Genomic DNA, 63437 nt, shown 5'->3' with positions numbered 1-63437 from the left:
AAAACATGGGGAGCGTGGAGACAAACCCTACGGGGGGGAGGACCCGTGGTGACCATGGTGAGACAGACCCTAGTGGGGAACTACCTATCTGGGAGAAGCCCCAGCAGGGGCAAATTTATTGAGGAGCCCAGCAGGGCGAGTGTATAGACAAGCCCAGAGGGGCGAGCTTAGCGAGGAACTTAAAGGAGCAAGCATAGTGAGCCAGCCTGAGTGGGCTAGAGAATACAAGGGAACCAGTAAGAGGGCGCGAGTTGTGTGACAAGCTCGGGAGTGCCAGTAAGGGTGCTGGTTGCGTGACAAGCTCAGGGACGTTAGCCAGGACGCCAGTTGAGTGACAAGGCCAGAGCGCCTGCGGGAGGCGCCAGTTGCGTGGCAAGCCCAAGAGCGCCAGTCAGGGCACAGAGAGTAAACTGACCAGTCAACGTCTAGTACATCTGCAAGGCTTGGGGCGTGCTAAAGGGGAGGTTGGAGGCACGCATAGCCCATAAGGCTGGGGCGCACCGGGTCACCCCTCATAGGATAGGGGCCAGGACGAACAGAGCACCGTGTCATAGGGAACAGTAAGGCAGCCTCCCTTAAAAGATATATAACACCAAGACGTGGTGGGCGAGACTGAGGGTGCTAAACAGTTAACTTGGCACGGAAGGGGGCGCTAGGGAGATCACGGCCGCTCCTAGGGCCCACTCCATGATAACTGGTGCATTGGCCGGGAACACCGGCCGTGCACGGGGAAAGACCCCAGGTCCCCGAAAAGGGAGACGAGCCCAGGAGCTAGAATAGAAACGGACGGTTGTACCACAGCTTGTTGGCGGAGCTGCAGGAGGATACCCATTGCGGGGAATTCAGAGAGTAAGACTGAGGCCTTGAACTAGGGCGATAAGGTCAGGGCAGTCATGGCGCAAAAAGCAGTGACGAAAGGCCAGGGACAGGGGGACTTTACCTGGCAACTGAAAATCGAAGAAATGACAGAGAAGTTGACTAGAGTAAAATGAGAATTAGAAATAGCCAAAGCCCAGAAGGAAAGAGCGGAGGCTAAATCAGTAGCCTTAGAGAGACAGTTATCACCAGGGAAGAAGGAGGGAGTTGCAAAAGAGATTAGGCGCCTAGTGGCTGCAGAAGCAGAGAAAACCAGAAGGCTGGAGCAATTAATTGCTCAGGAGGCTCAGAAGCGCCAGGAGAGGGAGATGAGGCTGCAGGAAATGCAGAAGGGGATGGAGGCATGAATGGCTCAACCTCCTGAGATCTGCACAGCTCCAATAGGGGAACAGCAGGAGATGCAGCAAAAGTTGGATATGGCGAGAAGCCTAATAGGGGTTTTAAGAGATGAAGCCCGCGACCAAGTGACACAAATAGAGGGTTTACATGAGGACCTGGAGCAATGGCAAGGGAGATGCTTACAGGCTGAATATTTGGTCAGACAATTACAGGAAGATCCGAAGGAGAGCTGTACACAAGCAGGCGAGAGTAGCACGATGAGTGCACAAGACCTAGAAATAGTAAAGAAGTGTATAAGGGACTATGAGACCTTACATGATCAATACCACTCCCTTGAAGGGGAATTAGAGACCAGAAAACAAGAGAACGAGGGGTTAAAAATTCAGATTCAGGACCTGGAGACAGGAAGAGACTCCCTCAGGGAACAGATCCAGGCACTTAAGACCAGCCTAAGGGATAGTCAATCCAGAGAAGCAAGTACCACTGTAGAAAAGGGTCAAGTACAGTCGGAAATGCTGGCTCTGAGGGAGGAGATACAAAGCCTGAAGGATGATAATGAGAGGCTACAAGGGAGAAATAACCAGATGGCACTAGAAATCGAAGGGCTTAAGGAAACCGAAGGGACAAGACGGGGTGATAGCCGAGCAAGAACAGCAGGCCCTGAAGAGCTTAAATATGGTAAGGGAAAAACTGGGAACTCTGAAGCCCAGTAATTGTTTTAATTGTTTATATATGTAAGTCTTTGAGATTAGTGTGGGAAGTAGTAGTAGCAGAGTATTTTGTGCATTTTGTTAAGTAGAAATAAAGTTTGGTATAACTGAAGCCGTGTCCTTGTCGGTGCCTACCCCACCGGCCCGGCCACACCTGGGCATCTCCAACCTAGTGTGACAAGAACCAAGTCAGGTTGGGCTGATCAAGCCACTCACATTCCATGTGCTGCCAACCAGGCACTTTCCCCAACACATCCCCTCTCCCTGCTGGAGTGCCCAGCTGGCTGAACGTGGAACACGAGCAACTTGATCAACCCAACTGGGCTAGGAACCTCCATGCCCTTAAGGGAAGCTGCACATGGAGGTGCCGAGCCCAGTCGGGCCGATCATGCATCTTGCATTCCATGTGCAGCTGGCCAGGAACTCCAGCAGGGAGTTGGGAGGTGTTGGGGGAAGCCCTAGAGTGGCTGCCTGACCAGTGGCGCATGAAACTGGAAAGGCCTGGAGTGGTTGCCACCACCACCACCCTACCTGCTGCTGCCACACTCTGCATCACTTGCCTGCAAAGCCATGTGGCCACAGAGCTGTGCAGCCAGCCACAGGAAGGCAGCGCAGGGTGCAGCAGCAAGGTGGTGGTGGCTCCACAGGCAAGCGGTGCAGCTGGCTGGGGGGGAGGGGGCCTCACACATGGCAGCTGCTACCACCACCACACCACCACTGCTGCGCCCTGTGCTGCCTTCCTGCAGCCAGCCACATGACTCCACAGGCCACACACAGGGTGGCTGGGAGGAGGGGGCTCGCACACAGCAGCTGCCACCACACCACTGCTGCTGCTGTCGCACCCCACACCACTTGCTTGTGGAGATGTGCAGCCAGGTGCAGGAAGGCAGGATGGGCACGGTGGTGCAGTGGCAGTGGTGGCTGCCATGTGCAAGGCCCCCTCCCTCCTGGCCAGCTGTGCCATTTGCCTGCAGAACCACTGCCACCTCACTACCATGCCCCATGGTAACTTCCTGCAGCTGGCCACACGGCTCCGCGGGCAAGTTCCACAGCTCCACAGCTAAGCAGCGTGCGGTGCGGCAGTGGCGGGCAAGGTGGTGGCAGTGGCAGCTGTCACGTGCGAACCCCCTTGGCCCTGGCAGCTTGTGTGTGGCCCACAGAGGGGCAACACTGCTGTGGTCCCCCCGGCCCTGCTCCTGTGAGTGGGCACTAATATAAACTCCCCTCCCCACCCCCCATTCTCAATCTGCCCCCCCTCCAAGCCCCTTCCCTTCTCCTGACACACACTTACCCTTTGGGTGTGTGACTGCCTATGTGTGTGTCTGTGGGGCTGTTGTGGGGGAGAGAGGGGCACCAGCAGGGCTGGGGAGATTGTGGCAGGGAGTGAGGGGCATCAGCAGGGCCAGAGGGGTTGGGGGGGGGCTTTAATTTTAATCGTGGATTTTGGGGGTTTTATCAGAGAATTTGCAATTTTTTTTATCAGGGAAAACCAGGATCCCTGATGATCAACAATAGTGCAAATGTATTTTTTTAGTACCAGTGATGGGACTATCAGCTTGCATAGCCCTGCTGCTTTGGCAGAGAACTGGATATCTTTGAAGGAGTGATATCTCCTCTCCTCTGTGTGAGGAGATGTCTTATCTATGTTTGAAGCAGGTCTCAACACTTCCTTTGGCATGAGTTACAAGTCAGGGTGCTGCTGCCACCTCTGATGATGACTTTTCTAATGCAAAGACATTGTCTTTCTTTCCTCATGCTGTAGCCCTTAACATGGAGTATTTCAGAAGGGAATTCACTTAGGATGACCCTTTGGCTTCACCAGGCCTGAGGTAATATGCAAAGTTTGCCCAAGCAGGTAGGACTTTAGTCACTTGTATTTCAACCTGTTAGTCCTCAAGAAAAAGAATTTGAACGCAAACCACCTATCAGGATGAGGCCCTCCCCAAAACAGAAAATAAATTAACTTTGTCCCTTAACTAGGGCATTGAGTCCATAAGAGGCTGCACAAGGCTTAAACCTCATCCTGCTGTAGGTGGCTTATATGGAGTGCAAAACTTTTTTTTCCCTCTATTTCTTTGGAGCGTACAAATGAAGAAATGAAAGATTGTTTTCACAAAGCTGGAGTAGACAAGCTCATAGAGAGAAGGAGACTAGATAATAGTCAGGTTCTGCCTCACTGCCACAGGCTCTAACAGGAAGGTGAAAGACAACAGCAGCCTTTCTCCTTTCAGTCTCTCATACAGAAACACATGAAGGGACAGGACACTTTGGCAGCCTCAATGGACACTTGCTATTCAATATATCTGACATTGTGCACATGAGGCACATGCATGCTTACAATGGGATCACACTGACACACATGAAAGAGAATCTCTTTTTGCTTGCTTGTTTTTTGTTCTCTGTCCATTCCTAAGGTTGGGAAATTAGCACAGTGTTCTAGAGGCAGACAGTAGGACCAATTTGTTATAGCACTGCTTTTCCTAAGTGGGCACTGGAGTATGATGCTAAATCCAGAGAGTAGTTCCTAGTGAAAAATGCATTATGCTGCTGCTTTGTATATCTTCAATAGGAGAACCTGCATAAGCCATGGCACTTCAATTTTAATGGAGTGAGTCATTTAACCAAGAGCAGCTGGTTTGCTAGCTAATAGGTGACAGTTGTCTAAACATCTAATTATTTTTAAGAGTCTGTTTTGGTAATGGATACATTATAGCATCTTTCCCATAGGTGCCAAATAGCTACAGTATTTAGCTTTGGTAAAAGGTCTGCTCTTTCTGAGGTAAAAAAAAAGAGATCAAAAAAAAAGAGATCACTTTTACACACTTAGTATTTGGAAATGTGTTTCCCTGTGTGGTAGTAAAGTTTTGGGAAGAATATAGGAAAGTAAATTAAAATGGGGAAGACCTCATGGTCACTTTGTTGTTGTAGACCAGGGGTCAGCAACCCCCGGCATGTGTGCTGAGCACAGCACGCAAGGCCATTTTGCTTGGCACACCACCAACAGCGTGGGCTCTAGGCAGCCGCTGCCAGCCACGAAGCCTGGGCTGCTCCCAGCTTGCAGCTGGGTGGCTGCAAGTCCTGCCATGGCTGGCAGTAGCTACCCAGAGCCAGGGCTGGCTGCAGTTGGGAGGCTGCAAACTTCTGTTCTGGGCTCCAGCATTAGCTCCTTACCAGCATGTGCACGTCTCGGAGTAGACTTTGTCCAGTGGCCCAGGAGCCCAGCTCCGTGTGCCCGCACATCTGGTTGTGCTTGTTTGTCTGCCTCTACCTTGTCCTGTGTGTCTGTGTGCGCACCCATGTGTCTAGTTCTGGATGTATGTGTGCATGTGTCCGCTCTGGGTGTGTTCTGGTTCTCTGTGTGCGTGTGTCTGGTTCTCTCTCTGCTCTCCTTTTTTTTTCTCTTATTTGTCCTTTTTTCTCTCTCATTGCAAAATGCTCAACAAAAAAGGAATACACAACAACAAAGGCAACATTTATGATTATTAAATATACCACTATGCAGTGCATCCTGCCATGTACACCCTCCCTTCCCCCTGCCCTCATTTTGCTTTTCTGGCACTCCAGCACCTTCCAAGGTAGACATTGTGGGGGTTTTCAGCACTCTGACCAAAAAACATTGCTTACCCTTGTTGTAGACCATAATATATGCTAAACTAGCTAGCATAAAGCTGAATATAAGGTAGAGTCACGTAATTTGCTAAGCTTACTCAACATCCTAAAAATATGATCTCTATCAAGGCCTTTTTTATGCATAAATGATCCTTAGAGACTTAAGAAAGAGGCTTATGAGGAAGATTCCTTAGCCAATTAACACAAGACTTAGATCCTATTATGGTATTGGTTTCCAGATTTGGTTGGGGGAGGGGGTGGAACAGACACATACACCATCCCCTTAAAAATCCAGAGGCTATATGGGGATCAGCAGAGGCCCTGAGCTGCAGGGAGGCAGTTCATGGATTGTGCAGGGCTACACAGATCACATTGGGCGGCAAATGCCGGGTGGGAGCTACACAGTGGGGGTCATGCTGCAGATGCCACACAGTAGGAGCAATCAGAAGCAGCAGCTCCACAAATACAGCCAGTTGCTGCTGAGCTTGTTTCCCAAGGCACCCAGAATGGGGTCCCACTGATCCCACGGGCAGCAGCAGCCACCTCCATGCAGGGGCTCTGGCTTGGAAGCCAGCAGCTGCCTCTGCTCTCTTGGCAGACATGTCTAGCACTGTCACAGATCCCAGCCCAGGCTACCCAGAACTGAGAGACCTGCTATGGGATGGACAAAATCCCTCCACAGCCTGGATCCAGCCCATGGGCTTTAGTTTGCCTGCCCCTATAATGTAAATATTTCCCATGCTTCTGAGCTTGGCTAGTTGCTCCACTGCCCTGATAATACCACTGACAAATGCTGCATTTGTCATGGGGGGCATGCGCACCCCCAGATTTGTACTGCCTGTCCCCTCCCTGCTCTGCTGCATGCCACACGTAAAGGCTGCCCATGCCACTTCTGAAGAACATGAAGCAGGCTGCCCACCCCAATCTAATCAAAGACTGGTATTTCTCACAGCTAGACAGAGTAAGTGAAAGGAGAAGAGTATGCAAAGAAAAAGGATGATGGTGCAAGCTGACAAGTTGCTCGCCAAAAATCTCTGATGGGTCAGAGCCTACAGATGCATTCCAAGAAAAAGGTACAGAACAAGATGTAGTTCTCAGAGGGGTTTTGTTTTGTTTAATGTCTCTATCTGTCTTCCATGTACAGTTGTCATTTTATGATTTCAGTGGCTTCAAAAGTATGCACAGAGCCAGAAATGCAGCTTGGCAAGCAGTGTCCAGCCAGTAAGTCGGGGGGGAAGGCGCATGGGGAAGGCAGATCAAGGCCCTGACAGTGAGAGATGGAGTGGGGCTGGCTGGGACTGGGGCAAGGACAGGGGCAGGAGCTGCCCAGCCAGGGTGGGGGCAGGACATGGGATGGAACCATGGGAGGCTTGTCTGGGTGTCACAAGGGGATGGATAGGGGGCATCTCCCACCACTGCATATGCCCCGGGAGAGTCATGGGGGGCATGCGCACCCCCAGATTTGTCCCAGGGTGAGGATGGGCTTCCTGCTGTGGGCTTGAGGCCAGGAGCTGTGGTGACCTCTTCCCAGTGATGGTTGGGCCAGGACTGTGCTCGGAGTGGGTCAGGCAGCAGCGGCACTGGGAGGGGGAGTTATGGGGGGGAGCTATAGCCACCCCAAAATTCACCATAGCCACCCCTGCCAGCACCGCTCCTGCCCAGCCTGCTCCCACCCACTGTAAGCACAGCCCCACACTAGCCCCCCCCATGCAGAAAGAGGCTGGTGTAGTCCCTGGCCCTGAGTCTGCAGCAGGCAGCCTACTTTCACCCCATGCACAAATCTTTGGGGCACATGCTCCCCATGCCTCCTCTAGGGGTGCACACAGGAGCAGCCCCCACCCCACCCCTGTACCCCCCAGGTGAGATGCCTGCAGCTCCTTCCCACACCCTGCCCTGCCTTGGCTGGGCAGCACCTGTCCCTGCTGCTGCCCCAGTCCCACTCCCTCCCGCACTGTGGGGTCCCCAATCTCCCCCCACCACTGACTTACTGGTGGGAAGCTGCTGTCCAAGTTGCCAGGCTGCTTATCGGCAATTAGATCGGTATCAGCTGATATGGCTGGTTAATAATCAGCCATCAGTATCAGCCTGAAAAATCTCTCGGTGCACCCCTAGTGTTTTTAAACCTTCATCAGAGGCATTGGGTGTTGGCTACAGCCAAGGCCAATGGGATGTGCCAGTGTTCCTGCTGAGACATTCCTGGCTAGAGGGTCTTGATCCTCTGCTCACGGTCGGGCCAATTGCCATATCTGGGGTCAGGGAGGAATATTACCCCATGGTCAGATTTATGGACTGTGGGGGTTTCGTGCCTTCCTTTGTAGTAGGGGCATCAGCCACTATCCAGGATCTCTTACACATATGACAACATTTCACAGAAACAAGACATTGGCTGTCATGGTTCCCTTACTTTATCTGTGGCAGATCAGGATTTTAGGTCTGTGTTGTGTCAGGGTTGATGACAGTCTTACACAGAATTTAGATTATGGTTTGTATAGGATGATTTGGGGAGTGGTAGCCAAGCCCAGTACCACACTAACCTCTCTCAGGCCGTATGTGGCCTGTGGGCTTCCAGTCTTGACATGAAGTAATCCAAAAGAAATTCTGTCTGCACCAGAGGTTTTGCTGATATAACTTTGTCAGCTTTGGGTGTGTGATTTTTTTTTTTTCACACTCACATATACACTTGCAACATACATACCCTGGCAAAATTGGCAGTGTAGGTCTCAGCTAAGAGGCAGGGATGAATGAGTTTCTACCTCTAGCTTATGAAACACAACTAGAGCCATGCCATTTATTTTTACTTTTCAGTGGTGAAAATTAAGGTAATTTTTTCATCAGATCTAAGGATCAGTACAAGCTGGCCATGAGGCTTACAATAGCCAGAACATTATTCTAATATGGGGTAATCCAATTATATATTTCTTTGTGACTGACCAAAACACCAAGGGAAGAATTTTATTCCACCTAATAATGGATGACCAAAATTCAGCTTATGACCCACTCTTGAGTTATCCAGTTGAAGTGTAGAAATGGTTCCATTAACCCCTCTGGGCACAAAAGTGCCCCTGTTATAGAAACAGGATTACCCTCCAGAGACATTCAGACATTCCTTTACTCTTATAAAGGCCTCCAATTACATGTTCAGAAAGGGTAATAGAATTCCAGCTACATTTAAGTTGGTTGATCAAAATTGGTTGCAAACTGCACATTTCATAGAATCACAGAGAAAATGTGTTGGAAGGGCCCACCAGAAGGCAGACCCCAGTTGAAGTCCCAAACTTTAGCTGTAGCCCATACCCAATGCCTCTGGGGAGGTTTAAAAACACCCTCACACATATAGCAGAAAAAAGGGGGAGTGGGGTGGGAGCAACTAGCAAAGCCAGAAGCATGGGAAATACCCATGCTTCTCAGAGGGTAGTAATCAATGGCTCAATGTCTAGTTGGCAGCCAGTATCAAGGGCAGTGCCCCAGGGGTCAGTCCCAGAGCCAGTTTTGTTCAATATCTTCATCAATGACCTGGAAGATGGCATAGCGCAATGATTCTCAACCCATGGGTCACAACCCAAAAGTGGGTCGCAAGAATATATAAAAGGGTCCTGAGCAAACTTCAAACATTGATTCTACTTTAAAGGAGAAAAATGTGGGAAACCATAGCTTTTCTTTGCAGGCTGGCAGAGTTCTAGCCTGCAAGGGGCAGCTTGGGGCCCCCCATTCACCCCACATACCCCTCCTAGCCCCCACTCCCACCCTCTGCCCCACATACTGGGGGGCTAGGGGCTGCAGGGAGTGGGTCGGGAGTGAGGGGCACTGGGTCAGGACTGGCCATCAATATTTACAAATGGGTCCTGGTACAAAAAAGGTTGAGAACCACTGGCAGAGAGTATACCCTCAGCAAGTATGCAGATGACACCAAGCTAGGGAGAATAGTAGATATGGTGGAGGGTAGGGCTAGGATTCAGAGGGATCTAGACAAATTGGAGGACTGGACCAAAAGAAATCTCATGAGGTTCAATAATAACAAGTGCAAGGTCCTGGAACAATCTAGATAGCAGTTCTCCAGAAAAGGACCTGGGGGTTACAGTGAACAATAAGCTGAATATGATCCAACAGCGTGCTCTTGTTGGCAAGAAGGCTAACAGCATACTGGGCTGCATTGGTAGAACTGTTGCTGGCAGATCAAGGGAAATGAGTATTCCCGTCTATTCAGCACTGGTGAGGCCACATCTGGAGTACGGTGTCTAGTGGAGGGCAATGAAAATGGTTAGAGGGCTGGGGCACAAGATTTCTGAGGACAAGCTGAGGAAACTGTACTTATTTAGTCTAGAGAAAAGGAGACTGAGAGGGGATTTAATAGCAGCCTTCAAGTACCTGAAATGGGGTTCCTAAAAAGATGGAACTAGACTATTCTCAGTGGTGGCAGATGACAGAACAAGGAGCAATGGTCTCAAGTTGCAGCAAGGGAAGTGTAGGCTAGTTATTAGGAAGAATTTCTCAGTAGAAGGGTGTTGCCAAGTGACAAAGTACACACGTAGCCCCTGTAGTGATCTGGAGCTGGGCAGCTCGGCTGAGTCACCAACCACCTTCTTGTTTTGTCCAGCAAGAGTAAGAAAGAGCTAGTTCTTACCAGCAGGTACAGACCTGGAGGGAGTAGAGTGGCACAGCACTGACACCATGGTTTATGAACACCTGAACACTGAGTATTAAGAAGCAGATGGGTTGTGACATCACAAGCCCGCGCCCACCACTGGAGCTTAAAAGATCAGGAATGCCAGTCAGCAGGGGGAGAGAGGACAATACACCTGTGTCATTCACTCCAACAGGGAGCAGGGTAACCAGTCATGCCATCTGACAGTACAGGACAGGGCAACAAAAAGCTCTGTGTGGAACCCCATTTCCAGATGCCCAAAGACAAAAATCTCAGAAGACACTCGGAAACCCTTGTGCTGAAGTCCAGAAGATGAACATTCCACAAGAAGGTTCCATTAACGTAACCCCCCCCCCAAAACAGGAAAAATTTAGAGTAGAGGTACCAGCTCACAGGATGAGCAGGACCTCTTATATTAAACAGAGGGGACAACTGATCGAAGATAAGGAGAGAGACAACTCTGAGCTGCGTGCATACTTGATGTGGAGTGAAGTTTCCTACTAATCGATTAATGAAGTTGATGTGACAGAAGCAAGGAAGCTGACGAATTGATTATTGAATTTTCCATTGGGATTGTTATTTATTATATCTGCTATGAATTGCCTGTATTTATATCTACATGCTCATGAATTCATTGAGCATGACAGGCAATTCAGAACCACTTTTGGGCATATGATGAAGTAAGCCATCAGGTGCCTAGGTATCCTAGATTAATTTATATGTACTCCTCACCCTGACACAAAGAGAACTGAGAGTAAATGAAGATACCGCTTACGCACAACTGTAACAGCTGGAGCCATCAAGTCCCAGTTGGTGAATGGATGGTGTGTATAGGAGGCAGAGCCTCAAGAAACACCATTGATAGGAACACACTCACGATAGTCTTTACCAGTATAGGAATCTTCCTTTTCTTTATTCTTTTGAGATCAAGACATGGTGGGCGGGTTAAGGGAGATTAACCATGAGCAGGTAACCCAAAGTACCTGGGCACAGATGGTGGAAGGCTGCCAAAACACAACTCTGTCCAAAGACATAAGACCTCAGCTGTTTTGGCTCAAATGGGTACAAGGGGTAGTAAAAAACTGTAACGGGTTACCCAGAGAGGTTGTGGACTCTCCATCTTTGGAGGTTTTTAAGATTCAGTTAGGCAAAGCCTTGGCTAGGATGATCTATGGTCCTGCTTTGAGCAGGGGTTGGACTAGATGACATCCTGAGATGCCTTACAACCCTAATTGTCTATGATTCTACCCATATTATAAAATAGGCATAGATACACCTAGATCTTCCCCAACCAGTGGCTGTCTTCTTGAACACCTCCAGTGATAGACAGACCAAACTGCCTAGGGAAGTTGTATTCCAGTGTCTCAGTATTTTAACAGTGCAGAATTTTTGTTTGGATATCCAGTCTAAATTTACTTTGTTGAAAGTACAAGCCATTGATCTGCATCTTCCTCTGCAGAAAGAAAAGGTGCTTTCCTTCTTCCTAATGGCAGCATGGCAGTCCTTCAAGTATTTGAAGACTGCTATCATGGCCCCTCTTAAGTGCTTCTTCTGCAAGCTGAACATGCCTAGCTCCTTCAGCTCTCCATCAGCTCACTCCAGTTTTTTGATCAGCTCACTCTAACAACCAGGGTTCTAGTTCCTAGGCAGCTCTTAAGGACTACTTCCTTATCTTTGGAAAAAAATTGAGAATAGGAATAATGTAATGCCAAAAGCGTAAAGGAGGATGATGGCCACATAACTGGCTACTCTAAGACCAAGAAAGCCAGCTGTACAGGTTCTTCTAAACCATGGGTGGGCAAAATACAGCCCATGGGCCAGATTCGGCCCACCAGGCCATTCTATCCAGGCTGTGGGGCCACCAAAAAAATAATAAATATTTATCTGCCTCTGGCTCCTGTCAAAGATGACAGGAACCAGGGGCAGTAGGACCCAGGGGAAGCCACGGCAAGCTCCTGCAACAGCAGGGCCAGCCCAGCAGCGCCCCCCCCCCCCAACACACACACACACCAGCAGAAAGCCCCTGCTTAGTAGGGGCTTCTGGCTTGGGACTATGAGACTGTTTGTGCCTGAGCTGGCATGGGAAATTCAGGTAAAAGCAGGGAGGCAGGGGAGAATTGCGGGGATCACCCATCTTCAGAGTTGGGCCAGCTCCTGCTGAGTCCCATGGTCCAGTCATACAGCCAGGAGCCACGTGGTGCTGAATGGCTGGTAGGTGGGCAGGAATGTGGAGAAAGTGGCAATGGGGAGAGGGGAGAGTGAAAGTGAGCAGAGCACAGGGCCTGCGTTGGTGTCCCAGAGCCAGTGCCAGCAGAGCCCAGAGTGGAGTGGCAGGAACACAGGGCATGGGCTACTAGGGATTTGTGGAGCTGGGCTAGGCTGCCAGCAGGGAGAGAGGGGAGCGGACCAATGGATTCACAACTTTAGGCCAGCTGCAGTGTTCCTTGGCCTCCCACTTCTTCCTGCCATGCAAGGTGGAGCAGCCACCGGCATGGTTGTGGCAGCCACAGGGCCTTGGTGGCGGTGGCAGAGAAGGAGGAAGACAAGATGGACTTGGCCACCACCGTCTTCTCCTTCTCGCTGCGTTTGCAGTGGTACTTATGGTGCTGCCATGGTGCTCCCACTACACCCAGCTGCTGCACCCTGCCTCCCAACACAGCTGCTGCCACCAGCTCCACACCCACTCCTGCACCTGCCACTGCCGTCGCTGCTGTTCCTGACCACCACAGGTGCCTCGGCCTGCTGCAGAGATGGCGCCAAGCACAAGTGGCCGCAGTGCTTGAGCTCATGGCAGGGACTTGGCAGTGGCAGGGGCAGCCCAGCTTCATTGCCCAGCAGCAGCCACTTGCCACTGCAGCAGCAAGGTGGGGCAGCCCTTGTGGCATACCTTGGGGCTGCCAGTATGGTTGTAGCAGCCACAGCGAAGGAGAAGGATGAGGTAGGCTAGACTGCCACCATCTACTCCTTGTTGCCACATCTGCAGTGCTGTTTGCAGGACTGGGTGCTGCCACTGCAGTATTCCTGCCATGCCCGGCTGCCATGCACCGCCTCCCAACATGGGTGCTGCTGGAGCAGTGGGCAGCTTCCGCCAAGTTGCTGCTGTCCCTGCCACTGCAATGAACCCAAGCACAAGGAGTGAGTGCAGAAGTGGCAGCAGCAGCCGTATAGGGAGGTAGAGCACAGCAGACAGGCACAGTGTGAGCACCGTGTCAGCAGTGGCCACTCCCGTGAGCAGCACCACAAGCACCATTGCAAGCGCACAGACAAGAAGGAAGCAGCAGCCAAGTCTGCCTCGTCATCCTCCTCCTCCTCCTTCTCCCCTGCTGCTGCTGCCAAGCCCTGTGACCACCACAAACGTGCCAGTGGCCCCAAAGGATACCGCAAGGGCATGCTCTGTTTTGCATGGCAGGAAGGAGCAAGAGGCCAAGGTGCACCGCAACCAGCCCAAAGCCATGAAGCCATTGGCCAGCTCCCTTCTCTCCCTGCTGCCAGCCCAGCCCACTCCCTGCGCTCCTGCTGCCCCACTCTGGGCTCTGCCAGTGCTGGCTCCAGGACACTGACGCAGGCCCCACGCTCCACTGACTTCCATCTTCCCCTCTCTCCGCTGCCGCTTTCCCCACTTTCCTGCCCACCCACCAGCCTCTCTGCACCATGTGACTCCCATACCTACAATACCATTCCCACTCATACAGCCCCACAAACTCCCATTCCCACCCACCCACAGCTCCTCGCAAACCACACACCCACACCCCCCCGACACTCCTGCACACCCAACACAATATACGAGTAAGACTGCATTTTGAACTATTGTGCAATCACTTCTACATATACAGCACAAACGCACACAAATCAGGACAAAATATTTTTTTAATTAAAATTTATATTATTATGGGTGTTTGATTGTTATTATATAATTGGGGGGGGGTTCCCTAAGATGGCAAACCCTCTTCCCCAAAGGACTACTTCCAGGGACAAGGGGGGTGTGGGTGTGGAGAAAGGAACAGGAGCAGGGGTGGAGGGGACACTTCCAGTGCCAAAGGTCAGAGGTTAGAGGCAGGACTTCTGGTCCCAGGGGGTGGGGCACCTTTCAAGGGGTGGGGCTACCCATGAGGCCCTCAACAGCTTGTCAAAACTCAGTAAGCAGCCCTCCACCCAAAATAATTACCCGTACCTGTTCTAAACACATCCAACTTCTGCCCCTCCCTCTCCAAAGGTTCACCTAAATCTCTCCTGTGTTGCAAACACAGCCAAGTGATCCTAATTCAGTTTAAGTGTCTGGACACAGCTAGCTTCTCCTTCAGCTTTAGGATAGCAGGGAAGGGACTGGAAGACTCTAAGTCCATGCCCCTTGTATATACTTGTAGAGTCTGTGCCATGTTCCTTGGGAATTGTTAGCACTGTCTCTTCATCAGACCAAGACACAAAAGTTCCAGCATGGTCCTTAGGGGAGGTGGCACATATAGAGTCTGGGTGTATGTATGGGTGTATAGGTTGTCAGGGCTCCTTTCTCTTCCCAGCCTTCCTTGTCAGACTGATTTTTTTATAAGAGATAAGAGACAGCCTAGGGTCCTAAAAAGACAACAACTAGCTGAGGACTTGAAGAGACAAAGCTTTGAGTCAGTACATATGGGGTGTACCTTACAGCTTCTAAGAGTCATATATCTAGTCACACCAGTAACTAGAGATGTTCTTGCATGAGATCTGTCCATAAAACTGGTGGCCAATGAAAAGGATCTGGGTCCCAAGGTTAGTATAGAAATTCCTCAAAGTTTCATCATTGTATCAAGAGTTCTAATGTATTAGTCCTGGAACAAAAAAAGGGCTAGATAACAGACCCACAGAATGTTTAGGGGGAATCAAAAAGATCCACCTTGGCTGGCACATACTCAGACATAAAGGCAGAGAGAAAAAAATTAAATACTCAGTGGCAAGATTATCCAGCTGAGTCAAAAGTGAAATGACCGACTTTGAGGGGGTCAGATATGAGGGTCAACAATACCAATAGGAGGATCTCAGAGAATCTCTGTAGGAAAGAAAGACATCTTTGATGAAGCCTTCTGTTGTTTTGGGGTTTTGTTTTTTTGTTTTGGGTTTTGTTTTGTTTTTTAACATAAATTATTCCATTTCTGTTTCTTAAGGACCTTCTAGCTGGAGGTTTTCCTGTCTGTGCCAGATGCCCATATGATGACTAGCGCTAGAATAATAGTTGGACCCAAGACAATGGTGTTTGTGTTTGCCAGCCTAGATGCAATTGTCAGTTCAGTCCTGGCATCCACTAGCTATTGATGGGTGCCAATATTTAGTACCAATAGGATCAGTTTTCAGTTGAGGTTAAGAAGAATGTGTGCTTAAGGCCATAATACAGGGTGGTACCAAAGCCAACAACAACTTATACGTCTTGTGTCTGGTCAAAGAAGACCTTAGCACTGAAGCTGAAGACTTATGCATGGTGACTGAGCCCATAATAGTATTAGGCTGCAGACAAAGGGAGGCCAGACAGCTAGGAATCTGAGGTGCCATTTCCTTCCTATGGGCCATGTGATAGGAAACTAAGTGAAGTCTACCCAGACATAGGAGTCATTGGATGTGACCATTAGTATTCAGCATTGAAAGACAAAATATGCACCTTCTGAACTCCAGCTAGGCACAGATCTTACTAGGTCCCTGGTTGGATCTCTGTTAACAAAGAAAGGGAAAGAAATGGGATTATTAAATATGGTATACTTATCTACAACACTACAGTAACACTACACCCTATGAATATAAACAAGGAAAAGCTAGAAAAGGCTGTAGGGGTGAAACTCTATTTCCCCTTGTGTACCAAAGTGGCGGCTTTCCAGTGTTTAAGAGTAATTTTTGGCACTTACATACAATTTGCAATTCTATAACCCCTATACACCTAATGTATATGAGTGCATGTGCAGACTGAGCATATGCAGTAGGCCATGTATCACCAGTAAAAATGTTTCCCCAGTAACATGGATTTTGAAGGCAGTTTCTACAGCTCATTACTAAGAGAGCCTTATAAGGGGGATTTCCTGATGACCTTTGGAGAAGAACTGTGGCCGCCTCTGCCAGTCCTTAAGCCTGTTGCTTTCTGTAGCCTGCCTGTAACCATGGCTTTCCCTGATGTTCCTGGAACCTATAACTTTCTGTGGCTTGTGTTTCATGATGATCTCCCTTGCTGTTCCATTAGTTCTTACTTTCCAGTGACCTCTGTGTAATCATAAAATCACAGGGTTGTAAGAAACAGGAAAGCAGGTTGTGGGGCCATGGGAGACATACAGGGAGATCTGGGTCACAGGCACAGATATTTAGGCTCAAAAAGCACTGGAGGCTTTTGAAAGGTTCAGTGCTAGGCTTCAAATGTTTACTGCCTGACCATTTCATGTCCTGTTCCCTATACTACCCAAAGCAGTGAAATCCTGTCCTACCCCAACTACACTACCTCCAGTGGGACAAATCCATCCCAGCCCCACTACATAATCTCCATTGGAAAGACTCCATCCTGCTCCTCCTGCCCTGCTGCCAGGAGGAGTTCCCATCTGTGCACGCGCTGCTCCTGATTGAAACATCCCATTCCATCCTACCTCTACCACCCCCATGGGAGAGATCTCACTCTGCCCGCCTACACTGTTGCTATTGGGATATTCCATTCCCCAACCTTGTGTTGGTTAGGAGAGGTAAAATTATTCTGGTTGGGGGCTGACATGGAAAAGATAAAGCTTAGACATTTAAGAAAGTGAAGGTAAAGGTCATCAGGCAGATGCAGTGGACTAAAGATGGAGGAGGACAAGGGAAGATTAAAGTAGAGAAGCTAGATGTGGATGGGGTAATTCAGAGTTACTGGGGGAAATGTACAAGCAGGAGGAGAAGGAGGGGAAGGCAGAAACAAGAAGAAACCTGAATTGGGGGAGAGGCAGATATACTGGGAGGAGGAGAGGAGATATAAACATTGTGGATTATGGATGAGAAGAACAGGGATGGGGAAAATAGCAGAAGCCATTGTGAGTATAGCAGAGATTTTGGGAGACCTGAAGCAATGAAGAGGAAGCACTTGTTTTGAGATGAGTCCCTTATTATGGCCAAAGAAGGAAAGGAGAGGAAAGGAGGTCATTAACTAGGAGTGCACTCCCATCTGACTGCTTCCCCCAAAGAATTTTCTGTGTCAGACTCACACGCTGTTACTTGGAGTATTTCCTGGGAAGTCCATTGCCACCTTACAGACAGCCAGAGAAGAGTTGGCTGCTGGTAGATAGAGCAGGGACACCCATCTCAGCCAGGGGCACATTCCCTTTTCCTTGATTCCTGTGGGCTCCAGTAACTGTGAGCCTCTATGGATCAGTAACCTAGAGCTACTTCCACAGCAGCTTCTATCCAGGACCCTGGACTCTGAATTTTGTCCCTGTCATGTATTGATGCTGCCATCTGGCAGGGTACAATCCAAGCCTTTTGTAGTCAGAGGACATAAGAGAGGTGTGTTGCATGTGGTGCCCCATCCAGCTGGAGCCCTACAAGACAGGTAGCCCTTTCACCAGCAAACTGGTGCTCCCACCCCCTACCCTGAGAATGCACTCACAACTTTTGCATGATGGCAGTCACCTCACAGTCCCTATTGCTGCTGATATACATCTGTCACAGACTATGTAGACATGTTCATCCCATGATGAGAACACCCTGCCCAAGGTATGTTCCAATCACGTTGCAGAAACAATCATTTCCCCGGTATTGCTTGGAATGATCCTGCTTACAGTCTTAGTAACAAACAACCGTTTTCCATTGTATCTAAAATACCTATCAGTCAGAAAACACCAATCCCACCTCCATCATTGTCTGCCCATTAAATCACCAAGAATACTCCATGGGATAACTGCAGCTCTGCAGAGCCATCAGTAGGTCTGACTCCCCTCTCTCATCCTGGGTCTCATCAAGCTTCACCTTAGTGAAGGTGATGGAGATACAATACACTAAAGCCAAGACTAGTGAGAGAAGAAACAGGTCTTATAAATTGCTAACAGTATCTACTCATGGCTTTTCTACACTCATGGAACAATCCAATGGAGTGCAGGGTAGTAATAAGCTCCTACACCCACTATTCAAAGTTATCTCTGCTTGTGCCTGAGCAAACTGGGAAGTGCAGTAAGAAAAAGAAGTAAAGTAAGAATCCCTGTGTGAAAATGACACATGCCTGAATATCAAATCTGCTGCTGGGAAGAGAATGCAGGATGGGTGACAGTAGCAGAGGATGGAGCTGTCTTGGAGATCTGTGACTTCTTTTTAGAAGATCAGTATACAGGTCTGGTAATAAGATTAAGTTTGAAGTCAGAATTGGTTCTGTTAGCTAAAAGGATTCTTTTGGTTCCAAGACTACTTTAGAGCGGGGTCTCAAACTCACGGGGACCCATAGGCTGGACTCAGACCACAGACTTTCTCAAGGCCAGGATCCAGACTGTGGGGCTTCCCAGAGGCTGGACAACCTGCAAGCAGCAGCAACACTGATCCCAACATTTGCAAGAGCCACTGTTTTGGTGCGGCTCCAGAACCTAAGGAATTAAAGCTGCTACCATTCACACCCCACCCCTTTTTTGCCCATCACTGATCTTAGTTGCCAGGGGTGACTAAAAATCTTGATTTCTGTGGCAGGGAAGTGGGGATATGAGAGACCATAACTCCCTGGCTTCCAAGACTGTACCAAAATAGTGGAGATTAACTCTGCTCCAGAAGTAGCTCCATTTGCCTTGGTGACAAGCTCCACACACTGAATCCAGCATGAAGAGGTATGTGGTCCAGCTCATGAGAAGCCGGGTGGAGTGGATGGCCCACCCTCATGCACCAAATTTGGCCCACAGGCTGTATGTTTGACACTCCTACTTTAGAATACGTACCACACCATCCATGTGAGCTAAATAGGTCTGGCTTTTGAATGGGAGTCTTCAGTGGTTATTTGGATCTCAAGAAACCTGAGGGGTGTAAACAAATAATAATCTCTAGCTAGGGAATGGGGTCCTGTATCAGATGCCCCTAGGCTAATTGGAGGGAAATTCTACCTACTAGTTGTCAGATACTATAGATCTCAAGTGACCTTTTGCTTTCTGTGAGAGCTTGCTAATTAACAGTGACAGCCTGTCCCAGGTCAGTAACTGAGTGAGGCTTGACAGCTCACTAAATAATATGAAAGTGATGATCTAGCTTTCTAGGATCTTTGGGCCAGATCCACAAAGGGATTTAAGTGCTGAAGTTCTATTGATTTCACACTGATTACCAATGTGCCTGAGAGATGAGTGCAGTATATCACATATTTATTTGGACTACAGAGAATTCACTGTTTGGAGTGTCTACTCTTCTCCCCAGTACCTTGGTCACTAGAAAATTATATTTAGAGATTTGCTTTTGGGTGCTGACTTGTAGGTAAAGTAGATACTGCATTAGAATAATGGTCCGGGGCAACAGCAAAGGTTAATTGGTTTCAAAAAGCCTGGTGACAAAGTTTCACGTTCAAAAGCAAGGTGACAAAGTTTCCTTCAAGGCCCACTGTGTCTGAAGCCAGCAGACAGACAGGCTGGGAAACTGAAGACATGTATCACACTGTTTCCTGAAAACTCACAACATGAGATAAGGTGGCATGAGGTCACAGTGCCCAACTGCAGATCCCTTAGGATTTCCTATTGTGGTAGATAGACCAAATTAGGCAGCCAAGGTATGCTCAAATTAAGATATTGGTAAATGACCAAATTAAGATGTGTGCATGTGATGGGTGTGGAAAACAAAGGAATGTGCTGACAGAACAGAACACGGACAGTATGATGACCCCAAAGAAACCAGTCAATGATACCTGGGAATGAAGAGTCATCAGAGAAGATGACAACTACAAAAGGAGGGATTTCAGAGCAGCACAGGGTCCCCAAGGATGGAACCCAAGGCCACCATGGATAGAGGGCATACCACCAAACCCATCTTGCCAACTCCACAGCAGAGGGAGCCATGGGAGAAGGGGGGTTGGGCCTCAGCCCTCAACCTCCAGGCTGCTGACTGCTTACATTCAAGAACCACAGAGGAAGCTTATGTTCTGGCCAGATGTACCTTCCCTCTGTAAATCCTAGGACCAGTAGGTATAGAATTGGGAGGTTATTTTGTTTGCTTTGCCTGTATTATTCTTAGCTGCTATCACAGTGTATCAGTAAAATTTGCCTATTATCAAATGGAGGAAGTCATGGTCAGTCTGACGGTTTGCATCCACCCAGAACAAGGTATCTGGGTCATAAATCCAGTGTCAACAGCTTGTGGAAGGACTTGAGATCATCAAGAGATGATCTCCCTAGTCAGAGAGGACAGATCAGCAGGAATCATGAGCGGGGAGTTAAGAAAAATCTTATGTCAACCTGGGAGAGAATAATTATCTTTTAATTCTTCCTCTTAAGTCTTGGTACCCTCTGTACCTTGGTTTCTCTCTTCCCCTCATCAACTGACATCACTAATCTGTCTACTGCTGAAAGGCATTCAGGCAATCTGTGGAAAAGGAAGAGCCATTCCTGAAGGGGCTAACCCAGGAATCCCAGATCATCCAGTTAGGCCATGGTAGGAAACTAAGGGAGAAATTGAGAAGGTAATCCCCAGAGGTTTACTGAATCCTTGATGAATCCTTGGCAGAAGTGAAGTTGTGCAGTCTCCTTATAGTCTATATACCCAGCCAGTTGGCAGAACTTGGCCACATACTGAATTGTAGTTTGACAACCCTGCCTCAGGGTTTGCAGGCATTTCAGCAGTTTATGACCAAACGGATTTGGTGTAAAGCACTGACATGGCCTTAAGGAACTCCCCTAGGTCACTCAATAGCAAACTAGAACCTTCCAGCAGCAAGAAGTCCCAGGCCAAGTCATTTCCTACTAGTAGGATGACCCCCTAACCCCACCTGAACCCTGTTGGGTAGGTTTGGGAGCACAAAATAAACAACAGCCAACACTAGTTCACAAATACAAAGAAATGTTTTGGGTCTGTGCTAAACATTCTAGCACTAGGACCTTACACTTGGGGAAGTACTGAGGAGTGACCACAGGCTGGGTCCCAACCATTGCTGGTTGGTCTGGTTGTAGTCACAAGGTAGCATTCTCCTCTCATACAGTCACAACCTGCATCTATAAGGCCCTGTTCTGTATCTGCAGGGCATCCATTTGGGTGCACAATTCCTGTAGGCTGGCCACCACATTCCTCATGAAAAGGAGCATTTTAGACATAGGCAACTTATAGGGGAACCACGGGTTGAGAGGGGAGGGACGGACATGTGCCCATCCTCAGAGTGCTAGTGCCGTCCCTGACAGTGAGCGCTCCAGCTGCTAGGGGGTATGGAGAGCGCTGGTGCCCCCCACTGAAATCAGTTCCACTGGCAGGACAGCGGCAGCAGAAGTGCCAGCCGCAGAAGTCCTGGCACTTCCGCTGCCACCATGTTACTGGTGTGCTCGGCAACTGGCCATAGGGGGACCCCTCCCGCCACAGTTTCCAGACAGTCTTGTGCTCTGCTGGAGCCCTTCTAGCCTTGGGAGGCACTAATCACCCATGATCTTAGAGGAACCCATGTGGCTTGAAGACCAGGACCCCTTGCATTAAGGGTCTGACCATACTGTAATGGACCAAAGCACGGGTGATTGGACCTGTGCTGCAAGGGTATAAGTCAGAAGTCCAAGAGCTAGAAGCCATAAGCCAGTATTTTGGAGCTAGAGGTCATAAGTTAAAATCAAACACCAGAGTCAGGGTTAGATAGGATCTCCAAGCAGACCAGGGGCACAGCTGTGCAGTTTGAAGGATAACTCAGTCTAATTCCTTTCTTACTTCTATCTGGAGCTTGGGACTAGATCTGCCCCAGCTTATCCTAGTCTTAGAGGATATTTAGGAGTGCTCAAGAATGGGATAATTACATAGTTTGTTGGTAGTATCCCGGGAACTGTTCTGCTTATGAATCCTCAGGATCTTGGAGAAAAGGAGGACGCCTGATCTCAAGATAATGCTGGCAGCTCAATGCTAAGGTAGGATGCTACCAGAACTAAGGGTTTATTCTGATTGGTGCCAGGAGAATTGGTGGCAAGGTCAATGTCAGGGGACAATTGTAGTTCTGTTCATATGAGAATGAAATAGGTTGCCAAGGTTAGAGTGGACTTAGTCCCACTCTGTACTGGCTCCACTAGTCTATCCAGGATAATCAAACCTCAAGACATGTAGTTCAACAGAAACAGAAAACCATAACGCTTTCATTTTGTTTGATCTCTTTCTTCTAGGAAGGAGGACCAATGGCGAGTTCTTCTTTGACCAGTGCTCCCACTGGACCAAGTCTTAATGAGAAAAAAGCAATAGTGGGTTTCAGTTCTAAACTCTGCTGGTTCTGAACTCTAGAGGACCAAGGATAGGTTCACTGAACAGGCTGCAGGTCCTATTTTAGTCACCAAAATCCTTCAGGGCATATTCCTTCCTTGGTGGGACACTGGGAATGCCATCTCTGAAAAAAGAGTGCTTTTTGTGGTCATCTCCCCCAATCCAGTGCTCCTCTCAGGGATGACTCCAGTAGGTGGAACATCAAGTGGGTACCTGCCTCTGAAGTAGCAATTCCTAGAAGGAAGCACCAGTATGAAGAGCAAGTCTGGATTGTAGCTCGTATCTATAGAGAAAGGGGTATTTTGGGGGGAAAAACCCATTTCATGATAGGCTTGGCTTGAAGATAGACAGTTGGGAAATGCCTCCGTGCCCCTAGCCTGGGGCTGGGGGGGCAGGGGGAAGGGAGGGAAAGGGGGAGGGTTACTTAGCAACCAGAGCTGTACCTCCTGCATGAAGGCACCAGCTTGCTGTGGGGCAGTGACGGCCCAGGTTTACAGAGAGCTTACGGAGAGACCCGACAGGCTGGACAAAATTGCCTGCTGGCTGGATCAGGCCTGTGGCACATAGTTTGCCTGCCCCTGTACAAAGACATGCAGGGCAAAGTCATGGTCCCAGTAGACACTGATAGTCCAAAGCCTCCTCCGCATATGTATGAGGCATGCCCACAACATAAATGGGATCCACGCATGAAGAAGAATTGAGTGCTTCTGAAGAAAATGAATAGCCTCATCCCGCTTCCCCATTGCCATTGTGGTCCCTCAACAGCCTCACCTCCCTCAGGCACAATCAAGAACTCAAACCATGCATGTCCTAAGAAAGCATCCCAGCCTGGCATGGCCATGTGTTATCTCAATTAGCCTAGACTCCCCAAGTACCCAACTTTAGTAGTCACACAAAGCACACTCCAGCATCCACTCCACCAGGATTGAGGGAGTCATACCCAATCACCTTACTATACTAGCCAGTAACGTTGGCCTACATGTGCCTACTGAGCATGGCACCAGCACCTAGAAAAACTGAGACCTGCAGGCAGCATTCAGTCCATTTCCTCTACTGTGCCATGTAAGAGCAGTCCCTGCCACATGCCTTCCTAGTTCCATCCCCATTCTGAGATCATACAGCTCCTCACAGAATAAACTAATATCTTCCTATTCCCATATCCAAGGACCCTGTTTGTCTTCTTCAGTCTTCCCCATCTTGTCTACCACCTATCCTGCCCCTGAATACCTCATTAATGCTCTATAACAGTGGGTTTCAACCTGTGGCCCGTGGACCCCTGGGGTTTATCTAAGGAGTCCAGAAAAGATGACTATGATCAATCAAAAGTATGTGAATACCCACACACTTACAATTCAAAGGGGTCTCCACCTCCATTTGAAAAAATGTAAGGGTCCACAAATGTTAAATTGTTGAAAACTACTGCTTTAGAAAGATCTTGCTTAGAGCATCCCAACCTTGCCCAACCATGTTCTTCTCCACCCCTTCCAGTTTCCAAGCATTCTGTCCACCATGCCCACCCTTCCCCTAAACACCCTGATCTCGCTACATCCACTACTCTCTATCCTGCCCCAGAGAACCCTCATTTCTAGCTCCAATCCTGCCCCAACTCTCCACCCTGTCCCCAGCCACATATAGCCACCCTTTCAAACAAACCTGGTTTGTGACAGAAAGGGTCCTGGACACACCCAAAAAGAGAAGGGATGAAGCTCGTTTTGCCCCAGCAATGGTTAACCAGGCCCCAGTTCTTGAACTCTATTCAGAATGACTTGTGAATACCAAAAAGCAGCAATGCAGCTGAGAATGCGCAAGCCGGGCTAGGGAGAGGCAGTGCTGGGAATATCAATCAGCACAGCTTGAATTGGGTGGCCACAAAAACAGCAAGGGCTTTTATCATTAAAATAATCCCTCCACAGTCCCACTGCCTCAGCCCAGTGTACGGGCTCAACACTGTACTTCAGGGGCCTCAGCCCAGCCACAGTATGGGAATTGTCAGCAAATGGGTATGCCAGAGACCTGCATGAGATGGGAAAGATATGGTCAGAAATGGGAAAGGGAGATAATTACAGAAAGAACTAGAGACAGAAACTCAGGAAATGAAAAGTAGTGAGGGAGGAAGGAGAGATGGAAGAGAAAAAAAGAAGGAGAGAGACACCCAATTAAAGAGGGGGGATAAATCGAGAAGAGAGCAATTTTCACCTAACCAAAGCTGCCTTCCCACTTCCGTCCAGGTGGCTCCACCTCTCTCAGGAGTGCAATTCTGGCAGCTGTGCAAGGTATGAAGTGTTAGATTTGAAGTGTGGTGGCAGGGTGCAGCACCTCCTGTACACTCTTGAGGTGCCCACATAAGGCTAGTCTCAACGTGCCCTGCTAGGAAAGCAATCCTGGAGCCTATGCAGATAAGCCCTGTGCTCAAACAGATCTAGACATTCATAGCTACACAACAGCTACATTATGAGACACTGCCCCACAATGAAGTTACTCTAGCACTCTAGGGATGCAACTGCCATGGGCAGCTTCACAGTCATTCACTCCAAACAGTTCCACACATCACTGAGTCCAGAAATGAACAAAGTCCTAGGTCAGTGAAGTCCACTACTCACCACAGTCCAGTTCCAATGGGCAGCAGGAAGGTAACAGTTCTTACAAAAAATATGACCTCCATGTGAACATCCCAGCAATACATAACTTAAAAGTAATGTGAGCTGGGGGGGGAGGGGGAGGCAGCATAAAGGACAGGAAAGAAATGACTATATCTTGGCATGCTTAAGAGGGTGATAAATGAAATGCCCAATGCTGATAAATGTCACCCCACCTGCTGTATTAAGACAAGGTCTCAGCTTTTCACCTTCTGCAAGTGGATCCTCATTTTCATTGCACCAATTTTTCCCTCAGTCTCGACTCATAATGACAAAATGCTAAAAAGAGAGAGGCAGAGCCCTGGTGGCATCCAAACTCCTCTGAAACCAATCTCACAGTCCAGCAGGGTACCAAACACAGGTTTCCCTTGCTTTATGCTGTACATGCATTCCTGAAAAACAGCACGTAACTCAAATTTGGTTAAAGGGAACCCACTTTACAATGTAACAAATAGGGATACATTCTAAGACTTTGTACTGACCCCCAGACTCATTTCTACCACTTTTACAAGACAATTTTGGTACTCACCAACAGCAGACAGTACATACAAGCACAGGGTGGTGTTGAATGTTTAATTGGTGTGAAGAGAGGGTGGTGAAGGCTTCATTGATGGACCAGGGAGAGGGGTAGGAGATTAGCTAGTGGGACACTTAGAAGCCACAATGAGGATGGCAAACACAGAAACACATATCACAGACAACAGGCAAGGTGGACAGATCCACACGGGAGACTATATTTTGGTGTGTCACTCCCACAATGCACCGCCCAAAGTAGCTGACTGTGAGCTTCCACCACACCGATCACATAAGAGTGAATTTACCTCCCATATAATGAATCTTTGGTATAAAAAGGGTCATCGCATAAGAGCAAATTCACACATACAGAACATGCATAAGGCATGGGAAACCTGTAACATATTTACTTGATTTTAAGGTGAGTTTTTTTCCCTCATTTAACCTGGGGGGAAAAGCACCTCAACTTGGAATAAAGTACAAGACAGCCAGGGATGGAAGGCAGGGGGCAGATAGCTGCAGTTGCAGTTGCAGCTCCAGTGGCTGCCACTGGACTTGCCTGGGACTATGCTCCATGTCCCAGACTGCAGTGAGGATGGCAGAAAGGGGAGACAAGGGGGACTGAAGCTGCAGGAGTGGGGAAAGGCACACAGGCAGTAGGAAGCAGGCAGCAGGGAGTGCAAGTAGTGTGGGGACAGGCAAGAGAGGAAAAGCTGCTTGATCCCACTTGGCTCCACTGCTCCTCACCACCTATCCCTACTGCTACCCACACTGCCTGCCCCACCACCACCTGCCCCCTTACTGTCTCTCCCCCTGGCCTCATCTAAATAAAAGTAGCTTTCTCCTTGGCTCCATCTGCTGGACAACTCCGTCTCCCTCCTCAAGGCAAATGTAGCTGCATCTTTGGCAAAGACCATGATTTCCTGCCATTCTTCCCAAATACGAGGACTAGAAACATCATGCTTACTTTTTCATGGAAGCAGAGATTCCAAAGCCATCCCATGGCTCCAGCAGCTTGGGTCTTCACACAAACTATTGTGCTTATGTCTTAGTCTGGGCTGCCCAAAGGTTCACCTAAGTTCCACTGAATGGGCTTCACAAAGAAGGCCTACATTTAGGCCTAGAACATGTGCAACACCTGCCATAGGTACATCCCATTCAACCTTCTCATGTGAGTAGGGTTTTATGAACTAAAGCTCTGGATGTTGCCACTAGCTGTTGTAAATGTGAAGGCAAAGTAAGTCAATGCTTCCTCATGAAAAGGCTCTAAGCCAGCACGTGATGGCACAGCATCCCCCTTGTCTTATGGGGTAAACTAGGCAATAAGACAGATATTCCCAGAGAGTGAAAAACTCAGACAGGAACAAGGTGGCTCTCACAGCCTCAGGAAGCTCACAGGAAATGGTCAGCTCTGGCTCCCATGAAACAAACTTTCTGGGCAGCAAGTGTCCTCCGGTAACTACTGAAATCAAGGAGAGCTGGGAAAGAAGACAGGTGCCCCCAGGGAGCATGATGCCATCCCCCACCAAGATGGCACAAGAAAAGGAAACACCAAAAATCCTGCACCAAGCAAGCACTATCATGTTTACATGGGTGTGGGGATACAGGATCCAGCTGCTTGGATAAGGGGGCAAGGGAGACAATAAGTTCTGCTCGGCAGGAAATAGGGACTGAGCATAACCCTAGCCCTGTGCTGAGGAGGGACCAAGTGAAAGGACAGCTTTACCCAGTGGGGAAGAGGAGATGCACCAGATATTTTGGCAGCTGTCTGATAACTATGATAAACTGCTTCTCTGTAACCATTCTCTCCAGGCAGCCATGCCCCTTACTATAAAATGATGTATCTGAATGCCCAGCACAATCCTTCCCATCAAACCTGCTTGTGCTGCTTCCTGCTGCACGTGATGGCCTGGCATTCCTCATACATCACCATACCTGACCTGGCCACTTTACTCCACCTCCCCCTGCTGTAGACCAGGAGACCACAATACTGAAATTTGCTGCCCTCTGTGGAGTGAAACAGAACTTCAGGTGTAGTTGAGTCCCTCTTGTCAGCAGCCGCGGTATGTGGCTCCTTCTGGAAGTGAGCCCTGTGACCATTAGTAAGGGTTCCCACTGGTACCTTAAGAAAGTAAAAGCAGTACATTTGATGAATACCCTGTTGCCAGCAAAGTCCTGAATCTAGGGCTACAAATGGGGAGGAACCAGGTATTTTTGCAATAGTTCTGCATTGCTCACCAGCAGCATGTCACAGAATTGCTGGCCTGGCTTACCTTATCAGGGAAATCTCATCTTCCCATCACAAACTGCCATGCCAAACAGAGACCAAGGCTGAAGAGGCATGGGAGGAATTATATTCAAGGCAATGGAACAAATGCAACAGCTGAAAAAGAAGGGAGGCAGGGGAAATCACAGGGAAGGGACAGGCAGAAAAGGCTCATCGGCTCTATTATACATGCACGTTGCTGAATATTCTGTACTGGCTGTTTTCAAGAAGAGGCATTGTCTGGCTTGGTTTAGGAACAGTGAATCCAAAAGGAGACTGTGACCTGCCTTGAGTGCACCAGACTGCAGCACCTCTACCAGCTCCTCAGGAACTTCTTATTGAGGGTCTAACAGCATTTTTCCTCATACGCCCCACTAAGTCCCAGGACCTTCTGGCCAACCTCCTCCTGGCCCCAACCAAACTCTTCATCTATCAGTTGAGAAAGGAGGGACTGGCCTGGAGAAACCCAGAAGATTGTTGGGCTGTTTTCCTTTCACTTATCCATGTACATCTCCAGGCAGAATTTCACTGGGTGGCTTCTGCAGACTGCTTAGATGTTTGATGGGCTCTAGCCAGTGTCATCTGCTTGGTGTCTCCCTTCAGAACCATAGTTACTAACCTTTGACCTGCACTTCTGTTCTTGGAACAAAGGATGAAAAACAGGAAAGCAATTGTTACTCAGTTGGAGGCTTGCCTTTAACCCAGGGGTGGGCAAAATGCAGCTCACGGGCCAGATGTGGCCCATGAGGCCATTCTATCTGGCCCACAGGGTCTCTACAAAATTTAGAAAATAAATATTAATTTACCCCTGGCTGCCTGTCATGCAGCCCTCAATGACTTGCCAAAACTCAATAAGTGGCCCTCCACCCGAAATAATTGCCCATCCCTGCTTTAACCACTACTAAAAGCTTATAGTTTCCTGGTGGGCCTAGGCCCACTATGCCTGTAAAATAAACACACCTGTATCTACGCCAGGGAATGGATAAGATTATTATTACGGTTCTCTTCAACCCTGATTCCTTAAAGAACAAGGGCACAAGCCTGAGATCAGAGTGGGGTGGGGGGCATGAATTTTCTTCAGGTGCAATCCAGGCACCAGGAGGACAGGTGAAAAAGGGAGGCAACCCATGAGGAGCAATCCTTCACATGCTCTGGGGCAGGATGAGGTGAAATGCAAGGTTCTTTGGCCAGGACTGGGCTTTGCTAGCACTGTTTCTGGGCTCAGCTAGGAGACTGAAAGGGAAGAGAAGCAACTGGGGCTCCAAAGGAAGTGTTCTCAGCTAGATGGGGATAGAGTGAAGGAAGAGCCCCATTTTGAAAAATAAAGCACACCATTCAAAAATAGAACACTTTATTGAAGGCAGATTCAGTAGGTCTGTCCTACCATGGCAGGAGTCCAGCCCCATTGAACATATCAGATACAATGCAGTAGAGAAGGTATCTCCACAAGACACAGGATACAGTGCAGTGAGGCAAAGGAGTGGCCCCTGTAGAACATAGGATACAGTGCAACTGGAACTCCATGGGGCACCAAGGATATAATGCCCTAGGCTGGGAGGCTCCCACTGTGCTGTGATAGACTATCCAGGGGCCCAAAACAGGAGTCTTGAGCTGGCTGAGCTGGCCAGGCAACCTACATCAGAAGGTCCTCAAAGCCTCGCACCATTCACTCTCCCACAACCTCCAGGGCCAGCTACCGAGCTTCAAAGCAAGCCAGCAAGCAGCTCCCCCTCTGACACTTCTCCAAGAAGTAGGTCACACAGCAGACAGCCCAACCTCAAACAGCAAGCACACAACCCCAACCCTAAAACACAGCAGAAACACCCTTGTTACCCAGCAGAGATCTAACTGCAGCCTTAACACACGGCAGAAACACACTTGCTCCCCAGCAGAGAACCCCAGCTCAGTTTTTCTCCCCGGTCCCAAGAAAAAGCAGAAACATGCTTGCTGATCCCTGCTTTTCAGGCATGACTCACAGCAGAAAGCCCAGCCCCAGTACATAGCACAGACTCTACTGGCCCCAACCTCTGGCACATAGCAAATCCCCCTACTGGCCCAGGCTTCCAGCAATGACTTTCCTCTTCCCCCCACCTCCCACTTCATAGGCCCAGCAGTCACTGGTACCCCTATCCAATCCCCAGTACAGATTCATCAGAGCCTCCCACTGTCAGTAGGGAATTCTGGCTCTGTTCACCTCTGCAGTTGCCTTGGCAGAGGTTACAGCAGCAGCTTCTGCAGCTTCAGAGCAAATGGCCTGGCACTTAACACTGAAGGAGGCCCTGTTGCTCTCCATGTCTACTAAAACAAAAGGCTCAACATTTAGGGAAGAGCAGCCTAGGAAAAAGAAAGAGCTCCTCTCCCTCTAAACTTTCCTCATGCTCCAAGATGCCACACAGTATGCAAGAAAAGCAGGCGTTACAGATTTGCTTTGCACAAGGATGGAAAGAGGCTCAGCCCCACCCCTGCCCAGAGCTGGCCCAGATGAAGGCTGCCTTTAGCATCACTGAACCCTGGCTGAGCACAGAAGACTCCCAGCCAGGGCAGGGCAGGAAACCGGCTGCCAAAAGCACTCGCAGGGGCCAGGCCATACTCCTTTCTCCCCCATTACTTGGCCCTAAGCATACCAGCCCAAGTGGAGGGGACTGTCACTGCCCCTGATGCTCTCAAAGTAGGTCTCCAGCCCAGAGCTATTGAACTATTTGGGCCAAGGATTTCAGATCAAGTTCCTTGGGCCCTTCATCACTGCTTTGTCCCTAACCAAGGGCATGCAGGATTCCTTCACATCAGTACAATGCAGTTGGATCCCAATTCCCCCCGTGTCTACTGCCATTCTGCTGAGGAGTCCAAGGGTTATCTACCAGAGACATCAACTCTCAGGTCAAATGACTTCAGTCCCTCCCCTTCTCTGACCCATAAATTTGATGCCATGGCTAGGGGCTTCACAAGTCCCCAGGACATTCATGCAGAGTTAGGGTGGTGCTTATTCCCACACCTCTGTCCAGATGGCACCCCTGTGCAGAGGAGGTGCAGCTACTGGGCTCAGGAAGAGCTCTCCTACCTGCTTGTTGGTATATTTCTGGGGATTGGTGCGGTAGCTGTAGTCTGAGTATTGTTCAGAGCCTGTTGAGTTATTGTCCCCAGTGCCAACAAAGGTGTTTGTAGCAGGCAGATCCTGTACCACTTGGTGTTTTTTGGAAGCAGATGGAGACTGAGGCTGCAGCTGGATGGAGGGCAGCGGTGAATTGGAGCGGTAGTGGCGCCCCAGGTCCGGGCTCCCAGGTGGATAGTTGAGGGGTAGATGGATCCGGGGGCTGTCACTTACAGAGTCATTCATGAGGTTGAACTTGAGGGATTTTTGCAGCCCCGTCTCCTCTTCATCCTCTGCTGGCTTGGGTGGCTTGGGAGACTTGCTCTTCTTCACTTTGTTCTTGCTCTTGCTGCTCTTGTTGCCCTGTTTAGGTGCATACAAGTCCTTGGTTTCTTTTTTGCCTGCTTGGTAACCACTCTTGGCCTCCCGCTGCCGACAATAGCGCACAAGAATGACCAGCACAATGACAAGCGTTACAGCCACAATGCCAGCAATGACTCCAAAGAGGATGTTGCTGCGTTGCTTGCTGCGCTCATATTCAGGATCCCCAGCAATGTCTATGTCCAGGGGTGTGTCCAGGCTGTGCCCCACTAAGGTCTCCAGCACAGTGCGATTAGCTAGGGTCTCATTGACATAAAAGTGCACTAGTGCAGTTCCATGGCGTGAGGGCTTGCCCTTGTCATTGACACGCACAACTAGGCGGTGCAGGCCATGATGCTTGCGCAAGATCTCTTTCTCCAGTGTGATATCCCCACTGCTAGGTGAAATCTGGAAGAGCTCAAAAGGGTTGCCCCCAGTAATGCTATAGATCAGCTCTGCATTGACCCCAGAATCAATGTCTTCAGCCTTGACCTTGCTGACCTGTTGCCCAGGGCTGGTGTGGGGCAGGATGTGTTTATAAGAGGCATTGGAAGGGGAGGTGATAAAAGGGGCATTGTCGTTCTCATCCAGTACATTGATGGTCACTCCCACATAGGCAGATCTGGGAGGGTCCCCTGCATCCACAGCCTTGAGCCGGAAGGTGTATGTGCTCTGTTGCTCCCGGTCAAAAGAAATACTGGAGAGGATGGTGCCAGTGCCATTCTGGATCACAAAGTCCCCATTGTCTTGTTCTACTGAAAGTTGGATGCGGGCATTGTCACCCTTGTCGGCATCAATCACTGTCACCATACCTACTGGGCTCAAAGGTGGCATGTTCTCCATCACTGAGAAGTTGTAGCCACTTAACATGAACTTGGGGTCATTGTCATTTTTGTCCATGACATTAATGGCCACAGATGCTGTACCCTTGAGGCTGGGGCTGCCCTTGTCAGCTGCCACCACCAGGAATTCATAGCGCTCCCTCTGCTCCCGGTCCAGCACCGTCTTCACTCGGATTTCACCAGAATCAGGATCAATAGAAAAAATACCCTTGGAGGAAGGATCCATCACCAATGAGTAAACAAGCTTGGCATTAGAGCCACTATCAGCATCACTGGCACTCACCTCCATCACTAGGTCATCAAGGTCATTGTTTTCAGGGAAGGCCACTTCAGTGAAGCTCTGGCTAAAGACAGGGGCATTATCATTTACATCCACCACCTGCACTTTAAGGGAGTTAGTGCTGGAAAGGGGTGGGTTTCCTGAGTCCACAGCCACAATCTCAATGGTGTACTCCTTCACTGACTCATAGTCCAGTGGTGTGGTGGTTTGCAAGAAGTACTTCTTCTTGCTGTCACTGCCCGTCTCACTGGCCTGTCGCAGCTGGAATGGAACATCACCGGCAACCACACAGGTAACCACAGCATTTTCTCCTTCATCCCGGTCAGACACTTGCACCAGGGCCACAGCCGTCTCCACAGGTACATCCTCAGAAATGTTTGCCATGCCGTCCTGGTGGGTGACAAGACCAATGCCTCGGATCTCAATGGAGGGGGCATTATCATTCATATCCTTTATGGTCACCACTACCTGAGTACGGGCACTCTTGGGATTAGCCCCTTTATCCTTTGCCAGGACAGAGAACTTGAGGATGTTAACATCCTCCCGATCAATGGGCCCCTGTACAGTGATGAGGCCTGTGGCTCTATCCAGGCGTAGCAAGCGGCGTACCATGTCTGTGGCCTGGTGAAAGGAATAGTCAATTTCGGCATTGGCGCCCTGATCCGAGTCATTGGCTTTCACCTGCAAGTAGGAGGAAGAGAAGGTGAACAAGAGTGGAAAGGACTGAGCACCCCTAAGAGTCAGTACACTATTTGCATCAGCCTCCCCAGGAACCAAAGCAATAATTCTTTCCCCATCAATCAGGGAAGCCCAAAGAAGAACCAGTGCTTTCTCCTCCGTGGACAGGACCCATAGAGCAAGAGCCTTGTGACTTGGCAGGCTGTCCTTGGGGTGAGTCACATCCTGTCCATGCTATTCCTGTGAAACTGGCCTGACTGGTAAAACTCTTGTCACCCACTCCCTGCATGCTGACAGCCCTGCTCTGGTATGTAAAGAATCCTCCAGGTGAACCAGCTCAGTGATCCAGGAGCAGTTCTCTTGACTCTCAACAACAGGGAAGAACTGCCAGAGACTAGAAAACCACCTACCTGGCTGGCTGCCAGGTAAGCAAGCCTCACCCTGCTGGGCCCTCCCATCACATGGGAACAATACACAGCCTGTCCCTGCACGCACCTTGGTAATGCTGGACTTAGCTCTGCAGACATACTCCAAAAAAAATTAAAATAAAATAAAAAAAAATAAAAATAAAAAATAAAAAAAAAATCTCATTACCCAGAGCTGGAGTTACAAACAAAAGGCCATGCCAAGACCCACAGCAAACCCTTCTGGGTGCTGTTTCAAAGCAGAGAAAGCATTCTACTGCCCTATTCTTAGCCCCCAGTTCATCCTGATCCAAAGCCAGCTCCAATTTGGGTCACTTCAGCACAGGCAGCAGCATCTGATCTAGCGATTCCTGGGGAAGGTAGCAGGGGACTGAGAATAAGCAGCAAGGCATATCAATACAGCTGCAGGGAACCCTGGGCTAGTATAGTGGGGTGGGGGAATCGGGTCAGGATTACAGAGTGGTAGGAGAGCTGGAATGCTGTGCAAGGATACTGGGGCTGGGATGGCAGAGAGGCTGTTGCAGAAGGCAAGGTAGATCTTCACCTTACAGACTAACTAAATCAGAGATGCATAACATAAGCTTTCACAAGAGGGCTTGCATTATCAGATGCTGATGGGTCAGGATTGTGGAACAGCAGCAGAAATGAGGGTGAAGCCCAGGGCTGAAATACCAGAGGGAACTGCAGGCTGGAATTACAGGTCTTGGGGAGAAGGGGACAGACCCCTTCTCATACACTGCACAGATCTTCCCACCCTTCCCTTTCCCAAACTGCTCACTTTCAGGAGCCCTGCATTCACCATAAACCTATTTCCATGTTCATTATTTGCTTTCTAAAGAATATAACATTTGTCTAACATTTGCTTTCCTAATCATCTCTCCAAGCAGCCTCTTCTCTGCACCATTTGCTGCTCTGCCTGTTATCTCACTCAGCAGATTTGGATAAAGAACGAAAGTTGTTAATGTAAATTCCACCTTTTACTACCACTCACAAAGAAGGCGGAAGTCATTTTCCCCCTGAAAGATAAAAGCTGAGCAATGGCAGCAGCAGCGCCTGGACCCATTCTCCTCCCAACTGCACCATGGCCTTATCTGTTTCCAGCTCGCATTCTCTTCACAGTGAAAAATGAACTCTTAAAATTCACATTGAAATTAGCAAGCGGACGAGTGCCAGCCATGCTCCACTTATTAAGATGGCAGCTGCAGATAAACAGATGTCAGCTACCATCAGCTCAGTGTCCCCTTCAAGCCATATACACAGAGATCCACCCCCTCATTCTCCTTCCATCCAGTCAGGAGGAAAACAGGATGCTATAGCTGGGCTCGAAATTCTCTCTGCAGAATCTGTGGAAAATAAGGCCTCTAGCTGCCACGGAGCTTGAAGCCTAGTGGTGGCACATACTGGGCAGGAATCCCAGGCATGCCAATAGGAGAGGCTAAGCAGTGTCATGGGCAGGGGTCCTGGTTTTCTCTGCTTAAAAATCTAAAATTCTGATTAAAACCCCAAAATCTACATTTTTCTGCAATCAAAATGAAATGCCACAATATATATAGGTATCAGTTAAACACAAAGGTTTATAGATATGTTTACAATTTTAAAGCAATTTGGAAGCCTCAATCATTATAATAAAATACATTCTAGATGCCTATATATTTTGGTGTTTGATTCGGGGGGGAGGGGAGGGGGTTATTACAGAAAATCAGAGCTTCCCCTGCCCCTTCACTCCCCAGGACTCAGGTCCAGCTGTGGCTGTCCCCCACACTGCTTTGTGGTGCTGAGCAGCCCTGGTATGTCAGTACCCTGCCTCTGCCCTTGCCTTTGCCCCTCACTCCCAACCTACAGGCCCCTGGCCCTGCTAGTGCCCCTCACCCCAACCCAAACCCCTTACCTCCCCCCCAGTCCTGCTGATGCTCCTCACTCCTGACCCACAGCCCCCTGGACCCCCAAGTCCTGTTGGTGCCCCTCCCCCCCAACCTGCTGCCCCCCACCCAGTGTGAGAGGAAGGGGCTGAGTTTGGGGAATGGGATGGGTGTGTTGGGAAGGGGGGTGGGGTGGGTATAGGTGACCTGTGTGGGGGGGGGATGGTCACATGCCTCTCTAGATTTCTGCATCCACAGCGAGGCATGGGGTGCAGGGCTGTAGCCTAGCCAGACCAGCTCGGGGCAGGAGCTGCATCTGCAGCCCAGAAGATGGGACTCAGAATGGGAGGAAGCACCACACCACCATGGCCAGCAGCAGGGGGGGGCACAAGTCCACATCTCTACCACCACACCTCACCTTAGCAAACATGGTGATGTGGTGCTACTTCCTGTGCCAGGTCTTGCTTGCAGGGGCTACACACAAGCACATGGTAACCCCTGCTCCCTGTGTCCCATTCCCCACAATCCCAAGCAGCCCCTCTTCAGGCTGGCAGAGTTCCAGCTTATAAGAGAAACCTTTAAAAGAGAAAATCCGTGTTTTGCCACATTTTTCCCCTTGGCAAATGGAAAGCCTTGGTCATGGGTCCCAGCTAAGCACAAGTTTCCTTGCAGCAGCCAAAGGGGCTGGCTACTGAAGGAAAGTCTAATTTCCCATCTAGAGCTACCATTAACACAGAGACATTCAGTAAGCTTTGTATATGCAGCTGTAGCAATGACTCTCAGCCCTGACCCACACTCCCCACTCAGCCCTGGGCTCCACACAGACTCTGCTGACACTCTGCAACCTCAATCTCGATCTCTCCCTGCCACCTCAGCCCTGGACTAGACGCACAACACAGGACTGACAATGCATCTCAACCTCTCCCTCACAACCTAGACACACAACACAGGTCTATCAATGTCACTCAATACAAAACCATAACTCTCTGCTGTGCCAGCTCTTTATATTTTTTCAGGTCCTAAACTAGAAGATTGTGATCACTGATTAAAGGGGGGCTACCTATTTGCTGGCATCAGAGTTTTACCCTGGTACTCCCTGTGCACTTACCTGAAGGACAGAATGCCCAACAGGACTGTTTTCTGAGAGCTCTGCTTCATACAAGGCCTTTTCAAACTTGGGTGCATTGTCATTCATGTCCAGGATAGTGATGCGCAGAAGGGCACTGCTTGCCCGTGGAGGGTTTCCCCCATCTTGCACTTTGATGGTCAGGTCATACGAGTCCCACTGCTCTCGATCCAGGTTCCCCATGACAATTAGCTGTGGCTGCTTCTCATCCTGATCCTCGGCCACTTGTAGCCCAAAGAGCTCCTGTGCTTCAGGCCCTGCCATGAGCTCATAGGAGGCCACACCATTGGGGCCTGAGTCACGGTCCATGGCCAGTGGGATGGGAAAGAGAGCCCCAATGTTGGTGTTCTCGGGGATGGCCAGTGTGATAACAGGCGAGGCAAAGTTTGGTGTGTTGTCATTGACATCCAGTACCTCAATCTGACCCTCTAGAAGGCGTGGACTGCTGTTCATTATCAAATCTGTGATGGACACCTCAAACTCCAGGAAGCAAGGATCCCCTGGGAACTGATGCTGGCACTCACGTAGGTTCTCCCGGTCTATGGAAGTTTCAGTGGTGTAAATGTCCCCCGTTTTGCCATCCACACGCAGATAGGGGGCCCCCACTTCCAGCTTATAAAGATGCCCCACATCTGGAAAGCCATAGTCAGCAGCCAGGCTCCCAATGAGTGTGTTCGGGGGTTGCTCCTCCTGTACCTTGTAGACCACACGTGTCCCAGAACTTGAGGCAGGGAACTGAAGGAGGACCCATAGGCCAAGGCATGATGCCAACTGCTTCATTCTGCACCACAGGGGGACTGCAAGGAAGCACAGATACCAGAGATTAGGGACCCCACATGCCATTCTTTAGAACTGCTCCCCACACCCTGCCCCACCTCACTGCTGCACCGTGTCCAGCCAGGCTGGCAAGTCACCAATCCACCCGTACTCCCAGGAGTGTCCCAAAGCCTTTGGCTCAGGGCATCTGTGCCATTACCCATAGAATGTAGAGCCCCTGCCTCCACAGCTCACCCTTGACAGGCTAGTCACAAGAGCTATCTTTTAGCAGCTTCCTGGAAACAGGTGTCGGGGAGAACTGATCTCAGCTTGCAAACGTTCTTGCTACGCCCTGCCTAAATAAGCACCACGGCCATCAAAACCCAGCCCAGTGCTCTCGTCATTGACAGGAACCTACTACTGACACTGTCCACCACATTAGTCATTGTACAAGCTGTTGTTATGCCCAGCTAAACGTACAAACAAGACGGGAAGAAGAAAAAAATTCACCCACACCACTGCATTCGAGCCAACTAGAGGAACAGGCTCACATTGTATTCACAGTGCATAGTGAACTATTTTATTGCAGACACAAATACTGCACACCTCTGCCCAAAGACAGAAACACTGCCCCTTCAAAAACACTTTAAAGACAGATATTACAGAGACACCTCTTGCACTAGCCACAAAGAAATGCATCACATAGATCCACACTACAAACAGAAACACTGTATACCAAGAAACTGTAGATGCTCCACACTCCAGTGATTGAGACACTGCACATCCTCCTGCAGCGTAAAGACACAAACATGAAATGCAACCCATATGGCAGACACAGGAGAGAAAGACACTGCACACACCCTGCACTGCATAAAGAGAGATCCTATACTTGCGTATACAAAGTGGTTCTCAAACTGGTTAGGGGAAGCACGTGCCCTCCTCCCCCCCACCCCATTAGATAAAAGGCACCCCTTTGGTAGTGCCAGCTCATTTTCACTCATTGTTTGACTACAAAAAGTAACAGAGCAATCTTGTCGCAGAAAAACCAGGAAGACCACAACAGAGCAGAATGGTTCTAGCACTATGGAGCCCTATTTGAAATCTCTGGGTTTATCTCATGAATCATGTTTGCACACCTAACAGTGCTAACATTGTATGCCCCCCACCCAGCACCCTCAAAATAGTCTCAAGGTACCCTACAGTGCTGCAGTACCCTGGCTGAGAATCACTGGCATGTGCACATGCACGTTAACACTGCATATACACTGCATACTTCATGCCCCAATTCTGCGGAAAGGGACACTGCCGATCCCAATGCTTGCAGAGAGCCAGTTGAAAAGACACTGCATATGTCCACACTAAAGAGATAAAGCAAGACACTTTGCAGAGACACTGCACTTCAGAGACAGTGACAGAGACACCCCTTCAGACTGCACAGATAAAGTGCATCCTTCTCACACTGCAGCCACATGCAGAAAAACTGTGTATACACAGAACCACTGTAGAAATTGAGGCACTGTCAACATGCACTGTAGAGACAGAGATACTGCACACATACTTTCACTGCAGAAACACTGCTTACCACCTGTACACGCTGCTCACCCCTCTGCATTGCAGAGAAACACTGCAAGATGCATCCTCTGCAGAGAAATCTGCATGCATCTCTTATGTGCCCTCTCCACCTCTCCCCAAATGCCCATATAACAAAAGAACTAGGTCTGGCCCTACAACAAAACAAAAGACCAGACCCTGCCCGGCATGCAGTCAGAGTTGGTGCCTATGGTATCTCCTACCCTAGCCCATACGGGCACTACCCATGGACGCCCCAGCTGGCCCTTAGAGTGGAAGCATTTACTGCTGTATGGTTCCATGCACGCATAGGATGAGCTGTGTGGATTTGTCCCTCTGTTCTCACTGTGGCTTCTCCACGAGTACAGTCTGGCTTTGTGGCAATGGGTCGAGAATTAGGGTCCCCAAGGAAACACCTCCCCCTGCCTCATGCATACACAGCAAGGGGGTACCTTAGAGCTTTTCTTTTCTGTGCCTTGTCTCTACAGCTAGCAAAACTGCTTAACCAGCAATGCAAACAACAGAAATGCTGCAGCTCCAGTGCTGGGGGTGTGGCAGATGGGTACCACCTTCTCTTTCAGCGGAACTGAAATGACCATGCTGCTACTCTTCCCACTGGAACCGTCTGCCTCTGTCAGCCCAGTTCTCCAGGCCTTCAAGGCATAAACAATCATCTCTGCAACACACAAAGATATCCCTCTGCAATGCTTGTACCATACACATGAACACAGACTGCAAGCCACCTAGTCCCCTCATCCTCCCACATGACAAATCTGGCCCTTCCATATATAAACCTCTCCCACTGCACCCCCAACACAGTTAGCTATGCACATCACAAGGCAACCTCACACTACCAGATCCACACATAGCAGGATCCAGAGAATTGAGTCCTCTCAGTGCATAGAAGCCCTCATGTCATCCTTCCCTGCAAAGAATGACCTCATAGCACCTTGCAAGCCTCCAAGCCATCCCTGTACCATCCACAGTTCTAACACAGCATATCCCCAGACACTTTGAAACTCCAAGCAAATAAGAAACCCTCTGAGTCCCTTCTCTGACATCACATTACAACACAAACAAAACACCCACTCATTTACCCTTGCCACTCTGGCACTTGATGGGCCTCAGACCCCTGTTTTATTCCCAATAAATGAACAAGGCAATAAACAGCAGCAGGGGGAACCAGGTTCTGCAGATACTGTCTTGAAACTCACAAGTACATTCCTTAAGCTCTTGGCTCTGAGGCCAGGTCACAGGACCCTTTTGTCAAAAGGCAGCCCCATCTACCCCTTCTTCATTGCCAGAGGAGTGAACTTCTTCCAGCTGCACAAGTAAAACCCATGGGGCACCTTCTGCTGCCCTACTCCTGAACCCATGCCCATGGCTCCACAGCCCAACTCTCACCTTCCCTAGTGTCCCTGGATCCAAACTTCTCCCAGAGTTCAGCCTAACTTTGCTCAATGCTTTTCACACAGGGCTGAGAAATTACCTACTACTCTGAAACACTGCTAGGAGAAAAGAGCTGGGCAGGATGAAGTGTGAGGTACCAGAGACTGTAGTGACAAACAGCTTAGTAGTTTCATATGCACAAGGCAGATGTATTTGTTCTAGCGAAGCGTCATAGGGGGGAAAAAAATCCCTCCTAGCAATAAGGAACACAAAGGTCCAACCCTGCTATGCCTGCAGCAAGCCTCTAAAAGGCAAATGCACAGGGAACAAAGGCAAATGAAGCAGCACCCCCCGGCAAGAAATAAAGGCACGTGGACACTGCTCACAGTACATGCACCTGAACCACAAGTAGGCACGTATACATGCCTTGACTATAAGCATGGGTGCCTATTTCACTATTACCCTATTGCTTAGTATTATTTTAGAAAATGGCCATATTAGATACAAATAGACAGATACCATATAATCAGTGGTAATGGGAGATTAAAACAGACAGTTTCCATGAATTGGTAGGGAGTGATTCACTTTCCTAGTAAGGCCCTTTCAGCTACAGTCAAACCAGAACAAGGAAATCCTGCTGCAGGGTTGTTTGCTCACCTGTATTTACTTTAGGCTTGGGTGTGTCAATGACCCTGTACTGTTTCTTACTAATACTCAGAAAGCTGAGGCTCACGGGCAAAGGTGAAAGTCCTGGACCTAGTGGCAGCCCTGAACTAACTACAACATGGTCTTTAAGGGTCAGAGTCTCAGGAGAGTTAAAACTCCCATTCAGGAACCTAAGGGAATTACAGAGCTATAAGCATGCTCACCATCCACCCCACCCACTGTAGCACTGGTCCTCAAGCGTAAGGTAAGACTTCTCTGTACCAGAGACAGTAATCTGTCAAAAGACTAGACGGAGACCCTGGAACAAACCTGGAAAGGCTCCAAAAACCATCACAAACCTACTCTAAGTGCCAGAAGCACTCCTCTCACCTGCCTTTGCTAACAGAAGCATAAAGTAGCATAGCCACTGAAAGAAAAAGAATAAACAAACTCTTCCAATACAAAAGTACTCCACTACACACAATTGTCCCCACAGAAAGAAGATGAGAATGAGCCCTGTGTAAGAGATGGTAATGTCATTACTTACTACTGCATGACTAAAAGGCTCTTGGATACTGTCATAATGTATATGCTATAAAAACCTGTAGAGTTGCAGCCAAATAAGGTTATAGGAATATTAAGAATGTAAAGTCGAGAGTTAGGCCATACCTTGATGCAGCTGCCTTTGCAGCCTTAATTTAACCCCCTTCTATATGCACCTAAAATTACAGCCTTTAATTACAATCATACTACTTTTCCCCTGGACCAGTCTACCCCAGTGTACAGGATAAGACTGTACTCACCAAATGGGCAGCTATTCATTACTTATTTCCATCCCCATCATTGAATGTGTGGCTCCACATCTTATTTATGGCCACCATCCAAACCATGTACTGAATACAGAAGTATTTAATTTTCTCATGAGCTTCATCCTGAGTTCATCTCTGTAGAAATAACTGAATGCTTCACAAATATTAATGAATGCTGTAAAATGAAGTAGCATAGTTTTCCTGTTCTATACATGGAGAATTTTATCACAGAAAGATTAAAGGCAAAATTATCAAAAATATCCACTGATTGTTATGTCCAATTTGAGACACCTAGGGCTTGATTTTTCAGACTACTGAGCATTGCATAGCACATCATATGTTTAAAGCATATCTCCCATGGACTTCAGGTCAGAATGTATAGAAGTTTGCCCTCAGGAGTCTCAAGCTGGTTACTCAGAAGATTAAGAAAGCCCAGTCATCACCTGAGAAATGTTTGGTTTAACCATGCACCACATGGGCATTGTGGAGAGAAAACAAGAGTCCAGATCACTATGGCAACATTCAAGTACCTTAACCAAGAAGCCATTCTCTCTCTCACTGAAGTCCTGTGACTTACTACACATCTTCCCCATTCTGCAATGACTGAGGCAGGAGTCCTATAGACAGTCGCCTATGCTACACAACCCTGATTTACAGAGTAGGTACTCATGCAATTAAAAAAATACCATATATAAAACTGTTGCATCAAAATTCAAGGGCTACCTTATGTCAGACATTGTCTAACTTTTAAATGATCAATCCTAGAATCTTAAGGAATATTAATTTCTTTCTCTGTTATTTTTTAAGCCAAAATAAAACAAAGAAAAAATAATGTAGAAACATTCTGCTTCTCCGACACAGGTCATCAGCATGGATGGAATTTTTAGAATCCACTATACAAGCGTTCTGCTCTGCAAGATAGGGGTCTTATCCGGCAGCAATAGATGGCTGTTCTCCATATACAGGAGCCCGGATGCACTGTCATTATTAGGTGTTAGCAACAAACTTCTCTAGTTGCTTTCAGAAGGATAGCTAAACAGCATTGTGGAGACCTAGGAATCCTGACTTTACACATTACGGACCCTTCTCCTATTTCTCTCACACAGATACAAACACACACTTTCCTCCCCTGTCCCCTCCCCCTTATCCTCCAACCCTGACTGTAATCTATTAGAAAGGCAGGGAAGATTTGCACCTTGCAGACTAACCAGAGTAGACAGATAGATAGCACAAGCTTTTGTGAGCTTAAGCTTGCTTTATCAGATGCTGTAAAAGGACATGCAACAGGCAGTGTATTAGGATAGAGAAATTGTTTTCTGTCTTTCCTTCGCTCCTCTCATTCCTAGCTCCTGTCTCTCTCTCCCCCATCTCTGTCTTCTGCCTCCCTACTCTGTTCCTGCCCATTCTGCCTCCTTGGCTCCTTCCTATACTGCCTAACATCTTTCCATTCTTGCCGCCCCTTCCTTTCTTCCTTCCTTTCTTCCATTAAAGCCAGGATGTTCCCCTCCCCCTCAAAACTGCCAGGATACCACCAGAGGTAATGGAAGGAATGGAAGGACAGGCTTCCCCCTCTCAGTTTCAGTGCCCAACTCTACAACGGCTCCTGACAAAAGGAGCAGCAAGCAGCAACTGCTGACAGAGCCCTGCTCAGTCCCTCAACCTGTGCCTGGAGGCTGCAGCGTGGTCACACATAGGATCTGCTTGGGAATGGAGCATGCTCAGTGCAGATGTGTCTGTCTAGTTAAACAGCTAAATTGGCAGATTACATGTCAAAAGACTGGCAAAAGTCATCTGCATGACATCACCATGAACCCTTCTGCTAAATCTCCAGCCCCTTCTCCAGGGCACTGAAACCCCAGGGCTTCTCAGTAAAATGGTAACAAGGGATTAAACATGGGCAAAATAGCCTGTTTTCCCCTAGCTTCATTCTCAGAAATGGCTGAGATACTCCAAAAATGTCAGCAGAAGGCAGATGCCTGGTGTGCAAATTGCAGACCAACAGCATGAGTTTGGTGAAGTCCCAAGCAGTGGAAAGCAGGGTCTTCTAATGAGAGAAGCTGGGCAACCTCGGCTGCAAACAGAGCTACCGACAGCCTGCAACTAGGCAGGCAAAATGACACGAGATATCCAGGAGGCAGCTCGTGGCTCCCAGGTGCAAACGTCTTTGCTAAGGTAACACCTCCAGGCGAGCCCTGACGTCTGCGCGGCAGACGCCGCAGGAGAGCCGCTGGCCGGGAGCCCGGACGGCGCGGGGAGCCACCGGGCACAGCTTGGGCTACGCCGACGGGAACGCCAGCTCGAGCTCCTCCCGCCCCTTTGCTCAGGACCCGAGCCGTGGGCCAAGCCCCGGCGGAGCGGCCCGAGCCTCCCGCGGGCACAGCCGCGGCCGCTCACCCCCAGCTTCGCGCGCACACACGCGTGCACGCACACGCGCGCGCACCCCGAGCTGCGTGCGTATACACACGCTCCCTCTGGTGGCGCACGGGCTCTCCCGCAGGCACAAGATTGTGCACGGGTCTCCCCGAGACCCCACGGGCGGATCTCACGCCCGCCGCGCGGCGGAGGAAGAGGGAAAGCGACCCGCGGGCGACCGGGAGCCAAGAGCCGTTCGGCGGCCGAGACGGGCTCCCGCCGCCCGGGCAGGGACGGAGGCGAGCGGCGACACAACAAGTGTCCAGGACCGGCGTGCCGCCCCCGCCCCCGCCCCCGCGCACCAGCCGCCGGTCCCGAGCGGGGCTGCCCAGCCAGGCGGAGCCGGGGGCGCAGGCAGCCCCGCGCCCGCCCTTCCCGCAAGGACCGAGGCGGCTCGGCCGCGGAGCCGCGGTCTGCATATGGCGATGCGCCCGGCCACGGATTCGTCCCCCGCTCCCCGCCAGGGCCGCGAGCCGCAAGCCGGCTGTCCCCGGGAGCGGGGTGCGGGCAGCCCCCGCCGCGCCGGGTCCAGCCCGCCCCGTATCGCCTCCGGGCACCGCTCCCCCCGCGCCGGGTCCCTCTTTCCGGCACCCAGCGCCTCCTCCAGGCTGGCGCTCCCCGAAGCGCCCCGCTCTCATCAGCCCGGGGACCGGGCGCAGCTCCTTCCCCGCAGGCTCCGCGGCGCGGCGCGGCTCGGCTCAGGGACCCTCCCGGCTCCCGCCGCAGCTCTTACTTGGGCGCGGACAGCGCTGTGCTCCGCGGCTGCCCCTAGCGCGGCGCTCCTCGGGCTTCTCCATCGCCGCCTCCCCGCCGGGACCGGCTGCCCGGCCCCCTGCCGCTCCTCGGGACTGTTATCCGCAGGAAGGCGAAATCCAGAGGGAATCGTGCCCGCCGGTGCCGAGGCTCCGGCGCGGCGACTCCACGTCCCAGCGCAGCGGCCGCGACCCGGGCTGGCGGCAGCCCCAGCTGGTGCCTGCGTCCGCGCTCCTGCCCGTCTCTCGCTGTGTGTGAGGATGTGCGGGGCAAGCGCAGCGCAGGCACAGCCTCCTCCCTCTGCCCCCGCCTCTTGCTGCTGCCAGCCCGGGGAGGTGGAGCTCCGGCTGCTCATCAGATCCTGCGCGCAGCGCGAGGGACCGGGCGAGATGCGGAGCGCGCCGGCGGATCGCGAGGCTGCGCGCCTCCTAACCCGGCAGTAGGCAGGGAGTCCCCGCCCGGCTCGGCCCCTGCTTTTTACATGCATCGTGCCTGAGGAAGCGCGTCTCAGCAGCCCGCGGGAGTCGGCCCAAACCCTCAGCCCCAGCCACTTCCCGTCCAGTCATCTCCGTGACCCTGCGGAGATGCCCAGAAAAGAGCCCTGGTGCGACCCTAAATCCTCCCGGGATCCGAAAACTGTGCCCCCGGGATCCTGGACGGAGACGCAGAGCCCGAAGCCCCAGCTCCGAGCCCGGGGCCGCGGCGCGGCGCCTCCGAGGCCCCGAGCGAGCGCTGCCTGCCCATGGCTGTCTCCTGAGCTCCCGCGCTTGGCCCCCGTCATTCCTCCCTGCAAGGGCAGAAAAGCCACCACTCGTACAGCTCTTGCCTTCCCATTTTATACGGAAGCTCGCCCCCACCATGGATCCCTCGGCAGGCCCTCCCCCTCTAACCGCATGAATTAGGGCTGTTTACTTGCCTGGAAACGTATGGAATTAGTCTCGTATTTTTCTTCCCACAACGGTTTTTAAAGGGAGATTTGCAGTCCTTGAAGCTGATGGCAAAGTTGATTTACAGCGGCTCCCCGCGAAGCCGTGCGAGCAGAGGAGGTGGAGTCCTGCAGCCGCACCCGGAGTGCTGGGGAGAGCCGCTAGAGGGGCCTGCCGAGAAATGCGGTCTCCGGGCTGAACCCTGCTGCAGCGCAGCTCGGCCCAGCCCCAGCAGCTCCTGCCCCTCGCAGCGCCTTGCCCGGGCACCGGGAACAGTGAAGGAGACCAAGCCGGATGTGGTCTGCAGCAAAGTGGACCTCAGTTTGGCTTCAGTAACCAATGTAAGGCTTGGGGGACTACAGGAGGAGTGGGAGAGGAGGTCTCTTTTGCTAGGTGTTCTGGCCATCAGATCACAGTCCAGTCAGGTTTTGAAGTAGCCTCCCCTTCATTCATTTCAGTTTCTGATCCCAACTGTAGCCTCAGAACCAAGAAGTGACCAGAGGTTTTCCATAAATAACTTTCTGGCTTCCTTTGGCCTGATATACACCAAGGCAAAAATCCCTGTGTTCATTGTTACCAGAGTCAGGGAATATGGCTTGCTGCCATATGACAAGCAATGGCTTGTGGAAACCCCAAACCCGACCAGATGATTGGACTAGGAACTGTAAATCATATCCCTTTTATCAGCATCCAAGTGAGTCATGGTTTTACAAGATGGGGTCAGACCCCTCTCGGGTTGAAGACAGCAGCTGCAGGCCCCTGCACTGCCACTGCAACCAACCCCTTTGCAAACTTCCACCACCCCTACAGCAGGACTAAGTCAATACATGTTGTCAGTTGTTTGGGATCTGTCTATAGCCTGATGGGGGGAGTAGTCAGAGCTATTACCCAAAGACAGCATGTTCCCCTACGATAATCATGCAGTTCATCCACAGGCAGCTCCAGCATTAACAGCCCCTTCTGTTCCTTTAATAAGCGTGCAAGCTTTTTGCCAATTGCCTGGGTTTGCAGACTAGATTCTGACTTTTTGCCAAAGGTTTGAACACTCTTAACATTCAGCCAGGCACTTCCAGGCTGAGCTGCAGGGCAACTATCCTAGGCAACGAGTGGCTGTCTACAGAGGTTGTGCACTCTACATTGCAAGAGCAAAATACCTAGGATGGGGCTCTGGACACATATGGGGGACTGGTCTCCAGGTGCAGTGGGACAGGGACAGCCAATTCTTCACGCTTCAACCTGATGCAGTCCAGTTCTGGAAGCAGACTCCATCATGGATTTACAGCTACAGTGACAGACAGCCTTCTCTGCTCTTCTGCAGCATGGAGAGATGGACAGAGAGAAGTGCTGCTTCATACTAAGCTAAATGAACCTGTTGCAGCACACAATCTACCCCGCCCCATACACAGGTTCATCTCTCCTTTTATATCCTATTGCACCCTCTCAGGTCGTGACCCAGATGAGGGTCACAGAGGCGATACCTGCAGCACTGCACACAAAGGGCAAGCTGCACCGTGTGCCGGGAGCTTCCCTGCTCCCAGGCCACCGCTGCCACTGCACTCTGCTCCCAGCAGCAGGTTGTGGTAAAAAAAGGTTGGGAACTACTGCTCTAGAGCAATAGTGGTCAGTGTTCTGGCCCCATAGTTTGGGTGAGTGGTACGGGCCTACTTTGCAGCCTGGATGCATCCATGCTCCAGCCCAACCCAATGCATCAACTTGATTCTGCACAGGGGATCCAGCTGCATGCTACCCCAGCCCTGAATGCCAGATCCAGCCATGGAGTGACCACAGGCCCATCATGCATTGGTAGATTAAGATTTATTGCAGCCTTGGGCAAACAGAAAATCAGAGTCCCCCACAGGGAAGGGCCCTGATCCACAGTGCTGCACCTGCACTCAGTCCCTAGCTGCATCCCGGCCAGGGCAGGTGGCTTGCAGCCCCCTCCATGTTGCCAGGCTTTTCCTTCCCGCAGGAGCAGAGGATGCAGGTACCTGGCACTAAACTAAAGGTAGGCTCCGGCAGCCATGAGGGCACGGCTTTCTCAGCCTGATGCCCAGCACAGCCCAGGGGTGGGCCCTGGCTGAGTCTTCTCCAGGAGAAAGTGGCAGCAGTGGGGAGTTGGAGCCAACCTGGGGACATGGGGGAGGGACAGCACCTGCTGGGAATCCCTGCTCCCTGAGCAGCTGCCCAGACACCTTTAGCAGCAGGAGGTCTGCCCAGGTCAGGAGAGGGACAGGGTGGGGCAGAGGCACCAGAGTAGACTGGAGAGCTCTCCTCATCTGCCTAAGCTCATCTGTTTCCCCAAGGATTAACTCCCTCCTCTTCCTCCTCTGAGCTCACACTATTGCCACCACTCCCACCTCACTTCCATGGTGAAAAGAGGCCTTCATGCTCCCATACCCTGCTGTACCAACAAGATTCAGAAAAATCCAGGCCAGATTATTCCTCCCAGAGCCTAGCACAGCAGTTGGGATCCCAGCCAAAGCCCACGTTCCCTCTCTCTCTCTCTCTCTCTCTCTCTCTCTCTCTCTCTCTCTCTCTCTCACTACATATTTTTCCCAGGGGGCATGAATCCACCCCTGCCTCATGGACCAATGATCTAGCACTCAGAGCCATATTCTCTGTCCTATGGGGCTCCTCATGGGTCTGGAAATTTGGCAGCAAGGAAGCAGCAATTAGTACTACCAATTAGTACTCACTGGACACCAGATTTCTGACCCATGGGGAGCCCCTCAAGCCGGATGACATGACTCTGCAAGCTGGATTTGGCCTGTGGGCCAGAAGTTGAACACCACTGATCTAGGGGCTGGAGATCAGGTCTTTTTCTGGAACCATCTCTGGCAGTCCTGACTCTCTTAGTTAGGGTGACCACCTTTTCAAAAGGGGAAGGTGGGACATATGCCAGCCTATGCCCCTCCCCCAACCCCCACTGGCATGACTGGAGCAGAGCCAAGCAGACCAGAGTGGGGGGCACCACTCTGGGCTTGACGCTCCCCACTCTGCTGCCCTTCCCCAGGGAATCACTGTCCACCACAAGGTCAACGAATCAGCCAGCAGGATTGAAGTCTTTAGGTATGTAGGCAGTAAAAGGAAAACAAATGGAAGTGTGGGACCGCTGCTTAACACCTCACGACAGCTGGTAATCAACACTCAGGAAAAAACTGAACTTCTGAGTGACCACTTTGCTTTGGTATTTCCCCAGACCAAGGGGAAAGACAAGTGAGATAAGGCTCAAAGGGGCATGCCAGGAATGACAGCCTCCCCACTGTGGATACTGAGTGGGTGCAATACCAACTAGAAAAGCTAGACATTTACAAGTCAGCAGGACCAGCCGGACTCCGTCTGAGAGTGCTGAAGGAGCTGGCCAAGGTCATTGCAGAACCCCGGCAAAGCTCTTTCAGAATCTGTGGCGTGCGGGGAAATCCCTGAGGACTGGAAGAGGGCAAACATTGTGCCCATCTTCAAGAAGGGGAAGAGACAGGACCCAAGCAACTATAAGCCAGTCAGTCTAACCTCTATCCCAGGAAAAATCCTGGAAAAACTCATTAAAGAATCTATGTGCGAGAGTTCTCATGAATGGACCTGTGTTGTCCTGGCACGAAATGGCCAGTGGTGTCCCTCAGGGGTCTGTGCTTGGACTGATGCTTTGCAACATTTTTATCAATGATTTGGATGAGGGAGTGAAAAGCACGCTGGCCAAGTTCATGGACGACACCAAATTATGGGACAGTGTGGTCACGTCAGAAGACTGGTTGCAGATACAGGCAGATCTGGACAGGCTAGAGAGTTGGGCAGACTGGAACCAAATGAAGTTTAACACTTCCAAGTATAAGGTACTCCATCTGGGAGCAAACAACCCTCAACATACATAGAGGATCAGTGGTGACAACTTGGCTTGCACCACAGCCAAAAGGGACCTACAAGTAATGATTGACTATCACATGAATGGGAGGCATCAGTGCGAGGCGGTGGTCAGCAGGGCAAATAACATGCATCTCGTGTAAAACTAAGGAAGTGATACTCTTGGTGTACTCAGCACTGGTGAGACCGCAGTTGGAGTACTGCGTCCAACTCTGAGTGCTGCACTTCAGTAAAGACATGGAAAAGCTTGAGAGGGTCCAGAGAAGATCCACCCGTATGATCAGGGACTTGCAAGGCAAGTCATCTAAGGAAAGGCTGAGGGACCTGGGCCTCTTTAGCCTAAAGAAGAGAAGGTTGATAGGGGACTTGATAGCAGCTTACTGCTATATCAGAGGAGTGCATCAGGAGCTCGGTGAACACCTGTACACTAGGGCACCCCCAGGGAAGACCAGGACCAGTGGAAACAAACTCCTGGAAAGACACTTCAGGCTTAATACCACGAACAATTCCTTCACAGTCAGGGTGTCCAGAATGTGGAATAAACTCCCTCCAGAGGTGCTGCAGTCACCTACCTTGGAAGTTTTCAAGTGGAGACTGGACAGTCACCTTGCTGGTGTGACCTAACCCCAGTTGTCTTCCTGCCTAGAGCAGGGGGGCTGGACCTGATGATCTGCAAGGTCCCTTCCAGCCCCTAACCATCTATGAATCTATGAGTCCGACCCCAGCAGCAGTGGGCAGCACAATTCTATGGCACCACCGCCCCAGCTGCTGCCAGGTAGGCAGGGGATGCATCACCATGGCAGCACAGGGCTCCTGGGGGAAAGGCAGCAGGACAGGGAGACCTGAGCCAACAGTGGGCAGCCCGCATCTGCCCTCGCCCCATGCACAAGTCTGGGCGACACATGCCCCTCAATGCCCCGCTTCCTGGCAGTGGGGGCAAGCAGCAGCAGGGAACTGCCTTCCCCCACACCCCCTGGATGAGCTGCCCATGGCTCTGTCCCTCTCTCTACCCCAGACCCAGGGTCCATACACTGCCTTGCCTGGGCAGCACCCCCAGCCCCTGCCTCACTCCCCCGTCACCATGGGGGCCTCCATCTGCCCTTCCCCACACCCCCCTCCACTCCCCATAAATTTACCTGCTGGGAGCTGCTCTCCAGGATGGCCAGCTCTTTCTGGGCCACGTGCATGAATGTGGGCACGCACATGCATGTGGCACCCCCGAGTCTGCTCCTGGCAGTCCCTTGAAGGCTGGAATCAGGGGTGATGCATAGGGGCGCACTCAGGTGCATGTGCACCCCGGAGTGTGGCAGCGGACCTCCTGCAAAAAGCACCACCGCCGGTGTCAGCGGAGCCTCCGGGTGGTCGCCGCTCACCACCCTGCCACCAACACTGCTGGCGGCATCTGCAGGCAGTCCACAATTGCTGCTGACTGCTGCCGCTGCTGCCAGCAGCACCTATGGGTGGTCGCCACACCCTGGTTGGTGCTTGCCACCCCGCCCCCTCTGCCACCAACAGTGCCAGTGGTGTCTGCAAGAGCTCCCAGCTTCCTGCCACCGTGCTTCCACCGCCGCCACGCTCCCACCACTGCCAGTGCAGCTGTGCCCCCCACAGCTGCTGGAGGCATGTGCCATTCATGGCTGGAATGCTGCTAACCTGCAAGGGGAAACACAGATCCCTGCACGATGCTATGAATCTGAGACAAATGCTGTCCTGGAGTCATACAGACTGGGCCTGGGTCATGATGATCCCATCCTGGGACTGTCCCACCCAATTAGGGATGTGTGGTCTGGTCTTCCTAGTCTCAGTGTCCTTGCAGAGAGACAAGCATGGCAACTCAAGCATAGTTTCTTTCCTGGTTGGTAGGAAGAAGGGATTTAGGAGGAATTTGTCAGGAATTAGTTTCCTGTCTCTTCTGACCTTTAAATTTCTCTGGATTATGTTTTTCTTCCCTGTATGTGAATCCACAGTCAAATTAGAACAAGACACTAAAATCAGAGGGAACCAAACTCCCAGATCAAGGCCATCTGAAAAGGGAGCTGGTGAGATCAGAAGGTTCAGAAAAGGGAGACTGAAGGTTAACTAGTGAGGACCCCTAATGCCCAAGTAAAGATTATAAAGGTTGATTGAGGTGTAGATGGTTCATCTAAGTGGATCATGCTAGGTCAGCAGTTACCTGAGTGGAAGCCAAGGTCAAGTCTGGTATCAAGCCAACTCCAGGATATCAAGTTAAGAGTTGAGACAAGGTCAGTGAAGGGTGCATGGTTGATCAAGGCTGGGAAGTCCAAGACAGGAACAGAAATAAGAAGGAACAGGCAGGAGAGTCCAAAAAGAGGTTCAGAGCACAGAGCCATGGTAGGAGTTCTAAATAGGCCAGAGGCATAGCAACACAGTCTGTTCTCCAAATGATCTACTGCCGTCTGGTCTACCATATATATATATATATGTATGTATGTATGTATGTATGTATGTATGTATGTGTGTGTGTGTGTGTATACACACACACACACATGCTGGCTTGTTCAGAGAGAGAACCCTTTGAGTAATTCTTACTGACTCAAGGAGTGAAATGTTTTCAATAGGTGGGACATTTTTCTCCATTTCTATTGTTATTAAGTCAGTCGTGATATAAGTCATTTATGGACAGAACTACTTGTACCACATTCACCTTTCTGAGGTGTCAGATTGCCTTCACTTCTGTGTTGTTGTTGTGAACTATATGATCAATAATCAGAATGCAAGGATTAAGCTAGCAGCCATTTGTATTACACTGCTGTTGCTTTAGTGAAGAAATCAAGATCTAGAAGTAGGAAAGGAAAAATCCTCCAGAGCTTGAAGTACTGTCCCAACAGAGTCCTTATGATTCAAAATTAAGCCACATTATGGAATCACAACTGCCAACTCAGGACAGAGTAATATCTGAGAAAGACCTTGAGGTCTAGACAGTATTACAAAAATGTGTGTGGCTAATTTGCCTGTACAGTTACCATAATTGCACATGTACTCATGGAAATTTGTTTGACCTCCCCTGTTAGGCTTCCATTTGTATGGTCACTTGCTAGGTCTGAAGCTTTTATACAGGAAAACATACTAGAAACATTGATTTGGCCTATAAAAGCATTACAGGAAAGTTTTGATAGAATCAAGTCCCACCTCACTGCAGTCTGCTTCTAGTCTCTGATAGGAACCAGCTAGTTAAACCAACAGCAGTACTCCCAACCATGACACCACACAGAATAGGCATCTACTGGGGCTTACATGGCCCAGCAGTGCTATCTATGGACACATCAGCCTACAAAGAGACTTGGTAGGTATGCAACACAAGGAACGTGTGTCACATGGTACAGAGATTTGTGCGGGGTGCATGGTTATGGGTACCTCCTCTAGTCTAGCCTACAAAGCAAACTGGCCAGCTGACTGCATTGGTCTGTGTTTTACAAGGCAGCTAGTTGTTTTGTGGAGCCCTGTGTGCCAATCTATAAACTGCACTGCATTGTCAGCTGCCTGGGTGTGTTATTATGCACAGATGTACTACCCTGTACAGCCTTTAACTGAGCTTGCAGGAGTGGTTATATGTACAACCTAAAAGAGTGTTTTGGTTGGCATTTAATGACAGTTAAGCATGTCAGTCACTGAGGCTCATCAGAAGCAAACAATAGCTATGGCTCAGTGAGATGAAGCCTGGCTAACTGTCAAGCAAAGTCCTTAATTCAGGGCAGACAACAGGATGATGCCATAACATGGGCCATGAATGTAACATTGTAAGAGTGCTTGGGAGGCAGTGGTATTTTTTTGTCCATCTCCCTGAACTACCAGACTGTCTTTGAAAATGGATCTAAGCACAGAGCTGGTTGTTGTCCATTCCAACTGACTCACAAGGACAGCCTGCTGCCTTCACTCTCACTCACTTCTTCCTCCCAACTTAGTACTTAGTCACAACAACTTTATCTCTAGGCACAGGTGTATCCAGAGATGTGGCAGTGTGGTCCAGAGAGGGTGTAGCAGTGTGGTTGCACCCCCTTTTGGCTGAGTCAGTATGAGTTCCCAGCACAGAGCTCTCACCCCTGCTGCTGAATTCTACAGGGTGGAGGAGGTGCAGAGGGGAAGGGCAAACAGCAACAGTATTTACCCCCTTGGGTTCTGGCCAGAAAGCAGGGGCTCTGGCCAGACCCTACCCTGACCAGTTGGTGAGCTCATAGCTCATTGCATATATACCACAGAATGAAAGTGTGAGGGATGCAGCCCCCTTGCCCTGTTCCTGGATCTTCTGCTGCCCTTAGAAAAGCTGCATCAGTTTGAAGTGTAGGGATCAACCAAACCAGGGCTTGGCACCCAGTCTCCTTCTCCACCCCCCAAATTCCAAGGGCCTTTCATAGTTATATCCATGACAATCCCATCTACCAGCTTCCAGGCTCTCTTAGTCCTGTGAACGGGTGCAGGGGTACCCTTTCACAGGACTAAGTAAAAAAGCCCAAAGTATAGGATACTTTGTGCTGGTCTGCTCTGACGTCACACAGAAACAGCTGTTTCCTGGTTCAGGTGGGACCTTGTCAGAACAAAACCTGCAAGGGACTAGCACCCAGCTAAATCTCTGGGAAAGCAAGATGAAAGGAAAGCACAGAGAACAAATGAACGTTACAAGAGAATAAATACCCCCTCCCCAACACACACACAGAGCAAAGCTGGCTGCCGTCTGCTGCAAGGAGTTCAAAGACTCGTCTGTTCTCTCTCCTTAGCTCTGGGCTCCACAGGAGAGGTAGCAGTGTAGATCTGGGCAGCAAATGCTAATAACATAGACATTCTAACAATTTACTTGCTTCTACAATTAAAAACTGAAGGTTTTAAATACCAAACACAAGAGGCAACATGAAAAAAACCTCTTTCCTCATCCTTAGCATAGCTCCGGTTATTGAAGTCATGCAGAAATATGGGGTGACTTGGAGACTTCAGCCAGGATTCAAAGAATAAACTGGCTGTCAAGGGAGATTCAGCCATGCCTGGTGTGTAGCTCAGGAGGTGTTGTGTTGATTGTGAGGGGAAGCAGGGCAATTGCTATACTGATACTGGGGTGTAGCTGAGGAGGTGTGGTACTAATTTCCCAGTAGAACTGAGAATGTGTTGCATGGACTATGGGATGTAGCTTGCAAGGTACTATATTGGTTGTGGGGTGTAAACATGAGTCCCCTGTGCTGGTTTTTTATGGAGGTTGAGGAGTGTATTCTTAGAATGGTTCTCTTTCTCTCTGTCTTTTTCTTGCCTGCAGGATGCCTGCTGCCGAATTATTGAGAGATTGTTTTTATTACTGTTTTAACTCTTTTTTTAACCTTGTTTTTCTCTCGGCTGCACTTTCACTTACTCATTAATTTTGGTATTTTTCTCACGGTATATAACCCCTGTCACGGCTGCCATGGCAACAGGAGGGAATGTGCTCAGTGCTAAAATATCCTCTCAAAAATAACAAAAATAAGAAAACAGAGGCAGCTTGTGTTGGCTGCTGCAAATGCAGATCTGGCCCAGCTTTCATAATGATGGGAGAATAAGAGATTCTGCAAGCTCAACACCCCAAGCTCAACACCCCAAAATTCATCACTCCTCTTGGTTTTAATGTTTTTCCTGTACTTCAGTTTGATTGTGAGACTGCTCATTCAGTATTATCGACTGAGTTCTGGGGATGAGTCTCCTTTGCATTCTTTCCTCAGAGATCAACTCCCTTTCTCTCTGGACTAGCTCCCCAATATTTGCAGACACTAATCAAAACTCCAGAGAAAATCAAACTAAAATCAAGAGCAAGGGTATGGAGATGCTGCAAATGGTGTTCTTGCTGAGCTCAGGCATGTCTCCCTCCTGATTTTTATCCAAGATAAAATAACAGAACAGTTAATTTGAGACTGTATAAACAAAGAATTAGAAGCTAAAAATATATATGCCAGTCAGCATGGTTTCATGGAAGGTAGGTCTTGTCAAACAAGCCTGTTGTCTTTTTTTGACAAGATTACAAGTCTGGTTGTTAAAGGCAACTGTGTTGATGTGGTACATTTGGATTTCTCCAAGGCATTTGATTTACTAGCACATGACATTTTGATTAAAACTTACATCATATGGAATTCAAAGGGCACATATTAGATGGATTAAAACTGGTTCATTGACATGTCTCAAAAGGTGGTTATTAATGGAGAGATATTTGTAAGTGTAGCCATTTCTGGTGAGTTTCCCCAAGGATCAGCTCTTCCTCCAGAACTGTTTAATATTTTTATCAACTATATAAACTATACAAAGACTAATAACATAGTAAATAATGATAACAAATAATTGTTCAATCAGCCAGTTAAATGGCTAGTCATAATCCAATAAAATCTGTTTTAATACAGCTAAATGCAAGAATACATCTGATGCGAATGTAAGCTATAATAATAAAAGGGCCGTCCAACTTCCAAGCCTCAAGGAACCAAACACCTTGAGGGTCATATCAGCAGGGACTGCACCAGGCGAGCCATGGGCCACTAAGCCACAGGCTCATAGAAACTCCCCACCACACCCCTGCTGCACTGAGCAACCGCTTGTCCCCTCACCCCATGGCCCTGGACTCACCCTCAGCTCCCTAAGCAACACACTGCATTCCCCTGTCTCCTGAGATGGAGGCAGGAAGCAACAGCCAGAGGACAGAAGGGGAGCCTGGAGAGTCCAGCTGCAGTTGCATCTAGAACTGGAGGGGCAGAGGGAAACATGGCAGCTGGGTGAGAGCCTGGGGACCCCATGTGGGCAGGGACCTAGTAGCTGGACAGCCTTCACTTAAAGGATGGGTAATTTATTCAAAGCATCACTCAGGGCATGTTTAGTAATGTCTACAGTGTAGATATATCCTAAGAAAAAAATTGTGGGTCACAGTGGATAATTGCTTCAACATAACACCTCAGAGCAATGCCATGGCAAAAAGGCTAATGTGATCCTCAAATATATCAAAGGAAGGAAAGTATCAAACAGAAACAGGAAGTGATCTCTATGTATAAACAAACAAAGGTGAAAGCATCCCATTTACAGGACACAGAAGCATGACTCCACTGTTTCTTTAACTTCAGCGTGATAAGGAAGTGATGTAGTCAACACCACACTCTAGCTGCACTTTACCTTCTGGTAGCACCTGGTATTAGCTGGATAGGAGGTGAGGGAGCTTCACAGGCATGCTAGAAGTGAAAGACCACCACCCTTGCCTGAGACAGAACCCAGCCTTTTTAGTCTGTACCTAGTCACTCAACCAGCAGAGCTACACACAGCTCCCAAACTCTGTATAGCTCTGGTAAAACCACTACCAGAGTATCGTATTTACTTCAGGTATCCACACTTTACAAATGGTGTGAAAATACTAGAGAACTGAAAGAAAGCCTATAAAAATGATCCAATAGCCAGAAAAAAAGCCTTACAATATAAGGCTTAAGAGAGTATTGAGACATGACTTAGTCACTGTGTACTTGCACCAAAAAAAAAGAAATCTGAAAGCAGAGGGTTATTCAATCTTGCGACAAAAGCGGAACAAGATCCAGTAGCAAAAGGCTGAAGTTAGACAAATTCAACCTTTTAATAAAATTTAATTTCCTAGCAGTGGGAGCGATTAAACATTGGAATGGTTTTTCAGGGGGATGTGATAGATTCACAAAATCATTTGGAGTCTTTAAAATGAGATTAGATATATTTCTAAAAACTATAATTTAATCAGGCTTCTGAGAACCTTTCTACAGGTTGGGCTGAGTGGTCATGATAGTCCCTTCTGTCTTGTAATGTCATGGTTTTTAAGTGATGCTTTTATGCTCAGTAAAATAGTCTACTGTACATTAAAGTGTACATGTAGCTGCATCCTATGAATCACCTCTTCATCCCCTGCCTTGATAGAACAGGATTACCAGTGACCTCCATATTCCCATAACAGTTCTATCGTACCAAGACAATAGCTGTAATAAAAACACATGCTTCAGAGTGTTTGTTGCCTGCTGGAGCTAGGAAGAAAATTTCCCCCCATTCATAACTGGTCAGATGTGCTCTTGTTGTGGTTGTTTTTTCCACACCCTCTGAAGCATCAGAGCAGGAGGTATGATGGTACATAGTATCATATAATTATAGAAAACTAGGGTTGGAAGGGACCTCAGGAGGTCATCTAGCTCAACCCCTAATCAAAGCAGAACCATCTCCAACTATAACATACCAACCAAGACTTTGTCTACCTGCATCTTAAAAACCTCTAAGGGAACAGATTCCATAATGTCATTGGGTATAACCTGTTCCAGTGCTTTACTACCCTCTGTCAAAGAAAAATCTTTGGTTTCAGATGCCGATGGCAAAAAGGTCAAAAGGCTAACATATCATATTTCGTCATTATAGTTCCGTATCCAAACCCCCACCCAGCTTGAATGTAAAACACATGCGCAGTCAATCTTGCATGAAACCTAAGAACACACAGAGTCTGTTCACAGTCACAATTGGCAGTCCTATAATTATTCAAGCCTGGTGTGTTGTAATAGGCTACCCAGTAAACTATAACTTTGGAAAGATTTCCGCCTTCTGCGGAGACCTCCACGCACGCCCAGGAGACATAGTCAGTGATTTGGCCAGTCGCTGATCTCTTCCCACCTACGGTAAAAGTTTTCAGGTGTATCCGTTCTGTTGGCTCCTTCGTTCGTAATCTTCAGATCAAAGTTATCTGTATGCCGATCCCGCAGACCAGGGGGCGCCCCACAGCCAATCTTACTCACAGTAAAAGTGGCCACGCCACTTCCGAAACTCCCACGGCTGCTTCTGGAAGTGGCACACATGCTTTTGCTGGCAACCCCGATCCCCAGCCAGCAATCATAGGGGACTGGTGCTTCTGCCTGCCCCTCTGCCTGCCTGCTAAACAGGGAGCATGGCCTGACAGTGGCCCCGAGCACCCCTTACGTGTCGCCCCTGTGCACACACAGAGTGCCCCTGAGCCTGCACACATACACACACTGCCCCGTGCCTGCCTGCACGCACACATGCTCTGCTCCTCAGCCTACGCGCGCGCGCACACACACACACACACACATACACACACACAGTCCCCTACCAGCGTGGTCCTGTGCTCTGCGGTCTGGCCCACAAGCCATATTTTGCCTGTCCCTGGTCTAACTCCATCCTTTTTGGAACCACCCTTCAAGTAGATGAAGGTTATTATTAAATCCTCTCTGTCTTTTCTTCTCCAGACTTAATAAGCCCAGCTTTCTCAGCCTCTCCTCATAAGGCATGTTTCCCAGCCCTCTTACCATTTTTGTTGCCCTCCGCTGGACACTCTCCAATTTGTCTACATCCTTTCTGTAGTGGGGGACTCAAAACTGGACACAGTACTCCAGATGTGGCCTCACCAGTGCTGAATAAAGGGAAAGAATGCCTTCTCTCCATCTGCTGGCAACACTCCTACTAATACATCCCAGTATATAAAGAAGAAATAAAAACAAGAACACATTCATGACACCCCATGAACCCCTAAACCAGTGCTTCCTAAACTTTTCCTCAGCATGACCCCATTTATGATCACATTTCCTCAGCGTGAGCCCATTTATGACCCCATTTCCTCAGTATGACCCCATTTCCTCAGCATGGGGTCCATCCCACAACCCCAGATACCTCTCACTCCTCACCCACAGCCCCCCAGGCCCTGAGGTGTCCCAGGGCCAGGGCCCATAGCCCCCTGCCTGCCCCAGAAGCTCCCGAGCCCTGGCTGCCATCTGCAGGAGACAGTAGCTGCTGCAGTCAGAGCAGAGTTTAGAGCCCAACTTTCCCTGCACCTCCCCTCCACTTTGGGCAGCACTGCTGGGGCAGAGCCCATGGAGTGGGGGAGTGCTGCGCTGCCATGACTGCCAAGCTGAGGCACCCCCTGCTCACTCCGCAGCAGCATGGGCACAACTCCACATTGCCACTGCTGCTGTTCCTCACCTTGGCAGCCATAGTGATACAGCACTCCCTCCCAGAATGGGTCCGAGCCTAGAGCTGGTTCAGTCCAGCTGCAACCCTACACCGTGCTGCAGGCACAGAAATCTCAGGGGGCATGTTTATTACAACCCCATCTGCTGATGTTGCGACTCCATTTGGGGTCATGACCCACAGTTTGGGAACTGCTGCCCTAGCCTAGAGTGGGATTCATGATACCATTCAAGATGCACCATCTTAATTCCAGCATCCCACAGCCTTTGGGCTTCTTAGCAATTCTAGGCCGGTAGGGTACTCCACAAGTATGTCAGAGCCATCAGAGAGCTTGCTCAGAGATCACCCCTTGAAGTCTCCACAAAAATAATTTTTTGAATGAACAAGATCCTTGCTCCTTCTGGGAAGTACTCAGATACCGCTGCTTGATCTAAGTGGAGATGACCTTGCTGAGAGGTCCTAGGGAAATATCCCAGCATAGCCCTGTATCTGCTGTCATCACCCACCACAATTACCTAGAAGCAAGCATGAATTCAAAGCATTAGCAAAAAAAATAGCATTTCCCCCTCCCTGCCTTTTATAATGAGACTTCAGTTGCTATATAATGGAAGCAGGAGGCTGTAGGAGTAGGAATGACCACTAATCATGAGATCATGGTCTTTTGTGCATCCTAAAGGCAGTAGTAAGATGAGACAGAATAACAACTGTCCTGCTCTACCCAGCATTGTCCACACTGGAGATAGAGAGGAAAAGGCAGCCAGTTCAACTCACACTCCAGCTCACCTATTATGACTAGACAGGGTATGGAGGTAAATTCCTCTCAGTAAACAGGGAAGGAATGGGCAGCTTCTACCTACACACCTATCCTATGGCAAGTCCCAGTGCAATATAAGCAACTAGAGGCCTGATATCCACAGTGAACCCCAGGGGAATATGGTACCTGGGAGCACTTTTGGTAATGCCAAGAGATATAGACAGCTTGGATCCCCAAATGATATGGACACCAGGATGATTCACACTCACCATACTATTATCTGTCACTGCTCCCCAGATAGGCATCATCTTACTTATGGGATCAGGAGGGAATCACACAGAAGGCAGTGGAGACTCTTCCAGAGTTTCATTGTAGGCAAAGTGCAGGAGATCCATTAAAGCTCTGGATGTCTGTTCTTCCCAGTACTCCTACATGAAGAGAGTCCTACTTATCCCTTGGCCTTCTTGGAATGGGCTCTGGGCTAGGGACACAGGTGAGTATTACATCTTCTTCGCTTTCTTCTTCTGGGTTTGATTAAAGAAAAAGTCAGGTGCTAGTGTATGATCTGGTGACTTTAAGCCTAACTCCTGAACAGCAAGACAGCAACATTCAGCCTCATACCAGCACTGTTGCAAGTCACAGTTTTGCTACAAGGCCCTGGGCAGCTTGAATACTATTTAGTAGAGTGTCCAGGAACAGCACAAGTACCTAGGGCAGAGCAGGACAGGGCATCACAGGCACCAAAAGGCAGAGTCCAGGGGATGGCAACGTAGGTACAGTTTGGCCACAAGGGTATGGATGGACTGAGGACACTGTAGACATCAGAAGGCAGAAGGGCACAAGAAGGTGAGAAGCCCAAAAACCATGAGTTTTCCTGAACGGGGCAGTCCTTCCCCCATTCTAGCGCAGCACGGTGCGGGCTTGGCGGGCTGCCTTCCATCTCTGTCTCCAAGCCAGGTGCCTGCGTTTCCTGCAACTGCTTCAGGAGCCCCTGGTCCTCAACCCAGCCCTGCAGCTTGTCGTGCCAAGTCTGGCCTCCACCAGCCTTGTGGCTGCTCTCATCGAGGTCCACACTAACTGCCTGAAGCGCCTCCTGGACCCTGCTCAGCCGGGCTGGCTGTCACCCGAAGCCCTGGCTGCCCGGATGGCACCGCGCTCCATCCACACCATAGGCCAGCTTCTGCAGGCTGTTAGGGCCACCCTCCCGACAGAAGCAGTGACCACCCTAGAAGGCTACCTCCAGGTTCACCAGGCCCTCCTCACTGCGTGTGCCACAGGGATGCCTTCACACCACTGCCAGTCATCCCAGTGGTGGCCAGTGAGCTGGCTGACTGGCTCAATACACTGCTTAGGCTCCCTGTGCCCCCCAGCAGCAATAGAGGCTGCTCCTTTGGCACGTTGCCCCAGAAGGGACTCTATGCATGGGTGGTGCACACCTGGCATGCCCAGGTGCTGGCTGTCCACCCTGACACCATGTGGCGGCAGTGCCTGGCATGGCCCGGGACCCCAGCATGGCACACGCTGTACAAGGCACCCACCGCCAAGATCGGTGACCTCCAGTGGAGATTGTTGCACAGCATCCTGGCTACTGGCACCTTTGTGCACCACCTGGACCCAGTGGCCTCGGAGGCCTGCCCCTTCTGCCTGGGGTTGCTGGAAGAGGACCTTTTCCATGCCTTCCTCGACTGCCCCCGGCTGTGGCTGCTCTTTGCTACCCTCAGGGTGCTGCTTCGGGCACTGGGCCAAGACTTCTCAGAGAACACCTACATCTCAGCCATACGGGGTGGCTGAGCGAGCCACAGTCAGCCTGGACAACTTCCTGGTGGGCCAGGCCAAGATGGCCACCCTGAAGAGCCGGCAAAACTGGCTCACCGGGACCAGGATGGACGATGCCCTGCAGCTCTTCTGCCTGCTGGTGTAGGTGCGCCTCTCACTTGAATTCGAGCATGCAGTCCTCCAGCAGACGGTGTCTACCTTTGAGGAACACTGGGCACTGTGCCGAGTTGAGGCGGGACACCTGCTCCTTGCCCTGTGACGCCAACAGCTGCTCAAGGTGCAGAGGCACATCCAGCAAGCTGAGACCTCGGACTTTGTCCAGGCAGGCCAACCCCTGATGCCCTGAGGCCCCACTAGGCTCCTCCACTGGCAGAACTGTATATATGTAAATACTCTTTTGTTCTTTGTGTTTTTGTTTTTTTCTCTAGAGTGTGCGGGCAGGCCTTGCAGGCCATGAGCCCAGGCCTTGTCCTCAAGGCCCAGATCCTCGGACCAATCTCTACATGATTTCTACTGCCCTGCATTTGTCATCCTCCCTGGAATAAACATCTCTTAAAAGTCAAAAACAAAAAAACAAAAACAAAAACAAAAAAACCCAAAACCCCATGAGTACTGTGCTTGGAGAAACATAATAAAGTTGAGAGTGCCACAGAGGCTCCAGGGGGCAGAGGGGATCAGGGGCCACATAGGAACTAGCTAGTTGAACAGATGGTAGTTATGGACATCATTGCCAGAGGGTATCAGAGCAGAAGCATCAGAGGACAGCACTGTCCTTTTCCTTATTCTGCTGGTGGCATGTGACTGCACTGAAGTTTGGTGTCAGCTGTGCACCTGAAGGGCTCCAGCAAATGTATGTGTGAGCCCAGGACCAGAACAGCAGAGTGAAGGACAACTAGCAGAGTGTAATGAAAGGTACATGAACTGCACCTCTGCTGCCTGAAAGGGTCATATTGCCTTTATTTATCTGGTCTGTGTTTGCCTTGTGATGTTCCTCTAAATAAATATTTTTCCCGTACAAAAACCAGTCACATTAGAAAAAAGCAAGGGAGATGTCATGTTACCCAATAGTGATAAATATCCACAGGCTGGAGCTGCAAGAGATTGCACAAGACCTTCTGTCAAAGCTGTGGGGAGCAGCTGCTTGTTGTGGGTCTGCCCAGCAACCAAGAGCCAGAATAAATAAACTTGGAACTTGAATTGCAGTTCCGGGTTCCCTGCTTTGGGCTTCCCTGAACTACTGTAGGAACATACTTGGCT

The 63437-nt window shown here is 49.8% G+C and overlaps 1 protein-coding gene and 1 long non-coding RNA gene across 2 annotated transcripts; one reads left to right on the top strand and one right to left on the bottom strand.

Moving 5' to 3' along the window:
• Positions 1-5484: 5484 nt before the first annotated feature.
• Positions 5485-26405, top strand: LOC109309926. The gene is made up of 3 exons (XR_002101084.1): positions 5485-5556; positions 10145-10147; positions 26391-26405. It is a non-coding gene; the product is annotated as an uncharacterized LOC109309926 (long non-coding RNA).
• A 2880-nt stretch (positions 26406-29285) lies between these two features.
• PCDH1 (protocadherin 1) lies at positions 29286-45198 on the bottom strand. The gene is made up of 3 exons (XM_019534824.1): positions 44923-45198; positions 36592-37406; positions 29286-33202 (listed from the first exon to the last, which is right to left on the bottom strand). The coding sequence occupies exons 1-3, from the start codon at positions 44984-44986 to the stop codon at positions 30932-30934; spliced, it is 3150 nt and encodes a 1049-aa protein (XP_019390369.1). The 5' UTR covers positions 44987-45198; the 3' UTR covers positions 29286-30931.
• Positions 45199-63437: the final 18239 nt, after the last annotated feature.

The sequence above is a fragment of the Crocodylus porosus genome, unplaced genomic scaffold (assembly GCF_001723895.1).
Source record: "Crocodylus porosus isolate Cpor-Errol unplaced genomic scaffold, CroPor_comp1, whole genome shotgun sequence".
Classification (NCBI taxonomy): domain Eukaryota; kingdom Metazoa; phylum Chordata; order Crocodylia; family Crocodylidae; genus Crocodylus; species Crocodylus porosus.
This window is presented reverse-complemented; position numbering and strand designations above follow the sequence as displayed.

Excerpts from the sequence above, each read along its gene's own strand:
- PCDH1 (XM_019534824.1), bottom strand. The coding sequence starts at position 44,986 with ATGGAGAAGCCCGAGGAGCGCCGCGCTAGGGGCAGCCGCGGAGCACAG. Across the intron at positions 37,407-44,922 it reads ACAGCGCTGTCCGCGCCCAA|TCCCCCTGTGGTGCAGAATG; the intron begins GTAAGAGCTGCG and ends GCTTCCTTGCAG. Across the intron at positions 33,203-36,591 it reads TTGGGCATTCTGTCCTTCAG|GTGAAAGCCAATGACTCGGA; the intron begins GTAAGTGCACAG and ends TCCTACTTGCAG.